The sequence below is a fragment of the Clavelina lepadiformis genome, chromosome 6 (assembly GCF_947623445.1).
Source record: "Clavelina lepadiformis chromosome 6, kaClaLepa1.1, whole genome shotgun sequence".
Classification (NCBI taxonomy): domain Eukaryota; kingdom Metazoa; phylum Chordata; class Ascidiacea; order Aplousobranchia; family Clavelinidae; genus Clavelina; species Clavelina lepadiformis.
Window position 1 is genome coordinate 9927513 of NC_135245.1, and position 72089 is coordinate 9999601.

Consider the following 72089-nt stretch of genomic DNA (forward strand, 5'->3'; position numbering starts at 1 on the left):
ACAGACAAACCTTTTATTGGTTAACTGTTATACTTTTATTATTTACTTATTAGACTCTAATAAACATTTTGAGACCCGTTAGAACTTTTTGCAATGTGAATTGCACATTTGGCACCATATAGTTCACAAGGCACTTTTTAGGACCTATATAACTAATGTATAGTGCAAATTTTTTAGTTAAGTTCTTTTAACGATAACAGACAAACCTTTTATTGGTTAACTGTTATACTTTTATTATTTACTTATTAGACTCTAATAAACATTTTGAGACCCGTTAGAACTTTTTGCAATGTGAATTGCACATTTGGCACCATATAGTTCACAAGGCACTTTTTAGGACCTATATAACTAATGTATAGTGCAAATGTTTTAGTTAAGTTCTTTTAACGATAACAGACAAACCTTTTATTGGTTAACTGTTATACTTTTATTATTTACTTATTAGACTCTAATAAACATTTTGAGACCCGTTAGAACTTTTTGCTATGTGAATTGCACATTTGGCACCATATAGTTCACAAGGCACTTTTTAGGACCTATATAACTAATGTATAGTGCAAATGTTTTAGTTAAGTTCTTTTAACGATAACAGACAAACCTTTTATTGGTTAACTGTTATACTTTTATTATTTACTTATTAGACTCTAATAAACATTTTGAGACCCGTTAGAACTTTTTGCAATGTGAATTGCACATTTGGCACCATATAGTTCACAAGGCACTTTTTAGGACCTATATAACTAATGTATAGTGCAAATTTTTTAGTTAAGTTCTTTTAACGATAACAGACAAACCTTTTATTGGTTAACTGTTATACTTTTATTATTTACTTATTAGACTCTAATAAACATTTTAAGACCCGTTAGAACTTTTTGCAATGTGAATTGCACATTTGGCACCATATAGTTCACAAGGCACTTTTTAGGACCTATATAACTAATGTAAAGAGCAAATTTTTTAGTTAAGTTCTTTTAACGATAACAGACAAACCTTTTATTGGTTAACTGTTATACTTTTATTATTTACTTATTAGACTCTAATAAACATTTTGAGACCCGTTAGAACTTTTTGCAATGTGAATTGCACATTTGGCACCATATAGTTCACAAGGCACTTTTTAGGACCTATATAACTAATGTATAGTGCAAATTTTTTAGTTAAGTTCTTTTAACGATAACAGACAAACCTTTTATTGGTTAACTGTTATACTTTTATTATTTACTTATTAGACTCTAATAAACATTTTGAGACCCGTTAGAACTTTTTGCAATGTGAATTGCACATTTGGCACCATATAGTTCACAAGGCACTTTTTAGGACCTATATAACTAATGTATAGTGCAAATTTTTTAGTTAAGTTCTTTTAACGATAACAGACAAACCTTTTATTGGTTAACTGTTATACTTTTATTATTTACTTATTAGACTCTAATAAACATTTTGAGACCCGTTAGAACTTTTTGCTATGTGAATTGCACATTTGGCACCATATAGTTCACAAGGCACTTTTTAGGACCTATATAACTAATGTATAGTGCAAATGTTTTAGTTAAGTTCTTTTAACGATAACAGACAAACCTTTTATTGGTTAACTGTTATACTTTTATTATTTACTTATTAGACTCTAATAAACATTTTGAGACCCGTTAGAACTTTTTGCAATGTGAATTGCACATTTGGCACCATATAGTTCACAAGGCACTTTTTAGGACCTATATAACTAATGTATAGTGCAAATTTTTTAGTTAAGTTCTTTTAACGATAACAGACAAACCTTTTATTGGTTAACTGTTATACTTTTATTATTTACTTATTAGACTCTAATAAACATTTTGAGACCCGTTAGAACTTTTTGCAATGTGAATTGCACATTTGGCACCATATAGTTCACAAGGCACTTTTTAGGACCTATATAACTAATGTATAGTGCAAATTTTTTAGTTAAGTTCTTTTAACGATAACAGACAAACCTTTTATTGGTTAACTGTTATACTTTTATTATTTACTTATTAGACTCTAATAAACATTTTGAGACCCGTTAGAAGTTTTTGCAATGTGAATTGCACATTTGGCACCATATAGTTCACAAGGCACTTTTTAGGACCTATATAACTAATGTATAGTGCAAATTTTTTAGTTAAGTTCTTTTAACGATAACAGACAAACCTTTTATTGGTTAACTGTTATACTTTTATTATTTACTTATTAGACTCTAATAAACATTTTGAGACCCGTTAGAACTTTTTGCAATGTGAATTGCACATTTGGCACCATATAGTTCACAAGGCACTTTTTAGGACCTATATAACTAATGTATAGTGCAAATTTTTTAGTTAAGTTCTTTTAACGATAACAGACAAACCTTTTATTGGTTAACTGTTAAACTTTTATTATTTACTTATTAGACTCTAATAAACATTTTGAGACCCGTTAGAACTTTTTGCAATGTGAATTGCACATTTGGCACCATATAGTTCACAAGGCACTTTTTAGGACCTATATAACTAATGTATAGTGCAAATTTTTTAGTTAAGTTTTTTAACGATAACAGACAAACCTTTTATTGGTTAACTGTTATACTTTTATTATTTACTTATTAGACTCTAATAAACATTTTAAGACCCGTTAGAACTTTTTGCAATGTGAATTGCACATTTGGCACCATATAGTTCACAAGGCACTTTTTAGGACCTATATAACTAATGTATAGAGCAAATTTTTTAGTTAAGTTCTTTTAACGATAACAGACAAACCTTTTATTGGTTAACTGTTATACTTTTATTATTTACTTATTAGACTCTAATAAACATTTTGAGACCCGTTAGAACTTTTTGCAATGTGAATTGCACATTTGGCACCATATAGTTCACAAGGCACTTTTTAGGACCTATATAACTAATGTATAGTGCAAATTTTTTAGTTAAGTTCTTTTAACGATAACAGACAAACCTTTTATTGGTTAACTGTTATACTTTTATTATTTACTTATTAGACTCTAATAAACATTTTGAGACCCGTTAGAACTTTTTGCAATGTGAATTGCACATTTGGCACCATATAGTTCACAAGGCACTTTTTAGGACCTATATAACTAATGTATAGTGCAAATTTTTTAGTTAAGTTCTTTTAACGATAACAGACAAACCTTTTATTGGTTAACTGTTATACTTTTATTATTTACTTATTAGACTCTAATAAACATTTTGAGACCCGTTAGAACTTTTTGCTATGTGAATTGCACATTTGGCACCATATAGTTCACAAGGCACTTTTTAGGACCTATATAACTAATGTATAGTGCAAATGTTTTAGTTAAGTTCTTTTAACGATAACAGACAAACCTTTTATTGGTTAACTGTTATACTTTTATTATTTACTTATTAGACTCTAATAAACATTTTGAGAGCCGTTAGAACTTTTTGCAATGTGAATTGCACATTTGGCACCATATAGTTCACAAGGCACTTTTTAGGACCTATATAACTAATGTATAGTGCAAATTTTTTAGTTAAGTTCTTTTAACGATAACAGACAAACCTTTTATTGGTTAACTGTTATACTTTTATTATTTACTTATTAGACTCTAATAAACATTTTAAGACCCGTTAGAACTTTTTGCAATGTGAATTGCACATTTGGCACCATATAGTTCACAAGGCACTTTTTAGGACCTATATAACTAATGTAAAGAGCAAATTTTTTAGTTAAGTTCTTTTAACGATAACAGACAAACCTTTTATTGGTTAACTGTTATACTTTTATTATTTACTTATTAGACTCTAATAAACATTTTGAGACCCGTTAGAACTTTTTGAAATGTGAATTGCACATTTGGCACCATATAGTTCACAAGGCACTTTTTAGGACCTATATAACTAATGTATAGTGCAAATTTTTTAGTTAAGTTCTTTTAACGATAACAGACAAACCTTTTATTGGTTAACTGTTATACTTTTATTATTTACTTATTAGACTCTAATAAACATTTTGAGACCCGTTAGAACTTTTTGCAATGTGAATTGCACATTTGGCACCATATAGTTCACAAGGCACTTTTTAGGACCTATATAACTAATGTATAGTGCAAATTTTTTAGTTAAGTTCTTTTAACGATAACAGACAAACCTTTTATTGGTTAACTGTTATACTTTTATTATTTACTTATTAGACTCTAATAAACATTTTGAGACCCGTTAGAACTTTTTGCTATGTGAATTGCACATTTGGCACCATATAGTTCACAAGGCACTTTTTAGGACCTATATAACTAATGTATAGTGCAAATGTTTTAGTTAAGTTCTTTTAACGATAACAGACAAACCTTTTATTGGTTAACTGTTATACTTTTATTATTTACTTATTAGACTCTAATAAACATTTTGAGACCCGTTAGAACTTTTTGCAATGTGAATTGCACATTTGGCACCATATAGTTCACAAGGCACTTTTTAGGACCTATATAACTAATGTATAGTGCAAATTTTTTAGTTAAGTTCTTTTAACGATAACAGACAAACCTTTTATTGGTTAACTGTTATACTTTTATTATTTACTTATTAGACTCTAATAAACATTTTGAGACCCGTTAGAACTTTTTGCAATGTGAATTGCACATTTGGCACCATATAGTTCACAAGGCACTTTTTAGGACCTATATAACTAATGTATAGTGCAAATTTTTTAGTTAAGTTCTTTTAACGATAACAGACAAACCTTTTATTGGTTAACTGTTATACTTTTATTATTTACTTATTAGACTCTAATAAACATTTTGAGACCCGTTAGAAGTTTTTGCAATGTGAATTGCACATTTGGCACCATATAGTTCACAAGGCACTTTTTAGGACCTATATAACTAATGTATAGTGCAAATTTTTTAGTTAAGTTCTTTTAACGATAACAGACAAACCTTTTATTGGTTAACTGTTATACTTTTATTATTTACTTATTAGACTCTAATAAACATTTTGAGACCCGTTAGAACTTTTTGCAATGTGAATTGCACATTTGGCACCATATAGTTCACAAGGCACTTTTTAGGACCTATATAACTAATGTATAGTGCAAATTTTTTAGTTAAGTTCTTTTAACGATAACAGACAAACCTTTTATTGGTTAACTGTTAAACTTTTATTATTTACTTATTAGACTCTAATAAACATTTTGAGACCCGTTAGAACTTTTTGCAATGTGAATTGCACATTTGGCACCATATAGTTCACAAGGCACTTTTTAGGACCTATATAACTAATGTATAGTGCAAATTTTTTAGTTAAGTTTTTTAACGATAACAGACAAACCTTTTATTGGTTAACTGTTATACTTTTATTATTTACTTATTAGACTCTAATAAACATTTTAAGACCCGTTAGAACTTTTTGCAATGTGAATTGCACATTTGGCACCATATAGTTCACAAGGCACTTTTTAGGACCTATATAACTAATGTATAGAGCAAATTTTTTAGTTAAGTTCTTTTAACGATAACAGACAAACCTTTTATTGGTTAACTGTTATACTTTTATTATTTACTTATTAGACTCTAATAAACATTTTGAGACCCGTTAGAACTTTTTGCAATGTGAATTGCACATTTGGCACCATATAGTTCACAAGGCACTTTTTAGGACCTATATAACTAATGTATAGTGCAAATTTTTTAGTTAAGTTCTTTTAACGATAACAGACAAACCTTTTATTGGTTAACTGTTATACTTTTATTATTTACTTATTAGACTCTAATAAACATTTTGAGACCCGTTAGAACTTTTTGCAATGTGAATTGCACATTTGGCACCATATAGTTCACAAGGCACTTTTTAGGACCTATATAACTAATGTATAGTGCAAATTTTTTAGTTAAGTTCTTTTAACGATAACAGACAAACCTTTTATTGGTTAACTGTTATACTTTTATTATTTACTTATTAGACTCTAATAAACATTTTGAGACCCGTTAGAACTTTTTGCTATGTGAATTGCACATTTGGCACCATATAGTTCACAAGGCACTTTTTAGGACCTATATAACTAATGTATAGTGCAAATGTTTTAGTTAAGTTCTTTTAACGATAACAGACAAACCTTTTATTGGTTAACTGTTATACTTTTATTATTTACTTATTAGACTCTAATAAACATTTTGAGAGCCGTTAGAACTTTTTGCAATGTGAATTGCACATTTGGCACCATATAGTTCACAAGGCACTTTTTAGGACCTATATAACTAATGTATAGTGCAAATTTTTTAGTTAAGTTCTTTTAACGATAACAGACAAACCTTTTATTGGTTAACTGTTATACTTTTATTATTTACTTATTAGACTCTAATAAACATTTTGAGACCCGTTAGAACTTTTTGCAATGTGAATTGCACATTTGGCACCATATAGTTCACAAGGCACTTTTTAGGACCTATATAACTAATGTATAGTGCAAATTTTTTAGTTAAGTTCTTTTAACGATAACAGACAAACCTTTTATTGGTTAACTGTTATACTTTTATTATTTACTTATTAGACTCTAATAAACATTTTGAGACCCGTTAGAACTTTTTGCAATGTGAATTGCACATTTGGCACCATATAGTTCACAAGGCACTTTTTAGGACCTATATAACTAATGTATAGTGCAAATTTTTTAGTTAAGTTCTTTTAACGATAACAGACAAACCTTTTATTGGTTAACTGTTATACTTTTATTATTTACTTATTAGACTCTAATAAACATTTTGAGACCCGTTAGAACTTTTTGCAATGTGAATTGCACATTTGGCACCATATAGTTCACAAGGCACTTTTTAGGACCTATATAACTAATGTATAGTGCAAATTTTTTAGTTAAGTTCTTTTAACGATAACAGACAAACGTTTTATTGGTTAACTGTTATACTTTTATTATTTACTTATTAGACTCTAATAAACATTTTGAGACCCGTTAGAACTTTTTGCAATGTGAATTGCACATTTGGCACCATATAGTTCACAAGGCACTTTTTAGGACCTATATAACTAATGTATAGTGCAAATTTTTTAGTTAAGTTCTTTTAACGATAACAGACAAACCTTTTATTGGTTAACTGTTATACTTTTATTATTTACTTATTAGACTCTAATAAACATTTTGAGACCCGTTAGAACTTTTTGCAATGTGAATTGCACATTTGGCACCATATAGTTCACAAGGCACTTTTTAGGACCTATATAACTAATGTATAGTGCAAATTTTTTAGTTAAGTTCTTTTAACGATAACAGACAAACGCTTTATTGGTTAACTGTTATACTTTTATTATTTACTTATTAGACTCTAATAAACATTTTGAGAGCCGTTAGAACTTTTTGCTATGTGAATTGCACATTTGGCACCATATAGTTCACAAGGCACTTTTTAGGACCTATATAACTAATGTATAGTGCAAATGTTTTAGTTAAGTTCTTTTAACGATAACAGACAAACCTTTTATGGGTTAACTGTTATACTTTTATTATTTACTTATTAGACTCTAATAAACATTTTGAGACCCGTTAGAACTTTTTGCAATGTGAATTGCACATTTGGCACCATATAGTTCACAAGGCACTTTTTAGGACCTATATAACTAATGTATAGTGCAAATTTTTTAGTTAAGTTTTTTAACGATAACAGACAAACCTTTTTTTGGTTAACTGTTATACTTTTATTATTTACTTATTAGACTCTAATAAACATTTTAAGACCCGTTAGAACTTTTTGCAATGTGAATTGCACATTTGGCACCATATAGTTCACAAGGCACTTTTTAGGACCTATATAACTAATGTATAGAGCAAATTTTTTAGTTAAGTTCTTTTAACGATAACAGACAAACCTTTTATTGGTTAACTGTTATACTTTTATTATTTACTTATTAGACTCTAATAAACATTTTGAGACCCGTTAGAACTTTTTGCAATGTGAATTGCACATTTGGCACCATATAGTTCACAAGGCACTTTTTAGGACCTATATAACTAATGTATAGTGCAAATTTTTTAGTTAAGTTCTTTTAACGATAACAGACAAACCTTTTATTGGTTAACTGTTATACTTTTATTATTTACTTATTAGACTCTAATAAACATTTTGAGACCCGTTAGAACTTTTTGCAATGTGAATTGCACATTTGGCACCATATAGTTCACAAGGCACTTTTTAGGACCTATATAACTAATGTATAGTGCAAATGTTTTAGTTAAGTTCTTTTAACGATAACAGACAAACCTTTTATTGGTTAACTGTTATACTTTTATTATTTACTTATTAGACTCTAATAAACATTTTGAGACCCGTTAGAACTTTTTGCTATGTGAATTGCACATTTGGCACCATATAGTTCACAAGGCACTTTTTAGGACCTATATAACTAATGTATAGTGCAAATGTTTTAGTTAAGTTCTTTTAACGATAACAGACAAACCTTTTATTGGTTAACTGTTATACTTTTATTATTTACTTATTAGACTCTAATAAACATTTTGAGACCCGTTAGAACTTTTTGCAATGTGAATTGCACATTTGGCACCATATAGTTCACAAGGCACTTTTTAGGACCTATATAACTAATGTATAGTGCAAATTTTTTAGTTAAGTTCTTTTAACGATAACAGACAAACCTTTTATTGGTTAACTGTTATACTTTTATTATTTACTTATTAGACTCTAATAAACATTTTGAGACCCGTTAGAACTTTTTGCAATGTGAATTGCACATTTGGCACCATATAGTTCACAAGGCACTTTTTAGGACCTATATAACTAATGTATAGTGCAAATTTTTTAGTTAAGTTCTTTTAACGATAACAGACAAACCTTTTATTGGTTAACTGTTATACTTTTATTATTTACTTATTAGACTCTAATAAACATTTTGAGACCCGTTAGAACTTTTTGCAATGTGAATTGCACATTTGGCACCATATAGTTCACAAGGCACTTTTTAGGACCTATATAACTAATGTATAGTGCAAATTTTTTAGTTAAGTTCTTTTAACGATAACAGACAAACCTTTTATTGGTTAACTGTTATACTTTTATTATTTACTTATTAGACTCTAATAAACATTTTGAGACCCGTTAGAACTTTTTGCAATGTGAATTGCACATTTGGCACCATATAGTTCACAAGGCACTTTTTAGGACCTATATAACTAATGTATAGTGCAAATTTTTTAGTTAAGTTCTTTTAACGATAACAGACAAACCTTTTATTGGTTAACTGTTATACTTTTATTATTTACTTATTAGACTCTAATAAACATTTTGAGACCCGTTAGAACTTTTTGCAATGTGAATTGCACATTTGGCACCATATAGTTCACAAGGCACTTTTTAGGACCTATATAACTAATGTATAGTGCAAATGTTTTAGTTAAGTTCTTTTAACGATAACAGACAAACCTTTTATTGGTTAACTGTTATACTTTTATTATTTACTTATTAGACTCTAATAAACATTTTGAGACCCGTTAGAACTTTTTGCAATGTGAATTGCACATTTGGCACCATATAGTTCACAAGGCACTTTTTAGGACCTATATAACTAATGTATAGTGCAAATTTTTTAGTTAAGTTCTTTTAACGATAACAGACAAACCTTTTATTGGTTAACTGTTATACTTTTATTATTTACTTATTAGACTCTAATAAACATTTTGAGACCCGTTAGAACTTTTTGCAATGTGAATTGCACATTTGGCACCATATAGTTCACAAGGCACTTTTTAGGACCTATATAACTAATGTATAGTGCAAATTTTTTAGTTAAGTTCTTTTAACGATAACAGACAAACCTTTTATTGGTTAACTGTTATACTTTTATTATTTACTTATTAGACTCTAATAAACATTTTGAGACCCGTTAGAACTTTTTGCAATGTGAATTGCACATTTGGCACCATATAGTTCACAAGGCACTTTTTAGGACCTATATAACTAATGTATAGTGCAAATTTTTTAGTTAAGTTCTTTTAACGATAACAGACAAACCTTTTATTGGTTAACTGTTATACTTTTATTATTTACTTATTAGACTCTAATAAACATTTTGAGACCCGTTAGAACTTTTTGCAATGTGAATTGCACATTTGGCACCATATAGTTCACAAGGCACTTTTTAGGACCTATATAACTAATGTATAGTGCAAATTTTTTAGTTAAGTTCTTTTAACGATAACAGACAAACCTTTTATTGGTTAACTGTTATACTTTTATTATTTACTTATTAGACTCTAATAAACATTTTGAGACCCGTTAGAACTTTTTGCAATGTGAATTGCACATTTGGCACCATATAGTTCACAAGGCACTTTTTAGGACCTATATAACTAATGTATAGTGCAAATGTTTTAGTTAAGTTCTTTTAACGATAACAGACAAACCTTTTATTGGTTAACTGTTATACTTTTATTATTTACTTATTAGACTCTAATAAACATTTTGAGACCCGTTAGAACTTTTTGCAATGTGAATTGCACATTTGGCACCATATAGTTCACAAGGCACTTTTTAGGACCTATATAACTAATGTATAGTGCAAATGTTTTAGTTAAGTTCTTTTAACGATAACAGACAAACCTTTTATTGGTTAACTGTTATACTTTTATTATTTACTTATTAGACTCTAATAAACATTTTGAGACCCGTTAGAAGTTTTTGCAATGTGAATTGCACATTTGGCACCATATAGTTCACAAGGCACTTTTTAGGACCTATATAACTAATGTATAGTGCAAATTTTTTAGTTAAGTTCTTTTAACGATAACAGACAAACCTTTTATTGGTTAACTGTTATACTTTTATTATTTACTTATTAGACTCTAATAAACATTTTGAGACCCGTTAGAAGTTTTTGCAATGTGAATTGCACATTTGGCACCATATAGTTCACAAGGCACTTTTTAGGACCTATATAACTAATGTATAGTGCAAATGTTTTAGTTAAGTTCTTTTAACGATAACAGACAAACCTTTTATTGGTTAACTGTTATACTTTTATTATTTACTTATTAGACTCTAATAAACATTTTGAGACCCGTTAGAACTTTTTGCAATGTGAATTGCACATTTGGCACCATATAGTTCACAAGGCACTTTTTAGGACCTATATAACTAATGTATAGTGCAAATTTTTTAGTTAAGTTCTTTTAACGATAACAGACAAACCTTTTATTGGTTAACTGTTATACTTTTATTATTTACTTATTAGACTCTAATAAACATTTTGAGGCCCGTTAGAACTTTTTGCTAGGTGAATTGCACATTTGGCACTATATAGTTCACAAGGCACTTTTTAGGACCTATATAACTAATGTATAGTGCAAATTTTTTAGTTAAGTTCTTTTAACGATAACAGACAAACCTTTTATTGGTTAACTGTTATACTTTTATTATTTACTTATTAGACTCTAATAAACATTTTGAGACCCGTTAGAACTTTTTGCAATGTGAATTGCACATTTGGCACCATATAGTTCACAAGGCACTTTTTAGGACCTATAAAACTAATGTATAGTGCAAATATTTTAGTTAAGTTCTTTTAACGATAACAGACAAACCTTTTATTGGTTAACTGTTATACTTTTATTATTTACTTATTAGACTCTAATAAACATTTTGAGACCCGTTAGAACTTTTTGCAATGTGAATTGCACATTTGGCACCATATAGTTCACAAGGCACTTTTTAGGACCTATATAACTAATGTATAGTGCAAATGTTTTAGTTAAGTTCTTTTAACGATAACAGACAAACCTTTTATTGGTTAACTGTTATACTTTTATTATTTACTTATTAGACTCTAATAAACATTTTGAGACCCGTTAGAACTTTTTGCTATGTGAATTGCATATTTGGCACCATATAGTTCACAAGGCACTTTTTAGGACCTATATAACTAATGTATAGTGCAAATGTTTTAGTTAAGTTCTTTTAACGATAACAGACAAACCTTTTATTGGTTAACTGTTATACTTTTATTATTTACTTATTAGACTCTAATAAACATTTTGAGACCCGTTAGAAGTTTTTGCAATGTGAATTGCACATTTGGCACCATATAGTTCACAAGGCACTTTTTAGGACCTATATAACTAATGTATAGTGCAAATTTTTTAGTTAAGTTCTTTTAACGATAACAGACAAACCTTTTATTGGTTAACTGTTATACTTTTATTATTTACTTATTAGACTCTAATAAACATTTTGAGACCCGTTAGAAGTTTTTGCAATGTGAATTGCACATTTGGCACCATATAGTTCACAAGGCACTTTTTAGGACCTATATAACTAATGTATAGTGCAAATGTTTTAGTTAAGTTCTTTTAACGATAACAGACAAACCTTTTATTGGTTAACTGTTATACTTTTATTATTTACTTATTAGACTCTAATAAACATTTTGAGACCCGTTAGAACTTTTTGCAATGTGAATTGCACATTTGGCACCATATAGTTCACAAGGCACTTTTTAGGACCTATATAACTAATGTATAGTGCAAATTTTTTAGTTAAGTTCTTTTAACGATAACAGACAAACCTTTTATTGGTTAACTGTTATACTTTTATTATTTACTTATTAGACTCTAATAAACATTTTGAGGCCCGTTAGAACTTTTTGCTAGGTGAATTGCACATTTGGCACTATATAGTTCACAAGGCACTTTTTAGGACCTATATAACTAATGTATAGTGCAAATTTTTTAGTTAAGTTCTTTTAACGATAACAGACAAACCTTTTATTGGTTAACTGTTATACTTTTATTATTTACTTATTAGACTCTAATAAACATTTTGAGACCCGTTAGAACTTTTTGCAATGTGAATTGCACATTTGGCACCATATAGTTCACAAGGCACTTTTTAGGACCTATAAAACTAATGTATAGTGCAAATATTTTAGTTAAGTTCTTTTAACGATAACAGACAAACCTTTTATTGGTTAACTGTTATACTTTTATTATTTACTTATTAGACTCTAATAAACATTTTGAGACCCGTTAGAACTTTTTGCAATGTGAATTGCACATTTGGCACCATATAGTTCACAAGGCACTTTTTAGGACCTATATAACTAATGTATAGTGCAAATGTTTTAGTTAAGTTCTTTTAACGATAACAGACAAACCTTTTATTGGTTAACTGTTATACTTTTATTATTTACTTATTAGACTCTAATAAACATTTTGAGACCCGTTAGAACTTTTTGCTATGTGAATTGCATATTTGGCACCATATAGTTCACAAGGCACTTTTTAGGACCTATATAACTAATGTATAGTGCAAATGTTTTAGTTAAGTTCTTTTAACGATAACAGACAAACCTTTTATTGGTTAACTGTTATACTTTTATTATTTACTTATTAGACTCTAATAAACATTTTGAGACCCGTTAGAAGTTTTTGCAATGTGAATTGCACATTTGGCACCATATAGTTCACAAGGCACTTTTTAGGACCTATATAACTAATGTATAGTGCAAATTTTTTAGTTAAGTTTTTTAACGATAACAGACAAACCTTTTTTTGGTTAACTGTTATACTTTTATTATTTACTTATTAGACTCTAATAAACATTTTAAGACCCGTTAGAACTTTTTGCAATGTGAATTGCACATTTGGCACCATATAGTTCACAAGGCACTTTTTAGGACCTATATAACTAATGTATAGAGCAAATTTTTTAGTTAAGTTCTTTTAACGATAACAGACAAACCTTTTATTGGTTAACTGTTATACTTTTATTATTTACTTATTAGACTCTAATAAACATTTTGAGACCCGTTAGAACTTTTTGCAATGTGAATTGCACATTTGGCACCATATAGTTCACAAGGCACTTTTTAGGACCTATATAACTAATGTATAGTGCAAATTTTTTAGTTAAGTTCTTTTAACGATAACAGACAAACTTTTTATTGGTTAACTGTTATACTTTTATTATTTACTTATTAGACTCTAATAAACATTTTGAGACCCGTTAGAACTTTTTGCAATGTGAATTGCACATTTGGCACCATATAGTTCACAAGGCACTTTTTAGGACCTATATAACTAATGTATAGTGCAAATGTTTTAGTTAAGTTCTTTTAACGATAACAGACAAACCTTTTATTGGTTAACTGTTATACTTTTATTATTTACTTATTAGACTCTAATAAACATTTTGAGACCCGTTAGAACTTTTTGCAATGTGAATTGCACATTTGGCACCATATAGTTCACAAGGCACTTTTTAGGACCTATATAACTAATGTATAGTGCAAATTTTTTAGTTAAGTTCTTTTAACGATAACAGACAAACCTTTCATTGGTTAACTGTTATACTTTTATTATTTACTTATTAGACTCTAATAAACATTTTGAGACCCGTTAGAACTTTTTGCAATGTGAATTGCACATTTGGCACCATATAGTTCACAAGGCACTTTTTAGGACCTATATAACTAATGTATAGTGCAAATTTTTTAGTTAAGTTCTTTTAACGATAACAGACAAACCTTTTATTGGTTAACTGTTATACTTTTATTATTTACTTATTAGACTCTAATAAACATTTTGAGACCCGTTAGAACTTTTTGCAATGTGAATTGCACATTTGGCACCATATAGTTCACAAGGCACTTTTTAGGACCTATATAACTAATGTATAGTGCAAATTTTTTAGTTAAGTTCTTTTAACGATAACAGACAAACCTTTTATTGGTTAACTGTTATACTTTTATTATTTACTTATTAGACTCTAATAAACATTTTGAGACCCGTTAGAACTTTTTGCAATGTGAATTGCACATTTGGCACCATATAGTTCACAAGGCACTTTTTAGGACCTATATAACTAATGTATAGTGCAAATTTTATAGTTAAGTTTTTTAACGATAACAGACAAACCTTTTTTTGGTTAACTGTTATACTTTTATTATTTACTTATTAGACTCTAATAAACATTTTAAGACCCGTTAGAACTTTTTGCAATGTGAATTGCACATTTGGCACCATATAGTTCACAAGGCACTTTTTAGGACCTATATAACTAATGTATAGAGCAAATTTTTTAGTTAAGTTCTTTTAACGATAACAGACAAACCTTTTATTGGTTAACTGTTATACTTTTATTATTTACTTATTAGACTCTAATAAACATTTTGAGACCCGTTAGAAGTTTTTGCAATGTGAATTGCACATTTGGCACCATATAGTTCACAAGGCACTTTTTAGGACCTATATAACTAATGTATAGTGCAAATTTTTTAGTTAAGTTCTTTTAACGATAACAGACAAACCTTTTATTGGTTAACTGTTATACTTTTATTATTTACTTATTAGACTCTAATAAACATTTTGAGACCCGTTAGAACTTTTTGCTATGTGAATTGCACATTTGGCACCATATAGTTCACAAGGCACTTTTTAGGACTTATATAACTAATGTATAGTGCAAATGTTTTAGTTAAGTTCTTTTAACGATAACAGACAAACCTTTTATTGGTTAACTGTTATACTTTTATTATTTACTTATTAGACTCTAATAAACATTTTGAGACCCGTTAGAACTTTTTGCAATGTGAATTGCACATTTGGCACCATATAGTTCACAAGGCACTTTTTAGGACCTATATAACTAATGTATAGTGCAAATTTTTTAGTTAAGTTCTTTTAACGATAACAGACAAACCTTTTATTGGTTAACTGTTATACTTTTATTATTTACTTATTAGACTCTAATAAACATTTTGAGACCCGTTAGAACTTTTTGCAATGTGAATTGCACATTTGGCACCATATAGTTCACAAGGCACTTTTTAGGACCTATATAACTAATGTATAGTGCAAATTTTTTAGTTAAGTTCTTTTAACGATAACAGACAAACCTTTTATTGGTTAACTGTTATACTTTTATTATTTACTTATTAGACTCTAATAAACATTTTGAGACCCGTTAGAACTTTTTGCAATGTGAATTGCACATTTGGCACCATATAGTTCACAAGGCACTTTTTAGGACCTATATAACTAATGTATAGTGCAAATTTTTTAGTTAAGTTCTTTTAACGATAACAGACAAACCTTTTATTGGTTAACTGTTATACTTTTATTATTTACTTATTAGACTCTAATAAACATTTTGAGACCCGTTAGAACTTTTTGCAATGTGAATTGCACATTTGGCACCATATAGTTCACAAGGCACTTTTTAGGACCTATATAACTAATGTATAGTGCAAATTTTTTAGTTAAGTTCTTTTAACGATAACAGACAAACCTTTTATTGGTTAACTGTTATACTTTTATTATTTACTTATTAGACTCTAATAAACATTTTGAGACCCGTTAGAACTTTTTGCAATGTGAATTGCACATTTGGCACCATATAGTTCACAAGGCACTTTTTAGGACCTATATAACTAATGTATAGTGCAAATTTTTTAGTTAAGTTCTTTTAACGATAACAGACAAACCTTTTATTGGTTAACTGTTATACTTTTATTATTTACTTATTAGACTCTAATAAACATTTTGAGACCCGTTAGAACTTTTTGCAATGTGAATTGCACATTTGGCACCATATAGTTCACAAGGCACTTTTTAGGACCTATATAACTAATGTATAGTGCAAATGTTTTAGTTAAGTTCTTTTAACGATAACAGACAAACCTTTTATTGGTTAACTGTTATACTTTTATTATTTACTTATTAGACTCTAATAAACATTTTGAGACCCGTTAGAACTTTTTGCAATGTGAATTGCACATTTGGCACCATATAGTTCACAAGGCACTTTTTAGGACCTATATAACTAATGTATAGTGCAAATTTTTTAGTTAAGTTCTTTTAACGATAACAGACAAACCTTTTATTGGTTAACTGTTATACTTTTATTATTTACTTATTAGACTCTAATAAACATTTTGAGACCCGTTAGAACTTTTTACTATGTGAATTGCACATTTGGCACCATATAGTTCACAAGGCACTTTTTAGGACCTATATAACTAATGTATAGTGCAAATGTTTTAGTTAAGTTCTTTTAACGATAACAGACAAACCTTTTATGGGTTAACTGTTATACTTTTATTATTTACTTATTAGACTCTAATAAACATTTTGAGACCCGTTAGAACTTTTTGCAATGTGAATTGCACATTTGGCACCATATAGTTCCCAAGGCACTTTTTAGGACCTATATAACTAATGTATAGTGCAAATTTTTTAGTTAAGTTTTTTAACGATAACAGACAAACCTTTTTTTGGTTAACTGTTATACTTTTATTATTTACTTATTAGACTCTAATAAACATTTTAAGACCCGTTAGAACTTTTTGCAATGTGAATTGCACATTTGGCACCATATAGTTCACAAGGCACTTTTTAGGACCTATATAACTAATGTATAGAGCAAATTTTTTAGTTAAGTTCTTTTAACGATAACAGACAAACCTTTTATTGGTTAACTGTTATACTTTTATTATTTACTTATTAGACTCTAATAAACATTTTGAGACCCGTTAGAACTTTTTGAAATGTGAATTGCCCATTTGGCACCATATAGTTCACAAGGCACTTTTTAGGACCTATATAACTAATGTATAGTGCAAATTTTTTAGTTAAGTTCTTTTAACGATAACAGACAAACCTTTTATTGGTTAACTGTTATACTTTTATTATTTACTTATTAGACTCTAATAAACATTTTGAGACCCGTTAGAACTTTTTGCAATGTGAATTGCACATTTGGCACCATATAGTTCACAAGGCACTTTTTAGGACCTATATAACTAATGTATAGTGCAAATTTTTTAGTTAAGTTCTTTTAACGATAACAGACAAACCTTTTATTGGTTAACTGTTATACTTTTATTATTTACTTATTAGACTCTAATAAACATTTTGAGACCCGTTAGAACTTTTTGCTATGTGAATTGCACATTTGGCACCATATAGTTCACAAGGCACTTTTTAGGACCTATATAACTAATGTATAGTGCAAATGTTTTAGTTAAGTTCTTTTAACGATAACAGACAAACCTTTTATTGGTTAACTGTTATACTTTTATTATTTACTTATTAGACTCTAATAAACATTTTGAGACCCGTTAGAACTTTTTGCAATGTGAATTGCACATTTGGCACCATATAGTTCACAAGGCACTTTTTAGGACCTATATAACTAATGTATAGTGCAATTTTTTTAGTTAAGTTCTTTTAACGATAACAGACAAACCTTTTATTGGTTAACTGTTATACTTTTATTATTTACTTATTAGACTCTAATAAACATTTTGAGACCCGTTAGAACTTTTTGCAATGTGAATTGCACATTTGGCACCATATAGTTCACAAGGCACTTTTTAGGACCTATATAACTAATGTATAGTGCAAATTTTTTAGTTAAGTTCTTTTAACGATAACAGACAAACCTTTTATTGGTTAACTGTTATACTTTCATTATTTACTTATTAGACTCTAATAAACATTTTGAGACCCGTTAGAAGTTTTTGCAATGTGAATTGCACATTTGGCACCATATAGTTCACAAGGCACTTTTTAGGACCTATATAACTAATGTATAGTGCAAATTTTTTAGTTAAGTTCTTTTAACGATAACAGACAAACCTTTTATTGGTTAACTGTTATACTTTTATTATTTACTTATTAGACTCTAATAAACATTTTGAGACCCGTTAGAACTTTTTGCAATGTGAATTGCACATTTGGCACCATATAGTTCACAAGGCACTTTTTAGGACCTATATAACTAATGTATAGTGCAAATTTTTTAGTTAAGTTCTTTTAACGATAACAGACAAACCTTTTTTTGGTTAACTGTTATACTTTTATTATTTACTTATTAGACTCTAATAAACATTTTAAGACCCGTTAGAACTTTTTGCAATGTGAATTGCACATTTGGCACCATATAGTTCACAAGGCACTTTTTAGGACCTATATAACTAATGTATAGAGCAAATTTTTTAGTTAAGTTCTTTTAACGATAACAGACAAACCTTTTATTGGTTAACTGTTATACTTTTATTATTTACTTATTAGACTCTAATAAACATTTTGAGACCCGTTAGAACTTTTTGCAATGTGAATTGCACATTTGGCACCATATAGTTCACAAGGCACTTTTTAGGACCTATATAACTAATGTATAGTGCAAATTTTTTAGTTAAGTTCTTTTAACGATAACAGACAAACCTTTTATTGGTTAACTGTTATACTTTTATTATTTACTTATTAGACTCTAATAAACATTTTGAGACCCGTTAGAACTTTTTGCAATGTGAATTGCACATTTGGCACCATATAGTTCACAAGGCACTTTTTAGGACCTATATAACTAATGTATAGTGCAAATTTTTTAGTTAAGTTCTTTTAACGATAACAGACAAACCTTTTATTGGTTAACTGTTATACTTTTATTATTTACTTATTAGACTCTAATAAACATTTTGAGACCCGTTAAAACTTTTTTCTATGTGAATTGCACATTTGGCACCATATAGTTCACAAGGCACTTTTTAGGACCTATATAACTAATGTATAGTGCAAATGTTTTAGTTAAGTTCTTTTAACGATAACAGACAAACCTTTTATTGGTTAACTGTTATACTTTTATTATTTACTTATTAGACTCTAATAAACATTTTGAGACCCGTTAGAACTTTTTGCAATGTGAATTGCACATTTGGCACCATATAGTTCACAAGGCACTTTTTAGGACCTATATAACTAATGTATAGTGCAAATTTTTTAGTTAAGTTCTTCTAACGATAACAGACAAACCTTTTATTGGTTAACTGTTATACTTTTATTATTTACTTATTAGACTCTAATAAACATTTTGAGACCCGTTAGAACTTTTTGCAATGTGAATTGCACATTTGGCACCATATAGTTCACAAGGCACTTTTTAGGACCTATATAACTAATGTATAGTGCAAATGTTTTAGTTAAGTTCTTTTAACGATAACAGACAAACCTTTTATTGGTTAACTGTTATACTTTTATTATTTACTTATTAGACTCTAATAAACATTTTGAGACCCGTTAGAACTTTTTGCAATGTGAATTGCACATTTGGCACCATATAGTTCACAAGGCACTTTTTAGGACCTATATAACTAATGTATAGTGCAAATTTTTTAGTTAAGTTCTTTTAACGATAACAGACAAACCTTTTATTGGTTAACTGTTATACTTTTATTATTTACTTATTAGACTCTAATAAACATTTTGAGACCCGTTAGAACTTTTTGCAATGTGAATTGCACATTTGGCACCATATAGTTCACAAGGCACTTTTTAGGACCTATATAACTAATGTATAGTGCAAATGTTTTAGTTAAGTTCTTTTAACGATAACAGACAAACCTTTTTTTGGTTAACTGTTATACTTTTATTATTTACTTATTAGACTCTAATAAACATTTTAAGACCCGTTAGAACTTTTTGCAATGTGAATTGCACATTTGGCACCATATAGTTCACAAGGCACTTTTTAGGACCTATATAACTAATGTATAGAGCAAATTTTTTAGTTAAGTTCTTTTAACGATAACAGACAAACCTTTTATTGGTTAACTGTTATACTTTTATTATTTACTTATTAGACTCTAATAAACATTTTGAGACCCGTTAGAACTTTTTGAAATGTGAATTGCCCATTTGGCACCATATAGTTCACAAGGCACTTTTTAGGACCTATATAACTAATGTATAGTGCAAATTTTTTAGTTAAGTTCTTTTAACGATAACAGACAAACCTTTTATTGGTTAACTGTTATACTTTTATTATTTACTTATTAGACTCTAATAAACATTTTGAGACCCGTTAGAACTTTTTGCAATGTGAATTGCACATTTGGCACCATATAGTTCACAAGGCACTTTTTAGGACCTATATAACTAATGTATAGTGCAAATTTTTTAGTTAAGTTCTTTTAACGATAACAGACAAACCTTTTATTGGTTAACTGTTATACTTTTATTATTTACTTATTAGACTCTAATAAACATTTTGAGACCCGTTAGAACTTTTTGCTATGTGAATTGCACATTTGGCACCATATAGTTCACAAGGCACTTTTTAGGACCTATATAACTAATGTATAGTGCAAATGTTTTAGTTAAGTTCTTTTAACGATAACAGACAAACCTTTTATTGGTTAACTGTTATACTTTTATTATTTACTTATTAGACTCTAATAAACATTTTGAGACCCGTTAGAACTTTTTGCAATGTGAATTGCACATTTGGCACCATATAGTTCACAAGGCACTTTTTAGGACCTATATAACTAATGTATAGTGCAATTTTTTTAGTTAAGTTCTTTTAACGATAACAGACAAACCTTTTATTGGTTAACTGTTATACTTTTATTATTTACTTATTAGACTCTAATAAACATTTTGAGACCCGTTAGAACTTTTTGCAATGTGAATTGCACATTTGGCACCATATAGTTCACAAGGCACTTTTTAGGACCTATATAACTAATGTATAGTGCAAATTTTTTAGTTAAGTTCTTTTAACGATAACAGACAAACCTTTTATTGGTTAACTGTTATACTTTCATTATTTACTTATTAGACTCTAATAAACATTTTGAGACCCGTTAGAAGTTTTTGCAATGTGAATTGCACATTTGGCACCATATAGTTCACAAGGCACTTTTTAGGACCTATATAACTAATGTATAGTGCAAATTTTTTAGTTAAGTTCTTTTAACGATAACAGACAAACCTTTTATTGGTTAACTGTTATACTTTTATTATTTACTTATTAGACTCTAATAAACATTTTGAGACCCGTTAGAACTTTTTGCAATGTGAATTGCACATTTGGCACCATATAGTTCACAAGGCACTTTTTAGGACCTATATAACTAATGTATAGTGCAAATTTTTTAGTTAAGTTCTTTTAACGATAACAGACAAACCTTTTTTTGGTTAACTGTTATACTTTTATTATTTACTTATTAGACTCTAATAAACATTTTAAGACCCGTTAGAACTTTTTGCAATGTGAATTGCACATTTGGCACCATATAGTTCACAAGGCACTTTTTAGGACCTATATAACTAATGTATAGAGCAAATTTTTTAGTTAAGTTCTTTTAACGATAACAGACAAACCTTTTATTGGTTAACTGTTATACTTTTATTATTTACTTATTAGACTCTAATAAACATTTTGAGACCCGTTAGAACTTTTTGCAATGTGAATTGCACATTTGGCACCATATAGTTCACAAGGCACTTTTTAGGACCTATATAACTAATGTATAGTGCAAATTTTTTAGTTAAGTTCTTTTAACGATAACAGACAAACCTTTTATTGGTTAACTGTTATACTTTTATTATTTACTTATTAGACTCTAATAAACATTTTGAGACCCGTTAGAACTTTTTGCAATGTGAATTGCACATTTGGCACCATATAGTTCACAAGGCACTTTTTAGGACCTATATAACTAATGTATAGTGCAAATTTTTTAGTTAAGTTCTTTTAACGATAACAGACAAACCTTTTATTGGTTAACTGTTATACTTTTATTATTTACTTATTAGACTCTAATAAACATTTTGAGACCCGTTAAAACTTTTTTCTATGTGAATTGCACATTTGGCACCATATAGTTCACAAGGCACTTTTTAGGACCTATATAACTAATGTATAGTGCAAATGTTTTAGTTAAGTTCTTTTAACGATAACAGACAAACCTTTTATTGGTTAACTGTTATACTTTTATTATTTACTTATTAGACTCTAATAAACATTTTGAGACCCGTTAGAACTTTTTGCAATGTGAATTGCACATTTGGCACCATATAGTTCACAAGGCACTTTTTAGGACCTATATAACTAATGTATAGTGCAAATTTTTTAGTTAAGTTCTTCTAACGATAACAGACAAACCTTTTATTGGTTAACTGTTATACTTTTATTATTTACTTATTAGACTCTAATAAACATTTTGAGACCCGTTAGAACTTTTTGCAATGTGAATTGCACATTTGGCACCATATAGTTCACAAGGCACTTTTTAGGACCTATATAACTAATGTATAGTGCAAATGTTTTAGTTAAGTTCTTTTAACGATAACAGACAAACCTTTTATTGGTTAACTGTTATACTTTTATTATTTACTTATTAGACTCTAATAAACATTTTGAGACCCGTTAGAACTTTTTGCAATGTGAATTGCACATTTGGCACCATATAGTTCACAAGGCACTTTTTAGGACCTATATAACTAATGTATAGTGCAAATTTTTTAGTTAAGTTCTTTTAACGATAACAGACAAACCTTTTATTGGTTAACTGTTATACTTTTATTATTTACTTATTAGACTCTAATAAACATTTTGAGACCCGTTAGAACTTTTTGCAATGTGAATTGCACATTTGGCACCATATAGTTCACAAGGCACTTTTTAGGACCTATATAACTAATGTATAGTGCAAATGTTTTAGTTAAGTTCTTTTAACGATAACAGACAAACCTTTTATTGGTTAACTGTTATACTTTTATTATTTACTTATTAGACTCTAATAAACATTTTGAGACCCGTTAGAACTTTTTGCAATGTGAATTGCACATTTGGCACCATATAGTTCACAAGGCACTTTTTAGGACCTATATAACTAATGTATAGTGCAAATTTTTTAGTTAAGTTCTTTTAACGATAACAGACAAACCTTTTATTGGTTAACTGTTATACTTTTATTATTTACTTATTAGACTCTAATAAACATTTTGAGACCCGTTAGAACTTTTTGCTATGTGAATTGCACATTTGGCACCATATAGTTCACAAGGCACTTTTTAGGACCTATATAACTAATGTATAGTGCAAATGTTTTAGTTAAGTTCTTTTAACGATAACAGACAAACCTTTTATTGGTTAACTGTTATACTTTTATTATTTACTTATTAGACTCTAATAAACATTTTGAGACCCGTTAGAACTTTTTGCAATGTGAATTGCACATTTGGCACCATATAGTTCACAAGGCACTTTTTAGGACCTATATAACTAATGTATAGTGCAAATTTTTTTAGTTAAGTTCTTTTAACGATAACAGACAAACCTTTTATTGGTTAACTGTTATACTTTTATTATTTACTTATTAGACTCTAATAAACATTTTGAGACCCGTTAGAACTTTTTGCAATGTGAATTGCACATTTGGCACCATATAGTTCACAAGGCACTTTTTAGGACCTATATAACTAATGTATAGTGCAAATGTTTTAGTTAAGTTCTTTTAACGATAACAGACAAACCTTTTATTGGTTAACTGTTATACTTTTATTATTTACTTATTAGACTCTAATAAACATTTTGAGACCCGTTAGAACTTTTTGCAATGTGAATTGCACATTTGGCACCATATAGTTCACAAGGCACTTTTTAGGACCTATATAACTAATGTATAGTGCAAATTTTTTAGTTAAGTTCTTTTAACGATAACAGACAAACCTTTTATTGGTTAACTGTTATACTTTTATTATTTACTTATTAGACTCTAATAAACATTTTGAGACCCGTTAGAACTTTTTACTATGTGAATTGCACATTTGGCACCATATAGTTCACAAGGCACTTTTTAGGACCTATATAACTAATGTATAGTGCAAATTTTTTAGTTAAGTTCTTCTAACGATAACAGACAAACCTTTTATTGGTTAACTGTTATACTTTTATTATTTACTTATTAGACTCTAATAAACATTTTGAGACCCGTTAGAACTTTTTGCAATGTGAATTGCACATTTGGCACCATATAGTTCACAAGGCACTTTTTAGGACCTATATAACTAATGTATAGTGCAAATTTTTTAGTTAAGTTCTTTTAACGATAACAGACAAACCTTTTATTGGTTAACTGTTATACTTTTATTATTTACTTATTAGACTCTAATAAACATTTTGAGACCCGTTAGAACTTTTTGCAATGTGAATTGCACATTTGGCACCATATAGTTCACAAGGCACTTTTTAGGACCTATATAACTAATGTATAGTGCAAATTTTTTAGTTAAGTTCTTTTAACGATAACAGACAAACCTTTTATTGGTTAACTGTTATACTTTTATTATTTACTTATTAGACTCTAATAAACATTTTGAGACCCGTTAAAACTTTTTTCTATGTGAATTGCACATTTGGCACCATATAGTTCACAAGGCACTTTTTAGGACCTATATAACTAATGTATAGTGCAAATGTTTTAGTTAAGTTCTTTTAACGATAACAGACAAACCTTTTATTGGTTAACTGTTATACTTTTATTATTTACTTATTAGACTCTAATAAACATTTTGAGACCCGTTAGAACTTTTTGCAATGTGAATTGCACATTTGGCACCATATAGTTCACAAGGCACTTTTTAGGACCTATATAACTAATGTATAGTGCAAATTTTTTAGTTAAGTTCTTCTAACGATAACAGACAAACCTTTTATTGGTTAACTGTTATACTTTTATTATTTACTTATTAGACTCTAATAAACATTTTGAGACCCGTTAGAACTTTTTGCAATGTGAATTGCACATTTGGCACCATATAGTTCACAAGGCACTTTTTAGGACCTATATAACTAATGTATAGTGCAAATGTTTTAGTTAAGTTCTTTTAACGATAACAGACAAACCTTTTATTGGTTAACTGTTATACTTTTATTATTTACTTATTAGACTCTAATAAACATTTTGAGACCCGTTAGAACTTTTTGCAATGTGAATTGCACATTTGGCACCATATAGTTCACAAGGCACTTTTTAGGACCTATATAACTAATGTATAGTGCAAATTTTTTAGTTAAGTTCTTTTAACGATAACAGACAAACCTTTTATTGGTTAACTGTTATACTTTTATTATTTACTTATTAGACTCTAATAAACATTTTGAGACCCGTTAGAACTTTTTGCAATGTGAATTGCACATTTGGCACCATATAGTTCACAAGGCACTTTTTAGGACCTATATAACTAATGTATAGTGCAAATTTTTTAGTTAAGTTCTTTTAACGATAACAGACAAACCTTTTATTGGTTAACTGTTATACTTTTATTATTTACTTATTAGACTCTAATAAACATTTTGAGACCCGTTAGAAGTTTTTGCAATGTGAATTGCACATTTGGCACCATATAGTTCACAAGGCACTTTTTAGGACCTATATAACTAATGTATAGTGCAAATTTTTTAGTTAAGTTCTTTTAACGATAACAGACAAACCTTTTATTGGTTAACTGTTATACTTTTATTATTTACTTATTAGACTCTAATAAACATTTTGAGACCCGTTAGAACTTTTTGCAATGTGAATTGCACATTTGGCACCATATAGTTCACAAGGCACTTTTTAGGACCTATATAACTAATGTATAGTGCAAATTTTTTAGTTAAGTTCTTTTAACGATAACAGACAAACCTTTTATTGGTTAACTGTTATACTTTTATTATTTACTTATTAGACTCTAATAAACATTTTGAGACCCGTTAGAACTTTTTGCAATGTGAATTGCACATTTGGCACCATATAGTTCACAAGGCACTTTTTAGGACCTATATAACTAATGTATAGTGCAAATTTTTTAGTTAAGTTCTTTTAACGATAACAGACAAACCTTTTATTGGTTAACTGTTATACTTTTATTATTTACTTATTAGACTCTAATAAACATTTTGAGACCCGTTAAAACTTTTTTCTATGTGAATTGCACATTTGGCACCATATAGTTCACAAGGCACTTTTTAGGACCTATATAACTAATGTATAGTGCAAATGTTTTAGTTAAGTTCTTTTAACGATAACAGACAAACCTTTTATTGGTTAACTGTTATACTTTTATTATTTACTTATTAGACTCTAATAAACATTTTGAGACCCGTTAGAACTTTTTGCAATGTGAATTGCACATTTGGCACCATATAGTTCACAAGGCACTTTTTAGGACCTATATAACTAATGTATAGTGCAAATTTTTTAGTTAAGTTCTTCTAACGATAACAGACAAACCTTTTATTGGTTAACTGTTATACTTTTATTATTTACTTATTAGACTCTAATAAACATTTTGAGACCCGTTAGAACTTTTTGCAATGTGAATTGCACATTTGGCACCATATAGTTCACAAGGCACTTTTTAGGACCTATATAACTAATGTATAGTGCAAATGTTTTAGTTAAGTTCTTTTAACGATAACAGACAAACCTTTTATTGGTTAACTGTTATACTTTTATTATTTACTTATTAGACTCTAATAAACATTTTGAGACCCGTTAGAACTTTTTGCAATGTGAATTGCACATTTGGCACCATATAGTTCACAAGGCACTTTTTAGGACCTATATAACTAATGTATAGTGCAAATTTTTTAGTTAAGTTCTTTTAACGATAACAGACAAACCTTTTATTGGTTAACTGTTATACTTTTATTATTTACTTATTAGACTCTAATAAACATTTTGAGACCCGTTAGAACTTTTTGCAATGTGAATTGCACATTTGGCACCATATAGTTCACAAGGCACTTTTTAGGACCTATATAACTAATGTATAGTGCAAATTTTTTAGTTAAGTTCTTTTAACGATAACAGACAAACCTTTTATTGGTTAACTGTTATACTTTTATTATTTACTTATTAGACTCTAATAAACATTTTGAGACCCGTTAGAAGTTTTTGCAATGTGAATTGCACATTTGGCACCATATAGTTCACAAGGCACTTTTTAGGACCTATATAACTAATGTATAGTGCAAATTTTTTAGTTAAGTTCTTTTAACGATAACAGACAAACCTTTTATTGGTTAACTGTTATACTTTTATTATTTACTTATTAGACTCTAATAAACATTTTGAGACCCGTTAGAACTTTTTGCAATGTGAATTGCACATTTGGCACCATATAGTTCACAAGGCACTTTTTAGGACCTATATAACTAATGTATAGTGCAAATGTTTTAGTTAAGTTCTTTTAACGATAACAGACAAACCTTTTATTGGTTAACTGTTATACTTTTATTATTTACTTATTAGACTCTAATAAACATTTTGAGACCCGTTAGAACTTTTTGCAATGTGAATTGCACATTTGGCACCATATAGTTCACAAGGCACTTTTTAGGACCTATATAACTAATGTATAGTGCAAATTTTTTAGTTAAGTTCTTTTAACGATAACAGACAAACCTTTTATTGGTTAACTGTTATACTTTTATTATTTACTTATTAGACTCTAATAAACATTTTGAGACCCGTTAGAACTTTTTACTATGTGAATTGCACATTTGGCACCATATAGTTCACAAGGCACTTTTTAGGACCTATATAACTAATGTATAGTGCAAATTTTTTAGTTAAGTTCTTCTAACGATAACAGACAAACCTTTTATTGGTTAACTGTTATACTTTTATTATTTACTTATTAGACTCTAATAAACATTTTGAGACCCGTTAGAACTTTTTGCAATGTGAATTGCACATTTGGCACCATATAGTTCACAAGGCACTTTTTAGGACCTATATAACTAATGTATAGTGCAAATGTTTTAGTTAAGTTCTTTTAACGATAACAGACAAACCTTTTATTGGTTAACTGTTATACTTTTATTATTTACTTATTAGACTCTAATAAACATTTTGAGACCCGTTAGAACTTTTTGCAATGTGAATTGCACATTTGGCACCATATAGTTCACAAGGCACTTTTTAGGACCTATATAACTAATGTATAGTGCAAATTTTTTAGTTAAGTTCTTTTAACGATAACAGACAAACTTTTTATTGGTTAACTGTTATACTTTTATTATTTACTTATTAGACTCTAATAAACATTTTGAGACCCGTTAGAACTTTTTGCAATGTGAATTGCACATTTGGCACCATATAGTTCACAAGGCACTTTTTAGGACCTATATAACTAATGTATAGTGCAAATGTTTTAGTTAAGTTCTTTTAACGATAACAGACAAACCTTTTATTGGTTAACTGTTATACTTTTATTATTTACTTATTAGACTCTAATAAACATTTTGAGACCCGTTAGAACTTTTTGCAATGTGAATTGCACATTTGGCACCATATAGTTCACAAGGCACTTTTTAGGACCTATATAACTAATGTATAGTGCAAATTTTTTAGTTAAGTTCTTTTAACGATAACAGACAAACCTTTCATTGGTTAACTGTTATACTTTTATTATTTACTTATTAGACTCTAATAAACATTTTGAGACCCGTTAGAACTTTTTGCAATGTGAATTGCACATTTGGCACCATATAGTTCACAAGGCACTTTTTAGGACCTATATAACTAATGTATAGTGCAAATTTTTTAGTTAAGTTCTTTTAACGATAACAGACAAACCTTTTATTGGTTAACTGTTATACTTTTATTATTTACTTATTAGACTCTAATAAACATTTTGAGACCCGTTAGAACTTTTTGCAATGTGAATTGCACATTTGGCACCATATAGTTCACAAGGCACTTTTTAGGACCTATATAACTAATGTATAGTGCAAATTTTTTAGTTAAGTTCTTTTAACGATAACAGACAAACCTTTTATTGGTTAACTGTTATACTTTTATTATTTACTTATTAGACTCTAATAAACATTTTGAGACCCGTTAGAACTTTTTGCAATGTGAATTGCACATTTGGCACCATATAGTTCACAAGGCACTTTTTAGGACCTATATAACTAATGTATAGTGCAAATTTTATAGTTAAGTTTTTTAACGATAACAGACAAACCTTTTTTTGGTTAACTGTTATACTTTTATTATTTACTTATTAGACTCTAATAAACATTTTAAGACCCGTTAGAACTTTTTGCAATGTGAATTGCACATTTGGCACCATATAGTTCACAAGGCACTTTTTAGGACCTATATAACTAATGTATAGAGCAAATTTTTTAGTTAAGTTCTTTTAACGATAACAGACAAACCTTTTATTGGTTAACTGTTATACTTTTATTATTTACTTATTAGACTCTAATAAACATTTTGAGACCCGTTAGAAGTTTTTGCAATGTGAATTGCACATTTGGCACCATATAGTTCACAAGGCACTTTTTAGGACCTATATAACTAATGTATAGTGCAAATTTTTTAGTTAAGTTCTTTTAACGATAACAGACAAACCTTTTATTGGTTAACTGTTATACTTTTATTATTTACTTATTAGACTCTAATAAACATTTTGAGACCCGTTAGAACTTTTTGCTATGTGAATTGCACATTTGGCACCATATAGTTCACAAGGCACTTTTTAGGACTTATATAACTAATGTATAGTGCAAATGTTTTAGTTAAGTTCTTTTAACGATAACAGACAAACCTTTTATTGGTTAACTGTTATACTTTTATTATTTACTTATTAGACTCTAATAAACATTTTGAGACCCGTTAGAACTTTTTGCAATGTGAATTGCACATTTGGCACCATATAGTTCACAAGGCACTTTTTAGGACCTATATAACTAATGTATAGTGCAAATTTTTTAGTTAAGTTCTTTTAACGATAACAGACAAACCTTTTATTGGTTAACTGTTATACTTTTATTATTTACTTATTAGACTCTAATAAACATTTTGAGACCCGTTAGAACTTTTTGCAATGTGAATTGCACATTTGGCACCATATAGTTCACAAGGCACTTTTTAGGACCTATATAACTAATGTATAGTGCAAATTTTTTAGTTAAGTTCTTTTAACGATAACAGACAAACCTTTTATTGGTTAACTGTTATACTTTTATTATTTACTTATTAGACTCTAATAAACATTTTGAGACCCGTTAGAACTTTTTGCAATGTGAATTGCACATTTGGCACCATATAGTTCACAAGGCACTTTTTAGGACCTATATAACTAATGTATAGTGCAAATTTTTTAGTTAAGTTCTTTTAACGATAACAGACAAACCTTTTATTGGTTAACTGTTATACTTTTATTATTTACTTATTAGACTCTAATAAACATTTTGAGACCCGTTAGAACTTTTTGCAATGTGAATTGCACATTTGGCACCATATAGTTCACAAGGCACTTTTTAGGACCTATATAACTAATGTATAGTGCAAATTTTTTAGTTAAGTTCTTTTAACGATAACAGACAAACCTTTTATTGGTTAACTGTTATACTTTTATTATTTACTTATTAGACTCTAATAAACATTTTGAGACCCGTTAGAACTTTTTGCAATGTGAATTGCACATTTGGCACCATATAGTTCACAAGGCACTTTTTAGGACCTATATAACTAATGTATAGTGCAAATTTTTTAGTTAAGTTCTTTTAACGATAACAGACAAACCTTTTATTGGTTAACTGTTATACTTTTATTATTTACTTATTAGACTCTAATAAACATTTTGAGACCCGTTAGAACTTTTTGCAATGTGAATTGCACATTTGGCACCATATAGTTCACAAGGCACTTTTTAGGACCTATATAACTAATGTATAGTGCAAATGTTTTAGTTAAGTTCTTTTAACGATAACAGACAAACCTTTTATTGGTTAACTGTTATACTTTTATTATTTACTTATTAGACTCTAATAAACATTTTGAGACCCGTTAGAACTTTTTGCAATGTGAATTGCACATTTGGCACCATATAGTTCACAAGGCACTTTTTAGGACCTATATAACTAATGTATAGTGCAAATTTTTTAGTTAAGTTCTTTTAACGATAACAGACAAACCTTTTATTGGTTAACTGTTATACTTTTATTATTTACTTATTAGACTCTAATAAACATTTTGAGACCCGTTAGAACTTTTTACTATGTGAATTGCACATTTGGCACCATATAGTTCACAAGGCACTTTTTAGGACCTATATAACTAATGTATAGTGCAAATGTTTTAGTTAAGTTCTTTTAACGATAACAGACAAACCTTTTATGGGTTAACTGTTATACTTTTATTATTTACTTATTAGACTCTAATAAACATTTTGAGACCCGTTAGAACTTTTTGCAATGTGAATTGCACATTTGGCACCATATAGTTCCCAAGGCACTTTTTAGGACCTATATAACTAATGTATAGTGCAAATTTTTTAGTTAAGTTTTTTAACGATAACAGACAAACCTTTTTTTGGTTAACTGTTATACTTTTATTATTTACTTATTAGACTCTAATAAACATTTTAAGACCCGTTAGAACTTTTTGCAATGTGAATTGCACATTTGGCACCATATAGTTCACAAGGCACTTTTTAGGACCTATATAACTAATGTATAGAGCAAATTTTTTAGTTAAGTTCTTTTAACGATAACAGACAAACCTTTTATTGGTTAACTGTTATACTTTTATTATTTACTTATTAGACTCTAATAAACATTTTGAGACCCGTTAGAACTTTTTGAAATGTGAATTGCCCATTTGGCACCATATAGTTCACAAGGCACTTTTTAGGACCTATATAACTAATGTATAGTGCAAATTTTTTAGTTAAGTTCTTTTAACGATAACAGACAAACCTTTTATTGGTTAACTGTTATACTTTTATTATTTACTTATTAGACTCTAATAAACATTTTGAGACCCGTTAGAACTTTTTGCAATGTGAATTGCACATTTGGCACCATATAGTTCACAAGGCACTTTTTAGGACCTATATAACTAATGTATAGTGCAAATTTTTTAGTTAAGTTCTTTTAACGATAACAGACAAACCTTTTATTGGTTAACTGTTATACTTTTATTATTTACTTATTAGACTCTAATAAACATTTTGAGACCCGTTAGAACTTTTTGCTATGTGAATTGCACATTTGGCACCATATAGTTCACAAGGCACTTTTTAGGACCTATATAACTAATGTATAGTGCAAATGTTTTAGTTAAGTTCTTTTAACGATAACAGACAAACCTTTTATTGGTTAACTGTTATACTTTTATTATTTACTTATTAGACTCTAATAAACATTTTGAGACCCGTTAGAACTTTTTGCAATGTGAATTGCACATTTGGCACCATATAGTTCACAAGGCACTTTTTAGGACCTATATAACTAATGTATAGTGCAATTTTTTTAGTTAAGTTCTTTTAACGATAACAGACAAACCTTTTATTGGTTAACTGTTATACTTTTATTATTTACTTATTAGACTCTAATAAACATTTTGAGACCCGTTAGAACTTTTTGCAATGTGAATTGCACATTTGGCACCATATAGTTCACAAGGCACTTTTTAGGACCTATATAACTAATGTATAGTGCAAATTTTTTAGTTAAGTTCTTTTAACGATAACAGACAAACCTTTTATTGGTTAACTGTTATACTTTCATTATTTACTTATTAGACTCTAATAAACATTTTGAGACCCGTTAGAAGTTTTTGCAATGTGAATTGCACATTTGGCACCATATAGTTCACAAGGCACTTTTTAGGACCTATATAACTAATGTATAGTGCAAATTTTTTAGTTAAGTTCTTTTAACGATAACAGACAAACCTTTTATTGGTTAACTGTTATACTTTTATTATTTACTTATTAGACTCTAATAAACATTTTGAGACCCGTTAGAACTTTTTGCAATGTGAATTGCACATTTGGCACCATATAGTTCACAAGGCACTTTTTAGGACCTATATAACTAATGTATAGTGCAAATTTTTTAGTTAAGTTCTTTTAACGATAACAGACAAACCTTTTTTTGGTTAACTGTTATACTTTTATTATTTACTTATTAGACTCTAATAAACATTTTAAGACCCGTTAGAACTTTTTGCAATGTGAATTGCACATTTGGCACCATATAGTTCACAAGGCACTTTTTAGGACCTATATAACTAATGTATAGAGCAAATTTTTTAGTTAAGTTCTTTTAACGATAACAGACAAACCTTTTATTGGTTAACTGTTATACTTTTATTATTTACTTATTAGACTCTAATAAACATTTTGAGACCCGTTAGAACTTTTTGCAATGTGAATTGCACATTTGGCACCATATAGTTCACAAGGCACTTTTTAGGACCTATATAACTAATGTATAGTGCAAATTTTTTAGTTAAGTTCTTTTAACGATAACAGACAAACCTTTTATTGGTTAACTGTTATACTTTTATTATTTACTTATTAGACTCTAATAAACATTTTGAGACCCGTTAGAACTTTTTGCAATGTGAATTGCACATTTGGCACCATATAGTTCACAAGGCACTTTTTAGGACCTATATAACTAATGTATAGTGCAAATTTTTTAGTTAAGTTCTTTTAACGATAACAGACAAACCTTTTATTGGTTAACTGTTATACTTTTATTATTTACTTATTAGACTCTAATAAACATTTTGAGACCCGTTAAAACTTTTTTCTATGTGAATTGCACATTTGGCACCATATAGTTCACAAGGCACTTTTTAGGACCTATATAACTAATGTATAGTGCAAATGTTTTAGTTAAGTTCTTTTAACGATAACAGACAAACCTTTTATTGGTTAACTGTTATACTTTTATTATTTACTTATTAGACTCTAATAAACATTTTGAGACCCGTTAGAACTTTTTGCAATGTGAATTGCACATTTGGCACCATATAGTTCACAAGGCACTTTTTAGGACCTATATAACTAATGTATAGTGCAAATTTTTTAGTTAAGTTCTTCTAACGATAACAGACAAACCTTTTATTGGTTAACTGTTATACTTTTATTATTTACTTATTAGACTCTAATAAACATTTTGAGACCCGTTAGAACTTTTTGCAATGTGAATTGCACATTTGGCACCATATAGTTCACAAGGCACTTTTTAGGACCTATATAACTAATGTATAGTGCAAATGTTTTAGTTAAGTTCTTTTAACGATAACAGACAAACCTTTTATTGGTTAACTGTTATACTTTTATTATTTACTTATTAGACTCTAATAAACATTTTGAGACCCGTTAGAACTTTTTGCAATGTGAATTGCACATTTGGCACCATATAGTTCACAAGGCACTTTTTAGGACCTATATAACTAATGTATAGTGCAAATTTTTTAGTTAAGTTCTTTTAACGATAACAGACAAACCTTTTATTGGTTAACTGTTATACTTTTATTATTTACTTATTAGACTCTAATAAACATTTTGAGACCCGTTAGAACTTTTTGCAATGTGAATTGCACATTTGGCACCATATAGTTCACAAGGCACTTTTTAGGACCTATATAACTAATGTATAGTGCAAATGTTTTAGTTAAGTTCTTTTAACGATAACAGACAAACCTTTTATTGGTTAACTGTTATACTTTTATTATTTACTTATTAGACTCTAATAAACATTTTGAGACCCGTTAGAACTTTTTGCAATGTGAATTGCACATTTGGCACCATATAGTTCACAAGGCACTTTTTAGGACCTATATAACTAATGTATAGTGCAAATGTTTTAGTTAAGTTCTTTTAACGATAACAGACAAACCTTTTATTGGTTAACTGTTATACTTTTATTATTTACTTATTAGACTCTAATAAACATTTTGAGACCCGTTAGAACTTTTTGCAATGTGAATTGCACATTTGGCACCATATAGTTCACAAGGCACTTTTTAGGACCTATATAACTAATGTATAGTGCAAATTTTTTAGTTAAGTTCTTTTAACGATAACAGACAAACCTTTTATTGGTTAACTGTTATACTTTTATTATTTACTTATTAGACTCTAATAAACATTTTGAGACCCGTTAGAAGTTTTTGCAATGTGAATTGCACATTTGGCACCATATAGTTCACAAGGCACTTTTTAGGACCTATATAACTAATGTATAGTGCAAATTTTTTAGTTAAGTTCTTTTAACGATAACAGACAAACCTTTTATTGGTTAACTGTTATACTTTTATTATTTACTTATTAGACTCTAATAAACATTTTGAGACCCGTTAGAACTTTTTGCAATGTGAATTGCACATTTGGCACCATATAGTTCACAAGGCACTTTTTAGGACCTATATAACTAATGTATAGTGCAAATGTTTTAGTTAAGTTCTTTTAACGATAACAGAAAAACCTTTTATTGGTTAACTGTTATACTTTTATTATTTACTTATTAGACTCTAATAAACATTTTGAGACCCGTTAGAACTTTTTGCAATGTGAATTGCACATTTGGCACCATATAGTTCACAAGGCACTTTTTAGGACCTATATAACTAATGTATAGTGCAAATTTTTTAGTTAAGTTCTTTTAACGATAACAGACAAACCTTTTATTGGTTAACTGTTATACTTTTATTATTTACTTATTAGACTCTAATAAACATTTTGAGACCCGTTAGAACTTTTTACTATGTGAATTGCACATTTGGCACCATATAGTTCACAAGGCACTTTTTAGGACCTATATAACTAATGTATAGTGCAAATTTTTTAGTTAAGTTCTTCTAACGATAACAGACAAACCTTTTATTGGTTAACTGTTATACTTTTATTATTTACTTATTAGACTCTAATAAACATTTTGAGACCCGTTAGAACTTTTTGCAATGTGAATTGCACATTTGGCACCATATAGTTCACAAGGCACTTTTTAGGACCTATATAACTAATGTATAGTGCAAATTTTTTAGTTAAGTTCTTTTAACGATAACAGACAAACCTTTTATTGGTTAACTGTTATACTTTTATTATTTACTTATTAGACTCTAATAAACATTTTGAGACCCGTTAGAACTTTTTGCAATGTGAATTGCACATTTGGCACCATATAGTTCACAAGGCACTTTTTAGGACCTATATAACTAATGTATAGTGCAAATTTTTTAGTTAAGTTCTTTTAACGATAACAGACAAACCTTTTATTGGTTAACTGTTATACTTTTATTATTTACTTATTAGACTCTAATAAACATTTTGAGACCCGTTAAAACTTTTTTCTATGTGAATTGCACATTTGGCACCATATAGTTCACAAGGCACTTTTTAGGACCTATATAACTAATGTATAGTGCAAATGTTTTAGTTAAGTTCTTTTAACGATAACAGACAAACCTTTTATTGGTTAACTGTTATACTTTTATTATTTACTTATTAGACTCTAATAAACATTTTGAGACCCGTTAGAACTTTTTGCAATGTGAATTGCACATTTGGCACCATATAGTTCACAAGGCACTTTTTAGGACCTATATAACTAATGTATAGTGCAAATTTTTTAGTTAAGTTCTTCTAACGATAACAGACAAACCTTTTATTGGTTAACTGTTATACTTTTATTATTTACTTATTAGACTCTAATAAACATTTTGAGACCCGTTAGAACTTTTTGCAATGTGAATTGCACATTTGGCACCATATAGTTCACAAGGCACTTTTTAGGACCTATATAACTAATGTATAGTGCAAATGTTTTAGTTAAGTTCTTTTAACGATAACAGACAAACCTTTTATTGGTTAACTGTTATACTTTTATTATTTACTTATTAGACTCTAATAAACATTTTGAGACCCGTTAGAACTTTTTGCAATGTGAATTGCACATTTGGCACCATATAGTTCACAAGGCACTTTTTAGGACCTATATAACTAATGTATAGTGCAAATTTTTTAGTTAAGTTCTTTTAACGATAACAGACAAACCTTTTATTGGTTAACTGTTATACTTTTATTATTTACTTATTAGACTCTAATAAACATTTTGAGACCCGTTAGAACTTTTTGCAATGTGAATTGCACATTTGGCACCATATAGTTCACAAGGCACTTTTTAGGACCTATATAACTAATGTATAGTGCAAATTTTTTAGTTAAGTTCTTTTAACGATAACAGACAAACCTTTTATTGGTTAACTGTTATACTTTTATTATTTACTTATTAGACTCTAATAAACATTTTGAGACCCGTTAGAAGTTTTTGCAATGTGAATTGCACATTTGGCACCATATAGTTCACAAGGCACTTTTTAGGACCTATATAACTAATGTATAGTGCAAATTTTTTAGTTAAGTTCTTTTAACGATAACAGACAAACCTTTTATTGGTTAACTGTTATACTTTTATTATTTACTTATTAGACTCTAATAAACATTTTGAGACCCGTTAGAACTTTTTGCAATGTGAATTGCACATTTGGCACCATATAGTTCACAAGGCACTTTTTAGGACCTATATAACTAATGTATAGTGCAAATTTTTTAGTTAAGTTCTTTTAACGATAACAGACAAACCTTTTATTGGTTAACTGTTATACTTTTATTATTTACTTATTAGACTCTAATAAACATTTTGAGACCCGTTAGAACTTTTTGCAATGTGAATTGCACATTTGGCACCATATAGTTCACAAGGCACTTTTTAGGACCTATATAACTAATGTATAGTGCAAATTTTTTAGTTAAGTTCTTTTAACGATAACAGACAAACCTTTTATTGGTTAACTGTTATACTTTTATTATTTACTTATTAGACTCTAATAAACATTTTGAGACCCGTTAAAACTTTTTTCTATGTGAATTGCACATTTGGCACCATATAGTTCACAAGGCACTTTTTAGGACCTATATAACTAATGTATAGTGCAAATGTTTTAGTTAAGTTCTTTTAACGATAACAGACAAACCTTTTATTGGTTAACTGTTATACTTTTATTATTTACTTATTAGACTCTAATAAACATTTTGAGACCCGTTAGAACTTTTTGCAATGTGAATTGCACATTTGGCACCATATAGTTCACAAGGCACTTTTTAGGACCTATATAACTAATGTATAGTGCAAATTTTTTAGTTAAGTTCTTCTAACGATAACAGACAAACCTTTTATTGGTTAACTGTTATACTTTTATTATTTACTTATTAGACTCTAATAAACATTTTGAGACCCGTTAGAACTTTTTGCAATGTGAATTGCACATTTGGCACCATATAGTTCACAAGGCACTTTTTAGGACCTATATAACTAATGTATAGTGCAAATGTTTTAGTTAAGTTCTTTTAACGATAACAGACAAACCTTTTATTGGTTAACTGTTATACTTTTATTATTTACTTATTAGACTCTAATAAACATTTTGAGACCCGTTAGAACTTTTTGCAATGTGAATTGCACATTTGGCACCATATAGTTCACAAGGCACTTTTTAGGACCTATATAACTAATGTATAGTGCAAATTTTTTAGTTAAGTTCTTTTAACGATAACAGACAAACCTTTTATTGGTTAACTGTTATACTTTTATTATTTACTTATTAGACTCTAATAAACATTTTGAGACCCGTTAGAACTTTTTGCAATGTGAATTGCACATTTGGCACCATATAGTTCACAAGGCACTTTTTAGGACCTATATAACTAATGTATAGTGCAAATTTTTTAGTTAAGTTCTTTTAACGATAACAGACAAACCTTTTATTGGTTAACTGTTATACTTTTATTATTTACTTATTAGACTCTAATAAACATTTTGAGACCCGTTAGAAGTTTTTGCAATGTGAATTGCACATTTGGCACCATATAGTTCACAAGGCACTTTTTAGGACCTATATAACTAATGTATAGTGCAAATTTTTTAGTTAAGTTCTTTTAACGATAACAGACAAACCTTTTATTGGTTAACTGTTATACTTTTATTATTTACTTATTAGACTCTAATAAACATTTTGAGACCCGTTAGAACTTTTTGCAATGTGAATTGCACATTTGGCACCATATAGTTCACAAGGCACTTTTTAGGACCTATATAACTAATGTATAGTGCAAATGTTTTAGTTAAGTTCTTTTAACGATAACAGACAAACCTTTTATTGGTTAACTGTTATACTTTTATTATTTACTTATTAGACTCTAATAAACATTTTGAGACCCGTTAGAACTTTTTGCAATGTGAATTGCACATTTGGCACCATATAGTTCACAAGGCACTTTTTAGGACCTATATAACTAATGTATAGTGCAAATTTTTTAGTTAAGTTCTTTTAACGATAACAGACAAACCTTTTATTGGTTAACTGTTATACTTTTATTATTTACTTATTAGACTCTAATAAACATTTTGAGACCCGTTAGAACTTTTTACTATGTGAATTGCACATTTGGCACCATATAGTTCACAAGGCACTTTTTAGGACCTATATAACTAATGTATAGTGCAAATTTTTTAGTTAAGTTCTTCTAACGATAACAGACAAACCTTTTATTGGTTAACTGTTATACTTTTATTATTTACTTATTAGACTCTAATAAACATTTTGAGACCCGTTAGAACTTTTTGCAATGTGAATTGCACATTTGGCACCATATAGTTCACAAGGCACTTTTTAGGACCTATATAACTAATGTATAGTGCAAATGTTTTAGTTAAGTTCTTTTAACGATAACAGACAAACCTTTTATTGGTTAACTGTTATACTTTTATTATTTACTTATTAGACTCTAATAAACATTTTGAGACCCGTTAGAACTTTTTGCAATGTGAATTGCACATTTGGCACCATATAGTTCACAAGGCACTTTTTAGGACCTATATAACTAATGTATAGTGCAAATTTTTTAGTTAAGTTCTTTTAACGATAACAGACAAACCTTTTATTGGTTAACTGTTATACTTTTATTATTTACTTATTAGACTCTAATAAACATTTTGAGACCCGTTAGAAGTTTTTGCAATGTGAATTGCACATTTGGCACCATATAGTTCACAAGGCACTTTTTAGGACCTATATAACTAATGTATAGTGCAAATTTTTAGTTAAGTTCTTTTAACGATAACAGACAAACCTTTTATTGGTTAACTGTTATTCTTTTTATATTTACTTATTAGACTCTAATAAACATTTTGAGACCCGTTAGAACTTTTTGCTATGTGAATTGCACATTTGGCACCATATAGTTCACAAGGCACTTTTTAGGACCTATATAACTAATGTATAGTGCAAATGTTTTAGTTAAGTTCTTTTAACGATAACAGACAAACCTTTTATTGGTTAACTGTTATACTTTTATTATTTACTTATTAGACTCTAATAAACATTTTGAGACCCGTTAGAAGTTTTTGCAATGTGAATTGCACATTTGGCACCATATAGTTCACAAGGCACTTTTTAGGACCTATATAACTAATGTATAGAGCAATTTTTTTAGTTAAGTTCTTTTAACGATAACAGACAAACCTTTTATTGGTTAACTGTTATACTTTTATTATTTACTTATTAGACTCTAATAAACATTTTGAGACCCGTTAGAAGTTTTTGCAATGTGAATTGCACATTTGGCACCATATAGTTCACAAGGCACTTTTTAGGACCTATATAACTAATGTATAGTGCAAATTTTTTAGTTAAGTTCTTTTAACGATAACAGACAAACCTTTTATTGGTTAACTGTTATACTTTTATTATTTACTTATTAGACTCTAATAAACATTTTGAGACCCGTTAGAACTTTTTGCAATGTGAATTGCACATTTGGCACCATATAGTTCACAAGGCACTTTTTAGGACCTATATAACTAATGTATAGTGCAAATTTTTTAGTTAAGTTCTTTTAACGATAACAGACAAACCTTTTATTGGTTAACTGTTATAGTTTTATTATTTACTTATTAGACTCTAATAAACATTTTGAGACCCGTTAGAACTTTTTGCAATGTGAATTGCACATTTGGCACCATATAGTTCACAAGGCACTTTTTAGGACCTATATAACTAATGTATAGTGCAAATTTTTTAGTTAAGTTCTTTTAACGATAACAGACAAACCTTTTATTGGTTAACTGTTATACTTTTATTATTTACTTATTAGACTCTAATAAACATTTTGAGACCCGTTAGAACTTTTTGCAATGTGAATTGCACATTTGGCACCATATAGTTCACAAGGCACTTTTTAGGACCTATATAACTAATGTATAGTGCAAATTTTTAGTTAAGTTCTTTTAACGATAACAGACAAACCTTTTATTGGTTAACTGTTATACTTTTATTATTTACTTATTAGACTCTAATAAACATTTTGAGACCCGTTAGAACTTTTTTCTATGTGAATTGCACATTTGGCACCATATAGTTCACAAGGCACTTTTTAGGACCTATATAACTAATGTATAGTGCAAATGTTTTAGTTAAGTTCTTTTAACGATAACAGACAAACCTTTTATTGGTTAACTGTTATACTTTTATTATTTACTTATTAGACTCTAATAAACATTTTGAGACCCGTTAGAACTTTTTGCAATGTGAATTGCACATTTGGCACCATATAGTTCACAAGGCACTTTTTAGGACCTATATAACTAATGTATAGTGCAAATTTTTAGTTAAGTTCTTTTAACGATAACAGACAAACCTTTTATTGGTTAACTGTTATTCTTTTTATATTTACTTATTAGACTCTAATAAACATTTTGAGACCCGTTAGAACTTTTTGCTATGTGAATTGCACATTTGGCACCATATAGTTCACAAGGCACTTTTTAGGACCTATATAACTAATGTATAGTGCAAATGTTTTAGTTAAGTTCTTTTAACGATAACAGACAAACCTTTTATTGGTTAACTGTTATACTTTTATTATTTACTTATTAGACTCTAATAAACATTTTGAGACCCGTTAGAAGTTTTTGCAATGTGAATTGCACATTTGGCACCATATAGTTCACAAGGCACTTTTTAGGACCTATATAACTAATGTATAGAGCAAATTTTTTAGTTAAGTTCTTTTAACGATAACAGACAAACCTTTTATTGGTTAACTGTTATACTTTTATTATTTACTTATTAGACTCTAATAAACATTTTGAGACCCGTTAGAACTTTTTGCAATGTGAATTGCACATTTGGCACCATATAGTTCACAAGGCACTTTTTAGGACCTATATAACTAATGTATAGTGCAAATTTTTTAGTTAAGTTCTTTTAACGATAACAGACAAACCTTTTATTGGTTAACTGTTATACTTTTATTATTTACTTATTAGACTCTAATAAACATTTTGAGACCCGTTAGAACTTTTTGCAATGTGAATTGCACATTTGGCACCATATAGTTCACAAGGCACTTTTTAGGACCTATATAACTAATGTATAGTGCAAATTTTTTAGTTAAGTTCTTTTAACGATAACAGACAAACCTTTTATTGGTTAACTGTTATACTTTTATTATTTACTTATTAGACTCTAATAAACATTTTGAGACCCGTTAGAACTTTTTGCTATGTGAATTGCACATTTGGCACCATATAGTTCACAAGGCACTTTTTAGGACCTATATAACTAATGTATAGTGCAAATGTTTTAGTTAAGTTCTTTTAACGATAACAGACAAACCTTTTATTGGTTAACTGTTATACTTTTATTATTTACTTATTAGACTCTAATAAACATTTTGAGACCCGTTAGAAGTTTTTGCAATGTGAATTGCACATTTGGCACCATATAGTTCACAAGGCACTTTTTAGGACCTATATAACTAATGTATAGTGCAAATTTTTTAGTTAAGTTCTTTTAACGATAACAGACAAACCTTTTATTGGTTAACTGTTATATTTTTATTATTTACTTATTAGACTCTAATAAACATTTTGAGACCCGTTAGAAGTTTTTGCAATGTGAATTACACATTTGGCACCATATAGTTCACAAGGCACTTTTTAGGACCTATATAACTAATGTATAGTGCAAATTTTTTAGTTAAGTTCTTTTAACGATAACAGACAAACCTTTTATTGGTTAACTGTTATACTTTTATTATTTACTTATTAGACTCTAATAAACATTTTGAGACCCGTTAGAACTTTTTGCTATGTGAATTGCACATTTGGCACCATATAGTTCACAAGGCACTTTTTAGGACCTATATAACTAATGTATAGTGCAAATGTTTTAGTTAAGTTCTTTTAACGATAACAGACAAACCTTTTATTGGTTAACTGTTATACTTTTATTATTTACTTATTAGACTCTAATAAACATTTTGAGACCCGTTAGAACTTTTTGCAATGTGAATTGCACATTTGGCACCATATAGTTCACAAGGCACTTTTTAGGACCTATATAACTAATGTATAGTGCAAATTTTTTAGTTAAGTTCTTTTAACGATAACAGACAAACCTTTTATTGGTTAACTGTTATACTTTTATTATTTACTTATTAGACTCTAATAAACATTTTGAGACCCGTTAGAAGTTTTTGCAATGTGAATTGCACATTTGGCACCATATAGTTCACAAGGCACTTTTTAGGACCTATATAACTAATGTATAGTGCAAATTTTTTAGTTAAGTTCTTTTAACGATAACAGACAAACGCTTTATTGGTTAACTGTTATACTTTTATTATTTACTTATTAGACTCTAATAAACATTTTGAGACCCGTTAGAACTTTTTGCAATGTGAATTGCACATTTGGCACCATATAGTTCACAAGGCACTTTTTAGGACCTATATAACTAATGTATAGTGCAAATTTTTTAGTTAAGTTCTTTTAACGATAACAGACAAACGCTTTATTGGTTAACTGTTATACTTTTATTATTTACTTATTAGACTCTAATAAACATTTTGAGACCCGTTAGAACTTTTTGCAATGTGAATTGCACATTTGGCACCATATAGTTCACAAGGCACTTTTTAGGACCTATATAACTAATGTATAGTGCAAATTTTTTAGTTAAGTTCTTTTAACGATAACAGACAAACCTTTTATTGGTTAACTGTTATACTTTTATTATTTACTTATTAGACTCTAATAAACATTTTGAGACCCGTTAGAACTTTTTGCAATGTGAATTGCACATTTGGCACCATATAGTTCACAAGGCACTTTTTAGGACCTATATAACTAATGTATAGTGCAAATTTTTTAGTTAAGTTCTTTTAACGATAACAGACAAACCTTTTATTGGTTAACTGTTATACTTTTATTATTTACTTATTAGACTCTAATAAACATTTTGAGACCCGTTAGAACTTTTTGCTATGTGAATTGCACATTTGGCACCATATAGTTCACAAGGCACTTTTTAGGACCTATATAACTAATGTATAGTGCAAATTTTTTAGTTAAGTTCTTTTAACGATAACAGACAAACCTTTTATTGGTTAACTGTTATACTTTTATTATTTACTTATTAGACTCTAATAAACATTTTGAGACCCGTTAGAACTTTTTGCAATGTGAATTGCACATTTGGCACCATATAGTTCACAAGGCACTTTTTAGGACCTATATAACTAATGTATAGTGCAAATTTTTTAGTTAAGTTCTTTTTACGATAACAGACAAACCTTTTATTGGTTAACTGTTATACTTTTATTATTTACTTATTAGACTCTAATAAACATTTTGAGACCCGTTAGAACTTTTTGCAATGTGAATTGCACATTTGGCACCATATAGTTCACAAGGCACTTTTTAGGACCTATATAACTAATGTATAGTGCAAATTTTTTAGTTAAGTTCTTTTAACGATAACAGACAAACCTTTTATTGGTTAACTGTTATACTTTTATTATTTACTTATTAGACTCTAATAAACATTTTGAGACCCGTTAGAACTTTTTGCAATGTGAATTGCACATTTGGCACCATATAGTTCACAAGGCACTTTTTAGGACCTATATAACTAATGTATAGTGCAAATTTTTTAGTTAAGTTCTTTTAACGATAACAGACAAACCTTTTATTGGTTAACTGTTATACTTTTATTATTTACTTATTAGACTCTAATAAACATTTTGAGACCCGTTAGAAGTTTTTGCAATGTGAATTGCACATTTGGCACCATATAGTTCACAAGGCACTTTTTAGGACCTATATAACTAATGTATAGTGCAAATTTTTTAGTTAAGTTCTTTTAACGATAACAGACAAACGCTTTATTGGTTAACTGTTATACTTTTATTATTTACTTATTAGACTCTAATAAACATTTTGAGACCCGTTAGAACTTTTTGCAATGTGAATTGCACATTTGGCACCATATAGTTCACAAGGCACTTTTTAGGACCTATATAACTAATGTATAGGGGAAATTTTTTAGTTAAGTTCTTTTAACGATAACAGACAAACCTTTTATTGGTTAACTGTTATACTTTTATTATTTACTTATTAGACTCTAATAAACATTTTGAGACCCGTTAGAAGTTTTAGCAATGTGAATTGCACATTTGGCACCATATAGTTCACAAGGCACTTTTTAGGACCTATATAACTAATGTATAGTGCAAATTTTTTAGTTAAGTTCTTTTAACGATAACAGACAAACCTTTTATTGGTTAACTGTTATACTTTTATTATTTACTTATTAGACTCTAATAAACATTTTGAGACCCGTTAGAAGTTTTTGCAATGTGAATTGCACATTTGGCACCATATAGTTCACAAGGCACTTTTTAGGACCTATATAACTAATGTATAGTGCAAATTTTTTAGTTAAGTTCTTTTAACGATAACAGACAAACCTTTTATTGGTTAACTGTTATACTTTTATTATTTACTTATTAGACTCTAATAAACATTTTGAGACCCGTTAGAACTTTTTGCAATGTGAATTGCACATTTGGCACCATATAGTTCACAAGGCACTTTTTAGGACCTATATAACTAATGTATAGTGCAAATTTTTTAGTTAAGTTCTTTTAACGATAACAGACAAACCTTTTATTGGTTAACTGTTATACTTTTATTATTTACTTATTAGACTCTAATAAACATTTTGAGACCCGTTAGAACTTTTTGCAATGTGAATTGCACATTTGGCACCATATAGTTCACAAGGCACTTTTTAGGACCTATATAACTAATGTATAGTGCAAATTTTTTAGTTAAGTTCTTTTAACGATAACAGACAAACCTTTTATTGGTTAACTGTTATACTTTTATTATTTACTTATTAGACTCTAATAAACATTTTGAGACCCGTTAGAACTTTTTGCTATGTGAATTGCACATTTGGCACCATATAGTTCACAAGGCACTTTTTAGGACCTATATAACTAATGTATAGTGCAAATTTTTTAGTTAAGTTCTTTTAACGATAACAGACAAACCTTTTATTGGTTAACTGTTATACTTTTATTATTTACTTATTAGACTCTAATAAACATTTTGAGACCCGTTAGAAGTTTTTGCTATGTGAATTGCACATTTGGCACCATATAGTTCACAAGGCACTTTTTAGGACCTATATAACTAATGTATAGTGCAAATTTTTTAGTTAAGTTCTTTTAACGATAACAGACAAACCTTTTATTGGTTAACTGTTATACTTTTATTATTTACTTATTAGACTCTAATAAACATTTTGAGACCCGTTAGAACTTTTTGCAATGTGAATTGCACATTTGGCACCATATAGTTCACAAGGCACTTTTTAGGACCTATATAACTAATGTATAGTGCAAATTTTTTAGTTAAGTTCTTTTTACGATAACAGACAAACCTTTTATTGGTTAACTGTTATACTTTTATTATTTACTTATTAGACTCTAATAAACATTTTGAGACCCGTTAGAACTTTTTGCAATGTGAATTGCACATTTGGCACCATATAGTTCACAAGGCACTTTTTAGGACCTATATAACTAATGTATAGTGCAAATTTTTTAGTTAAGTTCTTTTAACGATAACAGACAAACCTTTTATTGGTTAACTGTTATACTTTTATTATTTACTTATTAGACTCTAATAAACATTTTGAGACCCGTTAGAACTTTTTGCAATGTGAATTGCACATTTGGCACCATATAGTTCACAAGGCACTTTTTAGAACCTATATAACTAATGTATAGTGCAAATTTTTTAGTTAAGTTCTTTTAACGATAACAGACAAACCTTTTATTGGTTAACTGTTATACTTTTATTATTTACTTATTAGACTCTAATAAACATTTTGAGACCCGTTAGAACTTTTTGCAATGTGAATTGCACATTTGGCACCATATAGTTCACAAGGCACTTTTTAGGACCTATATAACTAATGTATAGTGCAAATTTTTTAGTTAAGTTCTTTTAACGATAACAGACAAACGCTTTATTGGTTAACTGTTATACTTTTATTATTTACTTATTAGACTCTAATAAACATTTTGAGACCCGTTAGAACTTTTTGCAATGTGAATTGCACATTTGGCACCATATAGTTCACAAGGCACTTTTTAGGACCTATATAACTAATGTATAGGGCAAATTTTTTAGTTAAGTTCTTTTAACGATAACAGACAAACCTTTTATTGGTTAACTGTTATACTTTTATTATTTACTTATTAGACTCTAATAAACATTTTGAGACCCGTTAGAAGTTTTAGCAATGTGAATTGCACATTTGGCACCATATAGTTCACAAGGCACTTTTTAGGACCTATATAACTAATGTATAGTGCAAATTTTTTAGTTAAGTTCTTTTAACGATAACAGACAAACCTTTTATTGGTTAACTGTTATACTTTTATTATTTACTTATTAGACTCTAATAAACATTTTGAGACCCGTTAGAAGTTTTTGCAATGTGAATTGCACATTTGGCACCATATAGTTCACAAGGCACTTTTTAGGACCTATATAACTAATGTATAGTGCAAATTTTTTAGTTAAGTTCTTTTAACGATAACAGACAAACCTTTTATTGGTTAACTGTTATACTTTTATTATTTACTTATTAGACTCTAATAAACATTTTGAGACCCGTTAGAAGTTTTTGCAATGTGAATTGCACATTTGGCACCATATAGTTCACAAGGCACTTTTTAGGACCTATATAACTAATGTATAGTGCAAATTTTTTAGTTAAGTTCTTTTAACGATAACAGACAAACCTTTTATTGGTTAACTGTTATACTTTTATTATTTACTTATTAGACTCTAATAAACATTTTGAGACCCGTTAGAACTTTTTGCAATGTGAATTGCACATTTGGCACCATATAGTTCACAAGGCACTTTTTAGGACCTATATAACTAATGTATAGTGCAAATTTTTTAGTTAAGTTCTTTTAACGATAACAGACAAACCTTTTATTGGTTAACTGTTATACTTTTATTATTTACTTATTAGACTCTAATAAACATTTTGAGACCCGTTAGAAGTTTTTGCAATGTGAATTGCACATTTGGCACCATATAGTTCACAAGGCACTTTTTAGGACCTATATAACTAATGTATAGTGCAAATTTTTTAGTTAAGTTCTTTTAACGATAACAGACAAACCTTTTATTGGTTAACTGTTATACTTTTATTATTTACTTATTAGACTCTAATAAACATTTTGAGACCCGTTAGAACTTTTTGCAATGTGAATTGCACATTTGGCACCATATAGTTCACAAGGCACTTTTTAGGACCTATATAACTAATGTATAGTGCAAATTTTTTAGTTAAGTTCTTTTAACGATAACAGACAAACGCTTTATTGGTTAACTGTTATACTTTTATTATTTACTTATTAGACTCTAATAAACATTTTGAGACCGGTTAGAACTTTTTGCAATGTGAATTGCACATTTGGCACCATATAGTTCACAAGGCACTTTTTAGGACCTATATAACTAATGTATAGTGCAAATTTTTTAGTTAAGTTCTTTTAACGATAACAGACAAACCTTTTATTGGTTAACTGTTATACTTTTATTATTTACTTATTAGACTCTAATAAACATTTTGAGACCCGTTAGAAGTTTTTGCAATGTGAATTGCACATTTGGCACCATATAGTTCACAAGGCACTTTTTAGGACCTATATAACTAATGTATAGTGCAAATTTTTTAGTTAAGTTCTTTTAACGATAACAGACAAACCTTTTATTGGTTAACTGTTATACTTTTATTATTTACTTATTAGACTCTAATAAACATTTTGAGACCCGTTAGAAGTTTTTGCAATGTGAATTGCACATTTGGCACCATATAGTTCACAAGGCACTTTTTAGGACCTATATAACTAATGTATAGTGCAAATTTTTTAGTTAAGTTCTTTTAACGATAACAGACAAACCTTTTATTGGTTAACTGTTATACTTTTATTATTTACTTATTAGACTCTAATAAACATTTTGAGACCCGTTAGAACTTTTTGCAATGTGAATTGCACATTTGGCACCATATAGTTCACAAGGCACTTTTTAGGACCTATATAACTAATGTATAGTGCAAATTTTTTAGTTAAGTTCTTTTAACGATAACAGACAAACCTTTTATTGGTTAACTGTTATACTTTTATTATTTACTTATTAGACTCTAATAAACATTTTGAGACCCGTTAGAACTTTTTGCAATGTGAATTGCACATTTGGCACCATATAGTTCACAAGGCACTTTTTAGGACCTATATAACTAATGTATAGTGCAAATTTTTTAGTTAAGTTCTTTTAACGATAACAGACAAACCTTTTATTGGTTAACTGTTATACTTTTATTATTTACTTATTAGACTCTAATAAACATTTTGAGACCCGTTAGAAGTTTTTGCAATGTGAATTGCACATTTGGCACCATATAGTTCACAAGGCACTTTTTAGGACCTATATAACTAATGTATAGTGCAAATTTTTTAGTTAAGTTCTTTTAACGATAACAGACAAACCTTTTATTGGTTAACTGTTATACTTTTATTATTTACTTATTAGACTCTAATAAACATTTTGAGACCCGTTAGAACTTTTTGCTATGTGAATTGCACATTTGGCACCATATAGTTCACAAGGCACTTTTTAGGACCTATATAACTAATGTATAGTGCAAATTTTTTAGTTAAGTTCTTTTAACGATAACAGACAAACCTTTTATTGGTTAACTGTTATACTTTTATTATTTACTTATTAGACTCTAATAAACATTTTGAGACCCGTTAGAAGTTTTTGCTATGTGAATTGCACATTTGGCACCATATAGTTCACAAGGCACTTTTTAGGACCTATATAACTAATGTATAGTGCAAATTTTTTAGTTAAGTTCTTTTAACGATAACAGACAAACCTTTTATTGGTTAACTGTTATACTTTTATTATTTACTTATTAGACTCTAATAAACATTTTGAGACCCGTTAGAACTTTTTGCAATGTGAATTGCACATTTGGCACCATATAGTTCACAAGGCACTTTTTAGGACCTATATAACTAATGTATAGTGCAAATTTTTTAGTTAAGTTCTTTTTACGATAACAGACAAACCTTTTATTGGTTAACTGTTATACTTTTATTATTTACTTATTAGACTCTAATAAACATTTTGAGACCCGTTAGAACTTTTTGCAATGTGAATTGCACATTTGGCACCATATAGTTCACAAGGCACTTTTTAGGACCTATATAACTAATGTATAGTGCAAATTTTTTAGTTAAGTTCTTTTAACGATAACAGACAAACCTTTTATTGGTTAACTGTTATACTTTTATTATTTACTTATTAGACTCTAATAAACATTTTGAGACCCGTTAGAACTTTTTGCAATGTGAATTGCACATTTGGCACCATATAGTTCACAAGGCACTTTTTAGAACCTATATAACTAATGTATAGTGCAAATTTTTTAGTTAAGTTCTTTTAACGATAACAGACAAACCTTTTATTGGTTAACTGTTATACTTTTATTATTTACTTATTAGACTCTAATAAACATTTTGAGACCCGTTAGAACTTTTTGCAATGTGAATTGCACATTTGGCACCATATAGTTCACAAGGCACTTTTTAGGACCTATATAACTAATGTATAGTGCAAATTTTTTAGTTAAGTTCTTTTAACGATAACAGACAAACGCTTTATTGGTTAACTGTTATACTTTTATTATTTACTTATTAGACTCTAATAAACATTTTGAGACCCGTTAGAACTTTTTGCAATGTGAATTGCACATTTGGCACCATATAGTTCACAAGGCACTTTTTAGGACCTATATAACTAATGTATAGGGCAAATTTTTTAGTTAAGTTCTTTTAACGATAACAGACAAACCTTTTATTGGTTAACTGTTATACTTTTATTATTTACTTATTAGACTCTAATAAACATTTTGAGACCCGTTAGAAGTTTTAGCAATGTGAATTGCACATTTGGCACCATATAGTTCACAAGGCACTTTTTAGGACCTATATAACTAATGTATAGTGCAAATTTTTTAGTTAAGTTCTTTTAACGATAACAGACAAACCTTTTATTGGTTAACTGTTATACTTTTATTATTTACTTATTAGACTCTAATAAACATTTTGAGACCCGTTAGAAGTTTTTGCAATGTGAATTGCACATTTGGCACCATATAGTTCACAAGGCACTTTTTAGGACCTATATAACTAATGTATAGTGCAAATTTTTTAGTTAAGTTCTTTTAACGATAACAGACAAACCTTTTATTGGTTAACTGTTATACTTTTATTATTTACTTATTAGACTCTAATAAACATTTTGAGACCCGTTAGAAGTTTTTGCAATGTGAATTGCACATTTGGCACCATATAGTTCACAAGGCACTTTTTAGGACCTATATAACTAATGTATAGTGCAAATTTTTTAGTTAAGTTCTTTTAACGATAACAGACAAACCTTTTATTGGTTAACTGTTATACTTTTATTATTTACTTATTAGACTCTAATAAACATTTTGAGACCCGTTAGAACTTTTTGCAATGTGAATTGCACATTTGGCACCATATAGTTCACAAGGCACTTTTTAGGACCTATATAACTAATGTATAGTGCAAATTTTTTAGTTAAGTTCTTTTAACGATAACAGACAAACCTTTTATTGGTTAACTGTTATACTTTTATTATTTACTTATTAGACTCTAATAAACATTTTGAGACCCGTTAGAAGTTTTTGCAATGTGAATTGCACATTTGGCACCATATAGTTCACAAGGCACTTTTTAGGACCTATATAACTAATGTATAGTGCAAATTTTTTAGTTAAGTTCTTTTAACGATAACAGACAAACCTTTTATTGGTTAACTGTTATACTTTTATTATTTACTTATTAGACTCTAATAAACATTTTGAGACCCGTTAGAACTTTTTGCAATGTGAATTGCACATTTGGCACCATATAGTTCACAAGGCACTTTTTAGGACCTATATAACTAATGTATAGTGCAAATTTTTTAGTTAAGTTCTTTTAACGATAACAGACAAACGCTTTATTGGTTAACTGTTATACTTTTATTATTTACTTATTAGACTCTAATAAACATTTTGAGACCGGTTAGAACTTTTTGCAATGTGAATTGCACATTTGGCACCATATAGTTCACAAGGCACTTTTTAGGACCTATATAACTAATGTATAGTGCAAATTTTTTAGTTAAGTTCTTTTAACGATAACAGACAAACCTTTTATTGGTTAACTGTTATACTTTTATTATTTACTTATTAGACTCTAATAAACATTTTGAGACCCGTTAGAAGTTTTTGCAATGTGAATTGCACATTTGGCACCATATAGTTCACAAGGCACTTTTTAGGACCTATATAACTAATGTATAGTGCAAATTTTTTAGTTAAGTTCTTTTAACGATAACAGACAAACCTTTTATTGGTTAACTGTTATACTTTTATTATTTACTTATTAGACTCTAATAAACATTTTGAGACCCGTTAGAAGTTTTTGCAATGTGAATTGCACATTTGGCACCATATAGTTCACAAGGCACTTTTTAGGACCTATATAACTAATGTATAGTGCAAATTTTTTAGTTAAGTTCTTTTAACGATAACAGACAAACCTTTTATTGGTTAACTGTTATACTTTTATTATTTACTTATTAGACTCTAATAAACATTTTGAGACCCGTTAGAACTTTTTGCAATGTGAATTGCACATTTGGCACCATATAGTTCACAAGGCACTTTTTAGGACCTATATAACTAATGTATAGTGCAAATTTTTTAGTTAAGTTCTTTTAACGATAACAGACAAACCTTTTATTGGTTAACTGTTATACTTTTATTATTTACTTATTAGACTCTAATAAACATTTTGAGACCCGTTAGAAGTTTTTGCAATGTGAATTGCACATTTGGCACCATATAGTTCACAAGGCACTTTTTAGGACCTATATAACTAATGTATAGTGCAAATTTTTTAGTTAAGTTCTTTTAACGATAACAGACAAACCTTTTATTGGTTAACTGTTATACTTTTATTATTTACTTATTAGACTCTAATAAACATTTTGAGACCCGTTAGAAGTTTTTGCAATGTGAATTGCACATTTGGCACCATATAGTTCACAAGGCACTTTTTAGGACCTATATAACTAATGTATAGTGCAAATTTTTTAGTTAAGTTCTTTTAACGATAACAGACAAACCTTTTATTGGTTAACTGTTATACTTTTATTATTTACTTATTAGACTCTAATAAACATTTTGAGACCCGTTAGAACTTTTTGCAATGTGAATTGCACATTTGGCACCATATAGTTCACAAGGCACTTTTTAGGACCTATATAACTAATGTATAGTGCAAATTTTTTAGTTAAGTTCTTTTAACGATAACAGACAAACCTTTTATTGGTTAACTGTTATACTTTTATTATTTACTTATTAGACTCTAATAAACATTTTGAGACCCGTTAGAACTTTTTGCAATGTGAATTGCACATTTGGCACCATATAGTTCACAAGGCACTTTTTAGGACCTATATAACTAATGTATAGTGCAAATTTTTTAGTTAAGTTCTTTTAACGATAACAGACAAACGCTTTATTGGTTAACTGTTATACTTTTATTATTTACTTATTAGACTCTAATAAACATTTTGAGACCCGTTAGAACTTTTTGCAATGTGAATTGCACATTTGGCACCATATAGTTCACAAGGCACTTTTTAGGACCTATATAACTAATGTATAGTGCAAATTTTTTAGTTAAGTTCTTTTAACGATAACAGACAAACGCTTTATTGGTTAACTGTTATACTTTTATTATTTACTTATTAGACTCTAATAAACATTTTGAGACCCGTTAGAACTTTTTGCAATGTGAATTGCACATTTGGCACCATATAGTTCACAAGGCACTTTTTAGGACCTATATAACTAATGTATAGTGCAAATTTTTTAGTTAAGTTCTTTTAACGATAACAGACAAACCTTTTATTGGTTAACTGTTATACTTTTATTATTTACTTATTAGACTCTAATAAACATTTTGAGACCCGTTAGAAGTTTTTGCAATGTGAATTGCACATTTGGCACCATATAGTTCACAAGGCACTTTTTAGGACCTATATAACTAATGTATAGTGCAAATTTTTTAGTTAAGTTCTTTTAACGATAACAGACAAACCTTTTATTGGTTAACTGTTATACTTTTATTATTTACTTATTAGACTCTAATAAACATTTTGAGACCCGTTAGAACTTTTTGCAATGTGAATTGCACATTTGGCACCATATAGTTCACAAGGCACTTTTTAGGACCTATATAACTAATGTATAGTGCAAATTTTTTAGTTAAGTTCTTTTAACGATAACAGACAAACCTTTTATTGGTTAACTGTTATACTTTTATTATTTACTTATTAGACTCTAATAAACATTTTGAGACCCGTTAGAACTTTTTGCAATGTGAATTGCACATTTGGCACCATATAGTTCACAAGGCACTTTTTAGGACCTATATAACTAATGTATAGTGCAAATTTTTTAGTTAAGTTCTTTTAACGATAACAGACAAACCTTTTATTGGTTAACTGTTATACTTTTATTATTTACTTATTAGACTCTAATAAACATTTTGAGACCCGTTAGAACTTTTTGCTATGTGAATTGCACATTTGGCACCATATAGTTCACAAGGCACTTTTTAGGACCTATATAACTAATGTATAGTGCAAATTTTTTAGTTAAGTTCTTTTAACGATAACAGACAAACCTTTTATTGGTTAACTGTTATACTTTTATTATTTACTTATTAGACTCTAATAAACATTTTGAGACCCGTTAGAACTTTTTGCAATGTGAATTGCACATTTGGCACCATATAGTTCACAAGGCACTTTTTAGGACCTATATAACTAATGTATAGTGCAAATTTTTTAGTTAAGTTCTTTTAACGATAACAGACAAACCTTTTATTGGTTAACTGTTATACTTTTATTATTTACTTATTAGACTCTAATAAACATTTTGAGACCCGTTAGAACTTTTTGCAATGTGAATTGCACATTTGGCACCATATAGTTCACAAGGCGCTTTTTAGGACCTATATAACTAATGTATAGTGCAAATTTTTTAGTTAAGTTCTTTTAACGATAACAGACAAACCTTTTATTGGTTAACTGTTATACTTTTATTATTTACTTATTAGACTCTAATAAACATTTTGAGACCCGTTAGAACTTTTTGCAATGTGAATTGCACATTTGGCACCATATAGTTCACAAGGCACTTTTTAGGACCTATATAACTAATGTATAGTGCAAATGTTTTAGTTAAGTTCTTTTAACGATAACAGACAAACCTTTTATTGGTTAACTGTTATACTTTTATTATTTACTTATTAGACTCTAATAAACATTTTGAGACCCGTTAGAACTTTTTGCAATGTGAATTGCACATTTGGCACCATATATTTCACAAGGCACTTTTTAGGACCTATATAACTAATGTATAGTGCAAATTTTTTAGTTAAGTTCTTTTAACGATAACAGACAAACCTTTTATTGGTTAACTGTTATACTTTTATTATTTACTTATTAGACTCTAATAAACATTTTGAGACCCGTTAGAACTTTTTGCAATGTGAATTGCACATTTGGCACCATATAGTTCACAAGGCACTTTTTAGGACCTATATAACTAATGTATAGTGCAAATTTTTTAGTTAAGTTTTTTAACGATAACAGACAAACCTTTTTTTGGTTAACTGTTATACTTTTATTATTTACTTATTAGACTCTAATAAACATTTTAAGACCCGTTAGAACTTTTTGCAATGTGAATTGCACATTTGGCACCATATAGTTCACAAGGCACTTTTTAGGACCTATATAACTAATGTATAGAGCAAATTTTTTAGTTAAGTTCTTTTAACGATAACAGACAAACCTTTTATTGGTTAACTGTTATACTTTTATTATTTACTTATTAGACTCTTATAAACATTTTGAGACCCGTTAGAAGTTTTTGCAATGTGAATTGCACATTTGGCACCATATAGTTCACAAGGCACTTTTTAGGACCTATATAACTAATGTATAGTGCAAATTTTTTAGTTAAGTTCTTTTAACGATAACAGACAAACCTTTTATTGGTTAACTGTTATACTTTTATTATTTACTTATTAGACTCTAATAAACATTTTGAGACCCGTTAGAACTTTTTGCAATGTGAATTGCACATTTGGCACCATATAGTTCACAAGGCACTTTTTAGGACCTATATAACTAATGTATAGGGCAAATTTTTTAGTTAAGTTCTTTTAACGATAACAGACAAACCTTTTATTGGTTAACTGTTATACTTTTATTATTTACTTATTAGACTCTAATAAACATTTTGAGACCCGTTAGAAGTTTTTGCAATGTGAATTGCACATTTGGCACCATATAGTTCACAAGGCACTTTTTAGGACCTATATAACTAATGTATAGTGCAAATTTTTTAGTTAAGTTCTTTTAACGATAACAGACAAACCTTTTATTGGTTAACTGTTATACTTTTATTATTTACTTATTAGACTCTAATAAACATTTTGAGACCCGTTAGAAGTTTTTGCAATGTGAATTGCACATTTGGCACCATATAGTTCACAAGGCACTTTTTAGGACCTATATAACTAATGTATAGTGCAAATTTTTTAGTTAAGTTCTTTTAACGATAACAGACAAACCTTTTATTGGTTAACTGTTATACTTTTATTATTTACTTATTAGACTCTAATAAACATTTTGAGACCCGTTAGAACTTTTTGCAATGTGAATTGCACATTTGGCACCATATAGTTCACAAGGCACTTTTTAGGACCTATATAACTAATGTATAGTGCAAATTTTTTAGTTAAGTTCTTTTAACGATAACAGACAAACCTTTTATTGGTTAACTGTTATACTTTTATTATTTACTTATTAGACTCTAATAAACATTTTGAGACCCGTTAGAACTTTTTGCAATGTGAATTGCACATTTGGCACCATATAGTTCACAAGGCACTTTTTAGGACCTATATAACTAATGTATAGTGCAAATTTTTTAGTTAAGTTCTTTTAACGATAACAGACAAACGCTTTATTGGTTAACTGTTATACTTTTATTATTTACTTATTAGACTCTAATAAACATTTTGAGACCCGTTAGAACTTTTTGCAATGTGAATTGCACATTTGGCACCATATAGTTCACAAGGCACTTTTTAGGACCTATATAACTAATGTATAGTGCAAATTTTTTAGTTAAGTTCTTTTAACGATAACAGACAAACCTTTTATTGGTTAACTGTTATACTTTTATTATTTACTTATTAGACTCTAATAAACATTTTGAGACCCGTTAGAACTTTTTGCAATGTGAATTGCACATTTGGCACCATATAGTTCACAAGGCACTTTTTAGGACCTATATAACTAATGTATAGTGCAAATTTTTTAGTTAAGTTCTTTTAACGATAACAGACAAACCTTTTATTGGTTAACTGTTATACTTTTATTATTTACTTATTAGACTCTAATAAACATTTTGAGACCCGTTAGAAGTTTTTGCAATGTGAATTGCACATTTGGCACCATATAGTTCACAAGGCACTTTTTAGGACCTATATAACTAATGTATAGTGCAAATTTTTTAGTTAAGTTCTTTTAACGATAACAGACAAACCTTTTATTGGTTAACTGTTATACTTTTATTATTTACTTATTAGACTCTAATAAACATTTTGAGACCCGTTAGAACTTTTTGCAATGTGAATTGCACATTTGGCACCATATAGTTCACAAGGCACTTTTTAGGACCTATATAACTAATGTATAGTGCAAATTTTTTAGTTAAGTTCTTTTAACGATAACAGACAAACGCTTTATTGGTTAACTGTTATACTTTTATTATTTACTTATTAGACTCTAATAAACATTTTGAGACCCGTTAGAACTTTTTGCAATGTGAATTGCACATTTGGCACCATATAGTTCACAAGGCACTTTTTAGGACCTATATAACTAATGTATAGTGCAAATTTTTTAGTTAAGTTCTTTTAACGATAACAGACAAACGCTTTATTGGTTAACTGTTATACTTTTATTATTTACTTATTAGACTCTAATAAACATTTTGAGACCCGTTAGAACTTTTTGCAATGTGAATTGCACATTTGGCACCATATAGTTCACAAGGCACTTTTTAGGACCTATATAACTAATGTATAGTGCAAATTTTTTAGTTAAGTTCTTTTAACGATAACAGACAAACCTTTTATTGGTTAACTGTTATACTTTTATTATTTACTTATTAGACTCTAATAAACATTTTGAGACCCGTTAGAAGTTTTTGCAATGTGAATTGCACATTTGGCACCATATAGTTCACAAGGCACTTTTTAGGACCTATATAACTAATGTATAGTGCAAATTTTTTAGTTAAGTTCTTTTAACGATAACAGACAAACCTTTTATTGGTTAACTGTTATACTTTTATTATTTACTTATTAGACTCTAATAAACATTTTGAGACCCGTTAGAACTTTTTGCAATGTGAATTGCACATTTGGCACCATATAGTTCACAAGGCACTTTTTAGGACCTATATAACTAATGTATAGTGCAAATTTTTTAGTTAAGTTCTTTTAACGATAACAGACAAACCTTTTATTGGTTAACTGTTATACTTTTATTATTTACTTATTAGACTCTAATAAACATTTTGAGACCCGTTAGAACTTTTTGCAATGTGAATTGCACATTTGGCACCATATAGTTCACAAGGCACTTTTTAGGACCTATATAACTAATGTATAGTGCAAATTTTTTAGTTAAGTTCTTTTAACGATAACAGACAAACCTTTTATTGGTTAACTGTTATACTTTTATTATTTACTTATTAGACTCTAATAAACATTTTAAGACCCGTTACAACTTTTTGAAATGTGAATTGCACATTTGGCACCATATAGTTCACAAGGCACTTTTTAGGACCTATATAACTAATGTATAGTGCAAATTTTTTAGTTAAGTTCTTTTAACGATAACAGACAAACCTTTTATTGGTTAACTGTTATACTTTTATTATTTACTTATTAGACTCTAATAAACATTTTGAGACCCGTTACAACTTTTTGCAATGTGAATTGCACATTTGGCACCATATAGTTCACAAGGCACTTTTTAGGACCTATATAACTAATGTATAGTGCAAATTTTTTAGTTAAGTTCTTTTAACGATAACAGACAAACCTTTTATTGGTTAACTGTTATACTTTTATTATTTACTTATTAGACTCTAATAAACATTTTGAGACCCGTTAGAACTTTTTGCAATGTGAATTGCACATTTGGCACCATATAGTTCACAAGGCGCTTTTTAGGACCTATATAACTAATGTATAGTGCAAATTTTTTAGTTAAGTTCTTTTAACGATAACAGACAAACCTTTTATTGGTTAACTGTTATACTTTTATTATTTACTTATTAGACTCTAATAAACATTTTGAGACCCGTTAGAACTTTTTGCAATGTGAATTGCACATTTGGCACCATATAGTTCACAAGGCACTTTTTAGGACCTATATAACTAATGTATAGTGCAAATTTTTTAGTTAAGTTCTTTTAACGATAACAGACAAACCTTTTATTGGTTAACTGTTATACTTTTATTATTTACTTATTAGACTCTAATAAACATTTTGAGACCCGTTAGAACTTTTTGCAATGTGAATTGCACATTTGGCACCATATATTTCACAAGGCACTTTTTAGGACCTATATAACTAATGTATAGTGCAAATTTTTTAGTTAAGTTCTTTTAACGATAACAGACAAACCTTTTATTGGTTAACTGTTATACTTTTATTATTTACTTATTAGACTCTAATAAACATTTTGAGACCCGTTAGAACTTTTTGCAATGTGAATTGCACATTTGGCACCATATAGTTCACAAGGCACTTTTTAGGACCTATATAACTAATGTATAGTGCAAATTTTTTAGTTAAGTTTTTTAACGATAACAGACAAACCTTTTTTTGGTTAACTGTTATACTTTTATTATTTACTTATTAGACTCTAATAAACATTTTAAGACCCGTTAGAACTTTTTGCAATGTGAATTGCACATTTGGCACCATATAGTTCACAAGGCACTTTTTAGGACCTATATAACTAATGTATAGAGCAAATTTTTTAGTTAAGTTCTTTTAACGATAACAGACAAACCTTTTATTGGTTAACTGTTATACTTTTATTATTTACTTATTAGACTCTAATAAACATTTTGAGACCCGTTAGAAGTTTTTGCAATGTGAATTGCACATTTGGCACCATATAGTTCACAAGGCACTTTTTAGGACCTATATAACTAATGTATAGTGCAAATTTTTTAGTTAAGTTCTTTTAACGATAACAGACAAACCTTTTATTGGTTAACTGTTATACTTTTATTATTTACTTATTAGACTCTAATAAACATTTTGAGACCCGTTAGAAGTTTTTGCAATGTGAATTGCACATTTGGCACCATATAGTTCACAAGGCACTTTTTAGGACCTATATAACTAATGTATAGTGCAAATTTTTTAGTTAAGTTCTTTTAACGATAACAGACAAACCTTTTATTGGTTAACTGTTATACTTTTATTATTTACTTATTAGACTCTAATAAACATTTTGAGACCCGTTAGAAGTTTTTGCAATGTGAATTGCACATTTGGCACCATATAGTTCACAAGGCACTTTTTAGGACCTATATAACTAATGTATAGTGCAAAGTTTTTTAGTTAAGTTCTTTTAACGATAACAGACAAACCTTTTATTGGTTAACTGTTATACTTTTATTATTTACTTATTAGACTCTAATAAACATTTTGAGACCCGTTAGAAGTTTTTGCAATGTGAATTGCACATTTGGCACCATATAGTTCACAAGGCACTTTTTAGGACCTATATAACTAATGTATAGTGCAAATTTTTTAGTTAAGTTCTTTTAACGATAACAGACAAACCTTTTATTGGTTAACTGTTATACTTTTATTATTTACTTATTAGACTCTAATAAACATTTTGAGACCCGTTAGAAGTTTTTGCAATGTGAATTGCACATTTGGCACCATATAGTTCACAAGGCACTTTTTAGGACCTATATAACTAATGTATAGTGCAAATTTTTTAGTTAAGTTCTTTTAACGATAACAGACAAACCTTTTATTGGTTAACTGTTATACTTTTATTATTTACTTATTAGACTCTAATAAACATTTTGAGACCCGTTAGAACTTTTTGCAATGTGAATTGCACATTTGGCACCATATAGTTCACAAGGCACTTTTTAGGACCTATATAACTAATGTATAGTGCAAATTTTTTAGTTAAGTTCTTTTAACGATAACAGACAAACCTTTTATTGGTTAACTGTTATACTTTTATTATTTACTTATTAGACTCTAATAAACATTTTGAGACCCGTTAGAACTTTTTGCAATGTGAATTGCACATTTGGCACCATATAGTTCACAAGGCACTTTTTAGGACCTATATAACTAATGTATAGTGCAAATTTTTTAGTTAAGTTCTTTTAACGATAACAGACAAACGCTTTATTGGTTAACTGTTATACTTTTATTATTTACTTATTAGACTCTAATAAACATTTTGAGACCCGTTAGAACTTTTTGCAATGTGAATTGCACATTTGGCACCATATAGTTCACAAGGCACTTTTTAGGACCTATATAACTAATGTATAGTGCAAATTTTTTAGTTAAGTTCTTTTAACGATAACAGACAAACCTTTTATTGGTTAACTGTTATACTTTTATTATTTACTTATTAGACTCTAATAAACATTTTGAGACCCGTTAGAAGTTTTTGCAATGTGAATTGCACATTTGGCACCATATAGTTCACAAGGCACTTTTTAGGACCTATATAACTAATGTATAGTGCAAAGTTTTTTAGTTAAGTTCTTTTAACGATAACAGACAAACCTTTTATTGGTTAACTGTTATACTTTTATTATTTACTTATTAGACTCTAATAAACATTTTGAGACCCGTTAGAAGTTTTTGCAATGTGAATTGCACATTTGGCACCATATAGTTCACAAGGCACTTTTTAGGACCTATATAACTAATGTATAGTGCAAATTTTTTAGTTAAGTTCTTTTAACGATAACAGACAAACCTTTTATTGGTTAACTGTTATACTTTTATTATTTACTTATTAGACTCTAATAAACATTTTGAGACCCGTTAGAAGTTTTTGCAATGTGAATTGCACATTTGGCACCATATAGTTCACAAGGCACTTTTTAGGACCTATATAACTAATGTATAGTGCAAATTTTTTAGTTAAGTTCTTTTAACGATAACAGACAAACCTTTTATTGGTTAACTGTTATACTTTTATTATTTACTTATTAGACTCTAATAAACATTTTGAGACCCGTTAGAACTTTTTGCAATGTGAATTGCACATTTGGCACCATATAGTTCACAAGGCACTTTTTAGGACCTATATAACTAATGTATAGTGCAAATTTTTTAGTTAAGTTCTTTTAACGATAACAGACAAACCTTTTATTGGTTAACTGTTATACTTTTATTATTTACTTATTAGACTCTAATAAACATTTTGAGACCCGTTAGAACTTTTTGCAATGTGAATTGCACATTTGGCACCATATAGTTCACAAGGCACTTTTTAGGACCTATATAACTAATGTATAGTGCAAATTTTTTAGTTAAGTTCTTTTAACGATAACAGACAAACGCTTTATTGGTTAACTGTTATACTTTTATTATTTACTTATTAGACTCTAATAAACATTTTGAGACCCGTTAGAACTTTTTGCAATGTGAATTGCACATTTGGCACCATATAGTTCACAAGGCACTTTTTAGGACCTATATAACTAATGTATAGTGCAAATTTTTTAGTTAAGTTCTTTTAACGATAACAGACAAACCTTTTATTGGTTAACTGTTATACTTTTATTATTTACTTATTAGACTCTAATAAACATTTTGAGACCCGTTAGAAGTTTTTGCAATGTGAATTGCACATTTGGCACCATATAGTTCACAAGGCACTTTTTAGGACCTATATAACTAATGTATAGTGCAAAGTTTTTTAGTTAAGTTCTTTTAACGATAACAGACAAACCTTTTATTGGTTAACTGTTATACTTTTATTATTTACTTATTAGACTCTAATAAACATTTTGAGACCCGTTAGAAGTTTTTGCAATGTGAATTGCACATTTGGCACCATATAGTTCACAAGGCACTTTTTAGGACCTATATAACTAATGTATAGTGCAAATTTTTTAGTTAAGTTCTTTTAACGATAACAGACAAACCTTTTATTGGTTAACTGTTATACTTTTATTATTTACTTATTAGACTCTAATAAACATTTTGAGACCCGTTAGAAGTTTTTGCAATGTGAATTGCACATTTGGCACCATATAGTTCACAAGGCACTTTTTAGGACCTATATAACTAATGTATAGTGCAAATTTTTTAGTTAAGTTCTTTTAACGATAACAGACAAACCTTTTATTGGTTAACTGTTATACTTTTATTATTTACTTATTAGACTCTAATAAACATTTTGAGACCCGTTAGAACTTTTTGCAATGTGAATTGCACATTTGGCACCATATAGTTCACAAGGCACTTTTTAGGACCTATATAACTAATGTATAGTGCAAATTTTTTAGTTAAGTTCTTTTAACGATAACAGACAAACCTTTTATTGGTTAACTGTTATACTTTTATTATTTACTTATTAGACTCTAATAAACATTTTGAGACCCGTTAGAACTTTTTGCAATGTGAATTGCACATTTGGCACCATATAGTTCACAAGGCACTTTTTAGGACCTATATAACTAATGTATAGTGCAAATTTTTTAGTTAAGTTCTTTTAACGATAACAGACAAACGCTTTATTGGTTAACTGTTATACTTTTATTATTTACTTATTAGACTCTAATAAACATTTTGAGACCCGTTAGAACTTTTTGCAATGTGAATTGCACATTTGGCACCATATAGTTCACAAGGCACTTTTTAGGACCTATATAACTAATGTATAGTGCAAATTTTTTAGTTAAGTTCTTTTAACGATAACAGACAAACCTTTTATTGGTTAACTGTTATACTTTTATTATTTACTTATTAGACTCTAATAAACATTTTGAGACCCGTTAGAAGTTTTTGCAATGTGAATTGCACATTTGGCACCATATAGTTCACAAGGCACTTTTTAGGACCTATATAACTAATGTATAGTGCAAAGTTTTTTAGTTAAGTTCTTTTAACGATAACAGACAAACCTTTTATTGGTTAACTGTTATACTTTTATTATTTACTTATTAGACTCTAATAAACATTTTGAGACCCGTTAGAAGTTTTTGCAATGTGAATTGCACATTTGGCACCATATAGTTCACAAGGCACTTTTTAGGACCTATATAACTAATGTATAGTGCAAATTTTTTAGTTAAGTTCTTTTAACGATAACAGACAAACCTTTTATTGGTTAACTGTTATACTTTTATTATTTACTTATTAGACTCTAATAAACATTTTGAGACCCGTTAGAAGTTTTTGCAATGTGAATTGCACATTTGGCACCATATAGTTCACAAGGCACTTTTTAGGACCTATATAACTAATGTATAGTGCAAATTTTTTAGTTAAGTTCTTTTAACGATAACAGACAAACCTTTTATTGGTTAACTGTTATACTTTTATTATTTACTTATTAGACTCTAATAAACATTTTGAGACCCGTTAGAACTTTTTGCAATGTGAATTGCACATTTGGCACCATATAGTTCACAAGGCACTTTTTAGGACCTATATAACTAATGTATAGTGCAAATTTTTTAGTTAAGTTCTTTTAACGATAACAGACAAACCTTTTATTGGTTAACTGTTATACTTTTATTATTTACTTATTAGACTCTAATAAACATTTTGAGACCCGTTAGAACTTTTTGCAATGTGAATTGCACATTTGGCACCATATAGTTCACAAGGCACTTTTTAGGACCTATATAACTAATGTATAGTGCAAATTTTTTAGTTAAGTTCTTTTAACGATAACAGACAAACGCTTTATTGGTTAACTGTTATACTTTTATTATTTACTTATTAGACTCTAATAAACATTTTGAGACCCGTTAGAACTTTTTGCAATGTGAATTGCACATTTGGCACCATATAGTTCACAAGGCACTTTTTAGGACCTATATAACTAATGTATAGTGCAAATTTTTTAGTTAAGTTCTTTTAACGATAACAGACAAACCTTTTATTGGTTAACTGTTATACTTTTATTATTTACTTATTAGACTCTAATAAACATTTTGAGACCCGTTAGAACTTTTTGCAATGTGAATTGCACATTTGGCACCATATAGTTCACAAGGCACTTTTTAGGACCTATATAACTAATGTATAGTGCAAAGTTTTTTAGTTAAGTTCTTTTAACGATAACAGACAAACCTTTTATTGGTTAACTGTTATACTTTTATTATTTACTTATTAGACTCTAATAAACATTTTGAGACCCGTTAGAAGTTTTTGCAATGTGAATTGCACATTTGGCACCATATAGTTCACAAGGCACTTTTTAGGACCTATATAACTAATGTATAGTGCAAATTTTTTAGTTAAGTTCTTTTAACGATAACAGACAAACCTTTTATTGGTTAACTGTTATACTTTTATTATTTACTTATTAGACTCTAATAAACATTTTGAGACCCGTTAGAAGTTTTTGCAATGTGAATTGCACATTTGGCACCATATAGTTCACAAGGCACTTTTTAGGACCTATATAACTAATGTATAGTGCAAATTTTTTAGTTAAGTTCTTTTAACGATAACAGACAAACCTTTTATTGGTTAACTGTTATACTTTTATTATTTACTTATTAGACTCTAATAAACATTTTGAGACCCGTTAGAACTTTTTGCAATGTGAATTGCACATTTGGCACCATATAGTTCACAAGGCACTTTTTAGGACCTATATAACTAATGTATAGTGCAAATTTTTTAGTTAAGTTCTTTTAACGATAACAGACAAACCTTTTATTGGTTAACTGTTATACTTTTATTATTTACTTATTAGACTCTAATAAACATTTTGAGACCCGTTAGAACTTTTTGCAATGTGAATTGCACATTTGGCACCATATAGTTCACAAGGCACTTTTTAGGACCTATATAACTAATGTATAGTGCAAATTTTTTAGTTAAGTTCTTTTAACGATAACAGACAAACGCTTTATTGGTTAACTGTTATACTTTTATTATTTACTTATTAGACTCTAATAAACATTTTGAGACCCGTTAGAACTTTTTGCAATGTGAATTGCACATTTGGCACCATATAGTTCACAAGGCACTTTTTAGGACCTATATAACTAATGTATAGTGCAAATTTTTTAGTTAAGTTCTTTTAACGATAACAGACAAACCTTTTATTGGTTAACTGTTATACTTTTATTATTTACTTATTAGACTCTAATAAACATTTTGAGACCCGTTAGAAGTTTTTGCAATGTGAATTGCACATTTGGCACCATATAGTTCACAAGGCACTTTTTAGGACCTATATAACTAATGTATAGTGCAAAGTTTTTTAGTTAAGTTCTTTTAACGATAACAGACAAACCTTTTATTGGTTAACTGTTATACTTTTATTATTTACTTATTAGACTCTAATAAACATTTTGAGACCCGTTAGAAGTTTTTGCAATGTGAATTGCACATTTGGCACCATATAGTTCACAAGGCACTTTTTAGGACCTATATAACTAATGTATAGTGCAAATTTTTTAGTTAAGTTCTTTTAACGATAACAGACAAACCTTTTATTGGTTAACTGTTATACTTTTATTATTTACTTATTAGACTCTAATAAACATTTTGAGACCCGTTAGAAGTTTTTGCAATGTGAATTGCACATTTGGCACCATATAGTTCACAAGGCACTTTTTAGGACCTATATAACTAATGTATAGTGCAAATTTTTTAGTTAAGTTCTTTTAACGATAACAGACAAACCTTTTATTGGTTAACTGTTATACTTTTATTATTTACTTATTAGACTCTAATAAACATTTTGAGACCCGTTAGAACTTTTTGCAATGTGAATTGCACATTTGGCACCATATAGTTCACAAGGCACTTTTTAGGACCTATATAACTAATGTATAGTGCAAATTTTTTAGTTAAGTTCTTTTAACGATAACAGACAAACCTTTTATTGGTTAACTGTTATACTTTTATTATTTACTTATTAGACTCTAATAAACATTTTGAGACCCGTTAGAACTTTTTGCAATGTGAATTGCACATTTGGCACCATATAGTTCACAAGGCACTTTTTAGGACCTATATAACTAATGTATAGTGCAAATTTTTTAGTTAAGTTCTTTTAACGATAACAGACAAACGCTTTATTGGTTAACTGTTATACTTTTATTATTTACTTATTAGACTCTAATAAACATTTTGAGACCCGTTAGAACTTTTTGCAATGTGAATTGCACATTTGGCACCATATAGTTCACAAGGCACTTTTTAGGACCTATATAACTAATGTATAGTGCAAATTTTTTAGTTAAGTTCTTTTAACGATAACAGACAAACCTTTTATTGGTTAACTGTTATACTTTTATTATTTACTTATTAGACTCTAATAAACATTTTGAGACCCGTTAGAAGTTTTTGCAATGTGAATTGCACATTTGGCACCATATAGTTCACAAGGCACTTTTTAGGACCTATATAACTAATGTATAGTGCAAAGTTTTTTAGTTAAGTTCTTTTAACGATAACAGACAAACCTTTTATTGGTTAACTGTTATACTTTTATTATTTACTTATTAGACTCTAATAAACATTTTGAGACCCGTTAGAAGTTTTTGCAATGTGAATTGCACATTTGGCACCATATAGTTCACAAGGCACTTTTTAGGACCTATATAACTAATGTATAGTGCAAATTTTTTAGTTAAGTTCTTTTAACGATAACAGACAAACCTTTTATTGGTTAACTGTTATACTTTTATTATTTACTTATTAGACTCTAATAAACATTTTGAGACCCGTTAGAACTTTTTGCAATGTGAATTGCACATTTGGCACCATATAGTTCACAAGGCACTTTTTAGGACCTATATAACTAATGTATAGTGCAAATTTTTTAGTTAAGTTCTTTTAACGATAACAGACAAACGCTTTATTGGTTAACTGTTATACTTTTATTATTTACTTATTAGACTCTAATAAACATTTTGAGACCCGTTAGAACTTTTTGCAATGTGAATTGCACATTTGGCACCATATAGTTCACAAGGCACTTTTTAGGACCTATATAACTAATGTATAGTGCAAATTTTTTAGTTAAGTTCTTTTAACGATAACAGACAAACCTTTTATTGGTTAACTGTTATACTTTTATTATTTACTTATTAGACTCTAATAAACATTTTGAGACCCGTTAGAACTGTTTGCAATGTGAATTGCACATTTGGCACCATATAGTTCACAAGGCACTTTTTAGGACCTATATAACTAATGTATAGTGCAAATTTTTTAGTTAAGTTTTTTAACGATAACAGACAAACCTTTTTTTGGTTAACTGTTATACTTTTATTATTTACTTATTAGACTCTAATAAACATTTTAAGACCCGTTAGAACTTTTTGCAATGTGAATTGCACATTTGGCACCATATAGTTCACAAGGCACTTTTTAGGACCTATATAACTAATGTATAGAGCAAATTTTTTAGTTAAGTTCTTTTAACGATAACAGACAAACCTTTTATTGGTTAACTGTTATACTTTTATTATTTACTTATTAGACTCTAATAAACATTTTGAGACCCGTTAGAACTTTTTGCAATGTGAATTGCACATTTGGCACCATATAGTTCACAAGGCACTTTTTAGGACCTATATAACTAATGTATAGTGCAAATGTTTTAGTTAAGTTCTTTTAACGATAACAGACAAACCTTTTATTGGTTAACTGTTATACTTTTATTATTTACTTATTAGACTCTAATAAACATTTTGAGACCCGTTAGAACTTTTTGCAATGTGAATTGCACATTTGGCACCATATAGTTCACAAGGCACTTTTTAGGACCTATATAACTAATGTATAGTGCAAATTTTTTAGTTAAGTTCTTTTAACGATAACAGACAAACCTTTTATTGGTTAACTGTTATACTTTTATTATTTACTTATTAGACTCTAATAAACATTTTGAGACCCGTTAGAACTTTTTGCAATGTGAATTGCACATTTGGCACCATATAGTTCACAAGGCACTTTTTAGGACCTATATAACTAATGTATAGTGCAAATTTTTTAGTTAAGTTCTTTTAACGATAACAGACAAACCTTTTATTGGTTAACTGTTATACTTTTATTATTTACTTATTAGACTCTAATAAACATTTTGAGACCCGTTAGAAGTTTTTGCAATGTGAATTGCACATTTGGCACCATATAGTTCACAAGGCACTTTTTAGGACCTATATAACTAATGTATAGTGCAAATTTTTTAGTTAAGTTCTTTTAACGATAACAGACAAACCTTTTATTGGTTAACTGTTATACTTTTATTATTTACTTATTAGACTCTAATAAACATTTTGAGACCCGTTAGAAGTTTTTGCAATGTGAATTGCACATTTGGCACCATATAGTTCACAAGGCACTTTTTAGGACCTATATAACTAATGTATAGTGCAAATTTTTTAGTTAAGTTCTTTTAACGATAACAGACAAACCTTTTATTGGTTAACTGTTATACTTTTATTATTTACTTATTAGACTCTAATAAACATTTTGAGACCCGTTAGAACTTTTTGCAATGTGAATTGCACATTTGGCACCATATAGTTCACAAGGCACTTTTTAGGACCTATATAACTAATGTATAGTGCAAATTTTTTAGTTAAGTTCTTTTAACGATAACAGACAAACCTTTTATTGGTTAACTGTTATACTTTTATTATTTACTTATTAGACTCTAATAAACATTTTGAGACCCGTTAGAACTTTTTGCAATGTGAATTGCACATTTGGCACCATATAGTTCACAAGGCACTTTTTAGGACCTATATAACTAATGTATAGTGCAAATTTTTTAGTTAAGTTCTTTTAACGATAACAGACAAACGCTTTATTGGTTAACTGTTATACTTTTATTATTTACTTATTAGACTCTAATAAACATTTTGAGACCCGTTAGAACTTTTTGCAATGTGAATTGCACATTTGGCACCATATAGTTCACAAGGCACTTTTTAGGACCTATATAACTAATGTATAGTGCAAATTTTTTAGTTAAGTTCTTTTAACGATAACAGACAAACCTTTTATTGGTTAACTGTTATACTTTTATTATTTACTTATTAGACTCTAATAAACATTTTGAGACCCGTTAGAAGTTTTTGCAATGTGAATTGCACATTTGGCACCATATAGTTCACAAGGCACTTTTTAGGACCTATATAACTAATGTATAGTGCAAATTTTTTAGTTAAGTTCTTTTAACGATAACAGACAAACCTTTTATTGGTTAACTGTTATACTTTTATTATTTACTTATTAGACTCTAATAAACATTTTGAGACCCGTTAGAAGTTTTTGCAATGTGAATTGCACATTTGGCACCATATAGTTCACAAGGCACTTTTTAGGACCTATATAACTAATGTATAGTGCAAATTTTTTAGTTAAGTTCTTTTAACGATAACAGACAAACCTTTTATTGGTTAACTGTTATTATACTTTTATTATTTACTTATTAGACTCTAATAAACATTTTGAGACCCGTTAGAACTTTTTGCAATGTGAATTGCACATTTGGCACCATATAGTTCACAAGGCACTTTTTAGGACCTATATAACTAATGTA